Below are 71,169 nucleotides of genomic sequence, written 5' to 3'. Positions count from 1 at the left end.
AAAAAAAGAGGAGGGGAAACCTACACGTCGGACTCCACAGTCCAGGGCGACGTTGATGCCGTCACTCTGACGTTGTACCCCAACTCTCCATCTGAAGTGGACTTGCACTCCCTCAAATGGCAAAGCGCTGTGCTCGAGTGAGGTGGTGGAGAAGGAAGACGAGAAAACTTATCTTTTGGCACATGGAACGTCCGCTCTCTTGTGGAAAGTGAGGGCCCAGTGGAAACTGCCAGCGCCAGGGGAAATGTTGCTGAGGACAAAAAGATCGTCAGGGTCGTTGAGCATTTAGGGGCCGGTCACATTGAGGGAACAATCCTCAGATGATAAACCGGGAATAATCTGTTCTGCTTTTCATCACGGTCACACTGCATACGCACAACGAAAAAATCTCACTCACGCGAGCAATTTTTTTGTCACCATTCGCTTCTGGCAATCTGTCAGCCCCGCTCCTGGGCCAGAGCTGCATCAGCACAGCCTCTAGAGTATCGCTCCACTTCAGAACGCAATAAAAAAATAAGGAAACTCAAAGAAATCCAGTGGAAGCCGCGGATGATTATAATCTTCGGCGGAAAAGCCACAATCTCCTACATCGGCCGATGTAAGCTCAGCTTTGCCCTCATCCGTGCTGCTGTTGCCAGTCTGGGAGGCCATCGGCACCGAGTGCCCTCAGATGCAAACGACTCGGCCCGATTTGCGGTTGCCATGAGCAGCATCGGTTAAAGCTCCCTCCCGAGGCTCAATACTGTAGACTGTTTTCACAGCCATTTTTGCTCTCTCGACTGTCTTCACAGCCATTTTTGCTCTCTTGACTGTTTTCACAGCTATTTTTTGCTCGTTTTTCTTCCGGTGCTGTTGAGGTTGCCCTCGTAATTGTGTTTATTTTGCCTGTACAAGAGGCTTGGTTATAATAATAATAATAATTTAAAGAGTCGGCGTGGAGAAAGCAATTTTATTAGTGCAATTAGGAGTATAATAGATGCAGACATGGCCAGACAACAACGAGTTCATGGAATTTTTAAGGATTTTTATGTTATTCAAAATCGATTTTCGTGTTCCGCTCATCAGTGAATAGTATTGGAACTTTTTTTGTTCACACTTTTAATTATGCTGTTATAAAATGTTCTATTTTTTTGTACACAGTACCCTCAGTTCCGATACTATTCACTGATGAGCGGAACACGAAAATCGATTTTGAATAACATAAAAATCCTTAAAAATTCCATGAACTCGTTGTTGTCTGGCCATGTCTGCATCTATAATACTCCTAATTGCACTAATAATAAATTAATAATAATAATAATAAACACAGCTGGCATCTTCCCTGAACCTGTTAGACAGGAGCAGAGTCGACGCATCTGTCAACAGTGTCAAGCCAAGTTAGTCTATCTCCTGCAGCTTGGAGAGCGCTCTCCACGGAGAGATCCGCTGCCTTCAGGTCGTGCCGAATCGTATCTATCCACCGCAATGGCGGACGGCCACGGGTTTTTTATGTCGTTTGTGTTGATTGATAGCTCCAGTGCTTGGAACGAGGCGGATTCTGGACCCTCTCGCACCACATGGCCAAACCACAGCAGCCTGCGTCGCCGGCATGTGGCACTAACTGGAGATTGTTTTGTTTCTGTGTATAAGTTGTTATTGGTGATGCGTTGCGGGTAGACAATCTGCAGCAGTACGCGTAGCTTCCTCCGTTGCCATTTGTCCAGTTTGTCGTTCAGCAATTATTTGGACAGAGTCCACAATCCACAATTGTATAGAAGGATCGGCATTATGAGGCAGTTAAACATACACAGTCGGGATTGAAAGGAATGCCGTCTCCAAGAAATCGAACCAAACGCCCTGTTTGCTTTTGAGGTTCTCATAGGCTTGGTTATATGGTAAAAAAAAGAAAAGCGGGGCCTCGTCTGCCGCCTCGAGTTGATTTTCATCGAGTGGATTAAATCTCTCAAATCTCCCGCTCAGCGGCAAATATCCATGGTGACCACTAGGCACCGGCAGATTATGCCGGCATAATTATTGGCATAATTTGGTGGTTGAAAATTTGGAGCATAATTTGGCATCCCTTCGGAGGTAGGAGCATAACTGCATCACAGTTCTAGTATGTAGGCGACACAATTGTGTACAATGCACCTGATCAGTGCTGGTGGTCTGCATGGTAAAGGGTTCGGAGGTCATGCAGATAGTGAGGGAGGTGTAGTCCCACGTAATCCGTGGGTACTTTACGTATGGTTTGGGCAAACACGCGGAGTCGCTCTACAAGCGGATAGCTTCTCTTCAAGCCGCGAAGACTGGAGAAGCATACAGCTGTGTTATGTCTTGGGTTCGATGCAAATTGAGTTTTGCCCTACTCCGGTCCAGCGTGATGTGTTTGCGCGGATCCCGGAATCTTCGGCCGGTGCAGTTGGACTCACCTCCCACCTTGGCGGTTGCTGAGGCGGGCATTCGCATTTGATACCATTTGCCTCTGGTTTTGTCTGTATTTGCTTCGTCTGTGCTCTTTTCATCCTACTACTAGTAGTTTTCAGTCCGCTATCGGGCGGCTGCACTCCAGCTCTGCTTTGCACTTCTCTTAACTTCTTTTTCCTTTGACTTGATCATTGGTATTACATGTAATAAATAAATAAAAAAACCACGTGATCGATACTCAGTTACACACGTACAGACGTTTTCTGATTCACGACATACTGTGTATATATGGAGGCTCACCCACGTTCCGCCAGAACGTTACGTGGGTGAAAATCTGAATGGAGCGCATTGTGCGAGCTGTGAGGGTGCTCAGCTGAAGAAGTTTCCGAAGCACGAAATCAAAATATTGGATGAGCTTCTTAGGCCCGGGTACCTTCGTCTTTGACCAGGTTTGGGCCTTTCGCTTCATGCTTTTGTTTGTTCCGTGTGACTACAAGTAAAAACAACATTGCAACGTGGGTGCCCGTCATCCACTTTACATGATATCACCCACGTACACGTTTCCGTTACGTGGGAACTAAACCTTCAATGAAAAGCAGGGTAGAAATCATGACAATACATTTTTTGTGCTCGAGCTCGTCTTCTTCAAAGTTCTTTCTCACCCTGATACAGTACATGTAGCAGAAGATGCGAGTGAATCAGCCTTTAACAGGTATCCCCGGGGCGGACGAGATAGTGACGGGTGGTCCGCAAAACTCCGCGTACATGTACACTATGCTTGTTACGAAGTCATGACGTCTGGATCTTAGCAGCTATGACTGTGCATGCTATGGATATTGCTCTAATAATTCGACAAATTGAGGTATAGCTGATGTTCGGTCACGATGGAAGGAGAGCTGGAGCTACGGGAGAGATGAGCTGATTACGATAATCCGCAGGGTTAGGGTGACATCGGTTGGACGAGTATGACGATTACGAAGACAGTTGAACATGACAGTTTTCAAAGGTAACTCAAACTAATTTGGCAATGGAAAAATCTTTCAAAGCAAAAGAAGTCAACTGATGAATGGAAGAAGTAATGTTTCCCCTTTTCCAGGTTGCTCTCTAGCATGCATGGACAACTTGGTATGGGGATACTCCTGTATTTTGTTGTACACTTACTTGTACAGGGGCGTAGCAGCAGGCTTTGGCCGGACCACTTTTTCGCCCAACCACGACCACCATAGTAAAACAATGCAAAAAGTGCCCAGAATGCAGGATTTTGCACCCTAATTTCAAAAAATTACCCCCCCCCCCCCCCGGCCGGACCACCGCCAACGGCGGTGCTACGCGCCTGCGCCTGTTGTGACCACTTGCAAGTACGAAAAAGGCACAATTTTCCGAACTTTCGGGCTCCATAAGTACAACAAAGTGTATCCCCGCATGCCAAAGCATAATATGAGGATTTTGCGAGCATAATGCGAGAATCCATGAAAGCATAATTCCATGATTTCGCAGGCATAATCCGCCGGGGCCTAGTGACCACGGAGTTTTTCAAAAGATTCCCTCAGTGTGACCGGCCCTAGGCCCTGGGGTCGTCCATATAAATTATCGAACTTTTTTCACGAAACGAAATAATTTCGTTAGGGGGCCGGGGCGCCGGTCACACTGAGGGAAAATTTGAAAAAAAATCCATGGACATTTGCCGCTGTGCGGGAGATTTGAGAGGTTTAATCCACTCGATGAAAATCAGCTCGAGGCCTCGCTTTTCCGCCGAAGATTATAATCATCCGCGGCTTCCACTGGATTTCTTTGAGTTTCCTTGTTTTTTTATTGCGTTCTGAAGTGGAGCGTGCGATACTCGTTTTTTGTAGAGGCTGTGCTGATGTAGCTCTGGCTCAGGAGCGGGGTTGACAGACAGCCAGAAGCGAATGGTGACAAAAAAATTGCTCGCGTGAGTGAGATTTTTTCATTGTGCGTATCCAGTGTGGCCGTGATGAAAAGCAGAAAAGATTATTCCCGGTTTATAATCTGAGGATTGTTCCCTCAATGTGACCAGCCCCTTATGGGGTGGGAGGGGGTTGACCAATTTCGTTTCAGAAAACTTCGATACATGTACATGGCCATAGGAGCAGTGACACACTTGCGACTTTTGTTGTATATGCATGTAAATGTCAACAATTTTTACGTTCTGAGGGGGAGGGCCTCTGAGGGAGGAAGGGGTTGGGTCTAAACTAAAATACAGTGCGTATCGGTTATAGCGTGGTCGTGTAAAAGAATATACTGCCTACAAGAATGAACGCTCATGTTTTCATAATCATAACATGGATTTCAAGTGCACATTCTTACAAGCAATTTTATCCCATAGTAGAATATATCGGTCCTAAGAATGGACTTTGTGTAGCGAAACATGCCAGATTAGTACAAAGTGTATTGCCTGTAGTAATTACATCTGTCCATTTCCGTTCTGATCTGACTCTCGTTGCGTCGTAGTGCTGCAGATTCAACTGTTGTGGTCATGTAACTCATGTTGCATAGCCACATGGTAAGCCTATATTATCACATGATTATGGGACTACGACCAGCTACATGCACAGAAGTACTGCGTTGCATGTACGATGATCTTCCTGCCCATGCGCACATAATATAATGATATGCCACACTTGATTTATCATGTGTAAGAAATGAAGTAATTAGTTGAAGACACCACTGCAGCTGTACTTATGGTTGATAAATATGGTGGTGTAAGAAATAGCGGAAATAAGAATAGAAAGTCGTTTTTCAAACACCCACGCTATAACCGATACGTACCTACCGAGTACTGTACTAATTCGTTTTGTGAAAAAAGTTCGATATTTACGGACGGCCCCTTTAATACGGCGTCGCAATGTCGACGTAGCAGGGCTGCAAGAAACGGACTGGTTTGGAAATGGAACATTTCGTGTTGCCGATAGACTCGTTCTATCGTCTGGCCGACCTGTACCAACTGATAACACTGCTCAGCGTCGAGGTGAAGGAGTCACCATTGTTTTGGACAAGGCATCGGAGGCTGCTTGGAGAGCTGGAGGCTGCTCTGTTCAAACGGTGAGCTCGCGTCTGATGTTTTTAAATTTGAAATTCGAACTGGAGTACGGCGGAGCCCTATCAGTTTTTTAAAAATAGATATCACGTAAAGCCTCTTGTACGGGCAAAACCAAAAATGTAATATGATTATGTAGCTAGCATGCACAGTACTGCACGGTAACTATAATACACTGATAAAACAAGTGAAATTCAGTCCAAGCAACTTTTAAAATGTGTGTTTTTTGTTTTGTTTTGTTTTTTAAAGCTAGTCAGAAGCCTCAGGCCGCAGGCATGCCTCTGCAACGACAACCGCAACCGGATCTCGCTGGAGGTAGCGTGACTTGGACGATCTGGCACCACGCAAACACATGATGCTCGACCTCACCAGCGCAAAGCACAGCCGAGTGCGAATCCACGCCATGGTGGCAGAATACTGGTCGTTTCTCTTTTCGGAGATAAGAGCAGCCAAGCGCTTGTACAAAACTGTGGCGGCTTTCCCAGCACCACCACTAGCCGACATGACGACAGGCACGAAGGAGGCCCTCTCGACTTCTAGAGTCCTCTCCTCATATCTCCTCCTCTTCTCGCGTTCATGGCGGGCATACACAGCGGGGGTTGAGGCAGCACGATTCGAAGCAGCATAGGGGTTGAAAACCCGTATATCAAACATTGTGCGTTCGAACCGGCCACCCCATAGCCCACTGGCAGCGATGTCGAGGCGAGCATTGTCCTCTATGGACGCAGATCGGAGGCTGAAGTGCTCACCAGAGAGCGGTTGCAGTGGAGGTTCCACGGATACCGAGTGAGCCACCTGGCGAATGAGGTCGGCGGTGACGTCGCGGATTTCATTATGTGAGCCCTATCAGTAGATCTACGCTCCCACGGGTCGTTCTCGAGTCCACGCCACACGAAAGACCAGTTCTATGGTGACCTACAAACTGTACTCGACAGCGTTCCACGTGGCGATACATGTAGATGTACATCTACCTATGTTTTGCTTGGAGATTTCAACGCTCGAGTTGGCTCCCGTGTCCAGCATGACGAGTGGAGCGCAGTCCGCGGACCTCATGGGTTCGGTGTTCTGAATTCATCGGGCGAGGAGTTTCTGAACTTCTTGGCACGGAACGAAGCGACGGTCTGCAACACCTGGTTCCAGAAAAACGCGAGCCGGCTGCGAACGTGGCAACACCCACGAACGGAACACTGTCACTGCATCGACTATGTCATCACCTCTCAGGCTGCTCGTCGTCGCTGCCTCGACGCGCAGGTTGTTCAGCATGCCGAGTGTGGGAGCGATCACAACCTCGTCTGCGGAAAGTTCGATCTCCGGTTGAAGAAACAACATGCCCAGACGATGGTGCTAGTCTTGATGAACAGTGGAATGTGCTTCGTGATGCCTTGATGACAACTGGTGACACTGTCCTGGGACGACGAAGTCGCCCCCAACCGGACTGGTACATTGACAGCAGTGACACCCTGGACCCACTGCTGAAGCGTAGAAATGATGCCTATGCAGCATGGATTGCCCATGGTCGCCAGGACGATCAGTTTGCCCGTAAATTTAGATCAGTGCGCAATGCCTCCCGTTCTGCCATACGCCGTGCGAAAACACAGTGGCTAGAGGAGAAAGCTGCGGAGGCGGAGCGAGCACGCTTCAATGGCGCAACGGTCTGGAAATGTATTCGTGATATTCAGCGTGCTACTCTTGGCCTTGCCCCAACTAAGGTGCAGGCCATCAAGGATGAACACGGTTGTGTGTGCACCACAGAGGAGGAACGTGCGACAAGGTGGTGTGGCCACTTCAAAGGTGTCCTGAACATTCGTAGCTGCGCCGACCCACGTGTCCTTGCGCTCTTGCTACAGCTGGAGAGCCAGGATGATTTCGCGATCCCACCACAGCTAGCTGAAGTGACAAAAGCCGTCGCGCACCTCCAAAATGGCAAAGCAGCCGGCAGTTCAGGCATTATCCCAGAGCTGGTCAAGGCTGGCGGCGACACCTTCAACTGTGCGCTCACCAAGTTGCTGGCCACCGTGTGGAATGAAGAACGAGTCCCGCAAGACTGGGTAAATTCTGTCCTGGTCCCTCTTCCGAAGAAGGACGACTTGTCACTTTGTGACAACTGGCGAGGAATTGCTCTGCTGGATGTGGTCGGCAAGGTGGTCGCTCGCGTTGTCCAAACCCGGCTGCAGACAGTGGCTGAAGAAGTCCTTCCTGATTCCCAGTGTGGATTTCGTCGTGCTAGATCCTGCACTGATATGATCTTCTCTGTACGCCAGATCAGCGAGAAGGTCTTGGAACATCATGACAGAGCCTTCTTACTGTTCATCGACCTGAAGAAGGCATACGACAGCGTCCCCCGTGCCGCGCTTTGGGCTGTTCTCCTCCGTCTCGGTGTACCGGAGAAACTGGTCAGCATTATCAGAGCATTCCATAAGGACATGGAGACGTGTCTACGCATTGATGGTCGGCTGTTGGACCCGCTAGAGGTACAGAATGGCCTGCGCCAGGGCTGCTCCGTGGCACTGGTCCTTTTCAACCTGTATATGGCTGCTGTCTTCCATACCTGGAAGCAGCGGATGGAAGGCGTGGATGGCTTCGGTGTCGATATCCGCTACAACATCAATGGTCAGCTAATACAGAAGCCTTGCTGCACAGCAGTGTCAGACACCGTAAGTGAATGGCAGTTTGCGGATGATTCCACATTTCCACACTGTTTGCGACATCTCGATCCGGGCTCGAGCGAGCTGCAGTGACATTCGATGAAGTCGCCTCCGAGTTTGGACTGACAGTTAGTCTCTCCAAGACCAAGTTCATGGTGATCGGCAGAGACATTTCTGATGCGGACCTCGCCCCTGTTTGTGTTGGTTCGAACCAGGTCGAGTGCGTAACGGAGTTTCGCTACCTTGGGTCGATCATCGATACGTATGGCCGGTGTTCGATTGACATTTCCTCCAGAATTGCGGCTGCCTCCCGTGCGTTTGGCTCCCTGCGGAAGCCAGTTTTCAGCAACCACCATCAGTCCGTCCGCACCAAGAAGAATATCTTCAATGCGTGCGTTGTCACCATTCTGCTGTACGGAGCTGAGTGCTGGGTACCCTCCAAGCCGACATCCGGAGGCTCTCCACGTTCTACATGCAGTGTCTGCGTACCGTTCTTGGCATAACAAGGTTAGACGCCTGGCAAGAGCGGATCAGCAATGATCAGTTGCTGGAAATGTGGGGCGACAAGCGCCCACTTGCTGTCCGGATTCGCCAGCGACGACTTGAGTGGCTGGGTCATGTTGCTCGCATGCCACCAGAGGGCATCCCGAAGATTCTGTTGTTCGGTCTGCTCCCATCCCGCCGTCCACCTGGCGGTCCACGCAAACGCTGGAAAGACTGCATTAGTGCGGACCTGAAGGCCTGAATGCTGTGGAGGGATGGTACGATCTGGCAGATTCTCGCCCCGACTGGCGCCGCATGTACCGTTGTTTCGAGCCCGAACCGCCCACACCCAATGTCCATTGCCAAGTATGTAATCGGTACTTCTCTCGCCCATCAGATGAGAAGCGTCACAAATGCTTGGCAGAACGGCAGAAAGCAGTGTGTAATCAGGCTGGCGCTTGCCAGTGTCGTCTCTGCCAACATTGGTTCTGCAGCCCCGGTGGATTGGCTACCCATCGGTGCGATCACAGACCTGCTCCCAACATCGAGCACCCCGGCAACCCGGTCACTCCGCAGTGCAGCACCTGTCACCGGAGTTTCGAGTCCAGCAGCGGCTTGGCCAGACACAAGTGCGACCGCACGAAACGAAGGACAGTGTCGGAAAGGGCCGACTTCCCGTTTGAGTGCCCTTGCCAAAGGAAGTTCCGACTACGTCACCATCTAGTACGCCATCAGAAGTGCTACTCTTCAGCCTCTTCCACCCCTCTCCCCTGACGGGGACCGTGTAACCTATCAAGGCAACGTGTATCAAGGTCAAGGTCAACGTGTGTGTGTGTGTGTAAAATAATGAAAAAAGACCAAAAGTAGGGATTCACTGGCCAGAAAAAGCCACTTCATAGCTGTCTGGTGTAGACCAGGCTGAATAGTGGCGGTCAATTCTTCAGCCTTGCAAGCTGTTGAATGGTGCAATCCCAGCACAAGCTGCTTTGGCTTCTGCTGTAACATCGCTATCATCGCCTCCGGCGATGGGCGTCCAATGGTGGGTGTGTGTGTGTGTGTGTGTGTGTGTGTGTGTGTGTGTGTGTGTGTGTGTGTGTGTGTGTGTGTGTGTGTGCGTCTCTGAGTGCTGGACGCCCCTTCAACATGACCTGCAGAAGCTCTCAACCTTCAGCATGAGGTGCATCCTATCCATCCTCGGGGTCTCTCGAAGCCGGATGTGGGACGAACACATCACCAACGAAGAGCTGCTGGTGCGCGGGGGAGACTCTGAGACGATTAACGACAAGATTGCACATCGGCGGTTGGAATGGTTGGGGCACGTGGCGCGGATGCCGGACAACCGCATCCCGAAGCAGGTCGGCTGTTTGGCTCTTTCTTGCAGCGTCGTCCGGCACATGGCCCACGCCGCAGGTGGAAGGACTGTGCTGCCCTGGATCTACGTGCCCATGGTGTGGAGGCATCATGGTATGATGTTGCATGTGAGTCTCGCGCGGAGTGGCGCAGCACCTACCAAGAGCCTGACAATGCGCCTGAGCCTCCGCCCCCAGTGGTATGTATGGTATGCGGACGGGATTTTGCACGGAAAGGAGACATAGCTCGGCATAAGTGTCTGGAGGAGCGTACGCGGCCTGTGTCTGAGCAGCGGGGCGCCAGTCAGTGCGGGCGGTGTGGGCGGTGGCTGAGAAGCCGCGGTGGCTTGGTCCGGCATGTGTGTGCCTCGACGGTGGATGCCACAGCGCCACCTAGAGCTACCGGAACGTCGGCACCGGCGGAGGGATGTTGTGCCGCGCATTGTGACAGGTGTGGTCGCTGCTTTCGCGGTGTCCGGGGACGGGGCAGGCACTGCTGTTCAAGGGTGGCCCATAGACCAACAGCAGAGGAGCGCTCAACCTTCCAGCACGTGCGCATATGCGGCAAGCGGATGCGATTACCCGTGCACCTGGAGCGTCATCGGGCGTCGTGCCCCCCCCCCCCCCTCTCTCTCTCTTCTCAAGACTCAAGTTTCCCAGTGATGGGATTACGTGACCTTTTTGCCCCAGTGACTCTACAGGACAGGACAGGTGTGTGTGTGTGTGTGTGTGTGTGTGTTTGCAATTTCTCTCTCTTCTCTTCTCTCTTCTTGTCGTTGTCTCCCGTTTCTGGGAGCGGCGTGGCCCGATAGGGTAGCTGTACATAGTAGTAGTAGTAGTAGTAGTAGTAGTAGTAGTAGTAGTAGTAGTAGTAGTAGTAGTAGTAGTAGTAGTAGTAGTAGTAGTAGTAGTAGTAGTAGTAGTAGTAGTAGTAGTAGTAGTAGTAGTAGTAGTAGTAGTAGTAGTAGTAGTAGTAGTAGTAGTAGTAGTAGTAGTAGTAGTAGTAGTAGTAGTAGTAGTAGTAGTAGTAGTAGTAGTAGTAGTAGTAGTAGTAGTAGTAGTAGTAGTAGTAGTAGTAGTAGTAGTAGTAGTAGTAGTAGTAGTAGTAGTAGTAGTAGTAGTAGTAGTAGTAGTAGTAGTAGTAGTAGTAGTAGTAGTAGTAGTAGTAGTAGTAGTAGTAGTAGTAGTAGTAGTAGTAGTAGTAGTAGTAGTAGTAGTAGTAGTAGTAGTAGTAGTAGTAGTAGTAGTAGTAGTAGTAGTAGTAGTAGTAGTAGTAGTAGTAGTAGTAGTAGTAGTAGTAGTAGTAGTAGTAGTAGTAGTAGTAGTAGTAGTAGTAGTGTGTGTGTGTGTGTGTGTGTGTGTGTGTGTGTGTGTGTGTGTGTGTGTGTGTGTGTGTGTGTGTGTGTGTGTGTGTGTGTGTGTGTGTGTGTGTGTGTGTGTGTGTGTGTGTGTGTGTAAGGGATTCCCTGGCCAGAGGTGTGTGTGTGTGTGTGTGTGTGTTTGTCCAGGACAGCATGAACCACGTGACGGCGATCAAGTGAGCAACCAAGCATTGCAGCTGACCTATTAGGGCGCTGAGCAGACAGCTCTCTTCTTTCTCAACAGCTGCAGAAAGTGTCTTTGAATAGGAGGGGGACATTTATTGGTAACAGCATAATTTCCACAGTCTGTTGAACAGTTCAGATCATCATAAGAGTGTTCTTGATTTGTGACCAACCCGCCAACCCACACTTCTTACATTGCTACCATACTAAATGGGGTTCCAAAAATTTCTTGATGGGTGAATACCACACTTGACAAGGAGAAGGAAGATAGAAAAAATGAAACAGAGGCAGGAAATGAGTTTGAAAGTTCACAAAAGCCCCAAATGGTAGATAATATCTAGCATTGAGGTAACTGAAATATATAAACATGAATAAATCGCTACTTGCCTGCTTGAATTGGTGAAAGCTGGTATGAGATGGAGGGTTGATTTTTGTTCTTCCCGATCTTGGGCATATACCACACTATGGCCTTGAGTGAGAATGCTATTGTTATCTGCTTAAACAGAGTGAACGGTCAGCTAAGCAATTGATCAAATCTTGCTTTTACACTCGCTCCCATCTGTGGCCTCACAATGCAGCACTCCATGAGTTTCCCCCTGGCCACTGGCACATCTACACGAGCAACACTTGTGAACTCTATGCTCGACCGACGACACAGTATAGTTGACAAAAGCATCTACGTGCGATGACTCCACTCGGCCGGATTGGAAGATGTAATTCCAATCCCACATGGCTCCAGAACGCACCAAGGCAAGTGAGGTATAGTCTCGGTAAGTGTGCAGGTAGGAATGTTCTCTCAGCATGGTTTGAATGCCCATTTTATTTTGAGCTGACACTTCCATATTTGGTGAGAACAGCAGGTAATCTCCCCCACGTCTGCCAACACCAACAGCACTCCCCTCAAGCCCGTTGTCGACAATAACTTGGAGGTGGACGTTATTCTTCTTGATCATTGTCTTCATTTTTGAGCGGGTAATATCGCGTTGGATAGGAAATCGGTCCTCATCCGAGATAAGCAGAAAAGTTACTGATACGTTTTTCTGGTTCAATCTTAGCAGCTGCTCATTGGATTTTGGATCAGTGATGCTCTCCAAAGCAAACTTAATAGCATGGTAACCATCTTCTTTTTCACTTCGTTCTGACTTCAACAGCTTTCGACTAGCCTCCTTAAATCCGTTGATGTCATACACTTGGGACTCATCATCATTGCGAATGACACGTGGTACTTGTGCCTTGTTACCAAAACCTACAAGAGAATAATGATTCTCAAATCCTGGGTAAAGACCAATTCCATGCTCCTTAAGAGATGTGTCAAGGCTTTCTATGATCATTTCCAGCCGAGCCGGGAGCTCTCCTGCATTTGTTTGCGACTCGTCGAACAGAACAATGATATCGGCAGCTGATCGTCCACATTGATAGATGTTATTGGACTTGTTTGACAATGCTTGCGACTGCTGCAGTAAACGAGCTGGTAGTGTACCACATTTCACTGGACACACAAACAAAGACAAAGAAATACGCTGACTCACATTGTGTTTGTAGGGTCTAGCATCACAATTGTGTACGGCTACACCTGTGCGTGTACGCGGGCAAGAAAATGATGCACACGCGCACACACACACACACACACACACACACTCACACACACACACACACACACACACACACACACACAGGAGAAGGGACGCTGCTTAACAAGCACCTAAAGAACCAATACTTAGTTAGGGAGTTTTCAGACTGCCGAAATGATTCTCGCCGCCAATGGAAACTGCTAAACAAACTCCTTGGTAGGAACACTATTCCAACACCTCTCAAAGCTGAAGTTTCCAGCCTCACCAACTCCTTTGGATCAGTCATCTCTGACCCAGAGCGACCTCCTTCTCTGCAAATCCCTCAAGGCTTCCGACAGCTCACCAGTTTCGAACAATTCACCCCTGTCCTTACCACTGAAGTCTGCAAGCTCCTTAACATTAAGAAGATTTCCCCTTTCAAATCCACCGGATCCGACGAACTCCAACCCCTTCCTTTGAAGATCTGTGCAGAAGAACTAGCCGGTCCCCTCTGTCTTATTTTTCAACGAATCACTCTCCCTTGGTTCCTTTCCAGACATCTATAAATTAGCGTCTGTGTTCCCCTCTTCAGGAAAGGCAACCCAGAATGTCCCCCTAGCTATCGTCCCATATCTCTACTCCCCATCGTATCCAAGCTTCTAGAAAAGATCGTCCTTCATCAACTGCAGCGCTATATCAACACCCACCCAGAGCTCAACATTCTTCCTCCCCAACAGTTCGCCTACCGCTCAGATCATTCCACAGAGGATGCACTTCCACTGGCTATATCAAAGTGGCAACAACGCTTGGATGACGGTCAGTACACCGGAGTATTATTCTTGGACATGAGCAAGGCTTTCGACCGGGTCAAGCACCAGCCACTCACCAACAGGCTCTACTCCTGCGGCATTTGTGGCACAGCACTATCTTGGTTCGCTTCCTATCTAAGCGCTCGTCGACAGGCAGTGACGAACCCCTCCACTAAAGCTTCTGGCGACTCTGTGACCTGTAGTCGGGGGGGGGGGGGGGTACCTCAAGGCTCTGCCCTGGGCCCCGTTCTTTTCACGATCTACCCAAGACACGTAACAGACGTCACACCAACTCACACATCTAACATACTCTACGCCGACAATATAGGACTCTACACATCGAGCAGCTGCATCAACACGATACAGAACCGACTATCAGAGACCTTCGATGCGGTTAAATCACACCTTACGGAACTGGGCCTCCTACTGAACCCCGACAAGACGCAATTATTAATCGTCCACCGGAAGACAACCCCAGTTCCTCCTACTTTCACTGTCCTCTGTGGTAACTTTCCAGTGTCCCCTTCCCAGTGGGTCCGTTACCTCGGAGTGCTAGTCGACCAGCACCTCGCCTTCAAGGAGCAGGTCGGGAAAGTTGTCGCTGACGTCAACCGTAAGCTGGCCGCATTCCGCAAAATACGACATCGCATCACTTCCCAGGCACAACGTTCCTTTTACCTAAGCATTATCCAATCCACCATGGAGTGCACTAGCAACTACTACGTTCACACTATATCAGCAACCCTATACAACAAACTTATTCGATGCTTCGAGCGTAGCCTCAGGATAACAATTGGCTACCCACCATGCCCCTCCAACAGTCACCATTTGTCACCGCCACAAAATCATTCCTGTCGCCATCCGTTATAACCTAAAAATATGTTGCCTTTTCTATAAATGTTTGCATGGCCGCCGCAGCCCTCTACTTGCCGAGCTTTTTGTACTTTAATCAAATAGCAACCATACGGATGCCTTGACCAGGGGACAGTCCGCCCTTGACCAGGGGACAGTCCACCCTTGACCAGGGGACAGTCCACCCTTGCTTTAGCCCTGCCTAATGCTTCGTCACCGTATGGTTTCTATGCTTTTCCCTACCTGGCTGCTGACAGGTGGAATTATTCGAGACCATGGTACTAGACATGGTGGGTCCCTTAATACCTTCCACTTCCAACAATTTATACAAAAGAGAAAGACCAAGGAACTACAAGTTACGCTATACTGTCCACTAACACCACCAGTTACTAAACAATCAGCTCATGCGATAACATTGCACGACACTGACCGACGGTACTGACATTCTACAACTAACTGGCTAACAGCTCTGGCACATCTTGGATGCGCACTCCAACAGCCTTCCAACTTGGAAGGTTCTAAGTTATAGAAATAACATAAGGAGCGGAAGGTGAGCGCAACCAAGATAAGCTGATAGTTTAGTAACTGGTGGTGTTAGTGGACAGTATAGCGTAACTTGTAGTTCCTTGGTCTTTTTGTATAAATTAAACCTTGGCTCTTCATCTGAGTACTTCCAACAATAATAAGTATATTCTCATCATTGGGGATTGTTTTAGCAAATGGCTTGAGATTATCCCATTACCCAATATTACTGCCAAAACTGTTGCCTCCTTCCCCCCCCCCCCCTTAGTTGAGCGGATTTTGTATGTTTTGGGACTCGTGAGAAAATCCATGCGGACCAAGGGTCACAATTTTGCTTCACAGTTGTTTCTGGAATTGTGCAAACGTTTTAATGTGAAAAAGACTCGGATGACCCCGTTCCACCCTATGCGAGATGGCATGATCCAGGAATATTTGGATGTTGCCCACAAACAAACTATGATTTCAAAGCCAATGCCGATGCTTTGAAGGTGGAACAGTTTGTTTGGCTTTACCGGCACCCCCGCAGCAACTCCGGCCAATGATCCACTGGACTGGTGCAACAAAATCATAGCCCGCACTGTTGTCTGATGGTGTGCCGGGTGTTCTCCAGTGGATCATTGGCCGGAGTTGCTGCGGGGGTGCCGGTAAAGCCAAACAAACTGTTCCACCTTCAAAGCATCGGCATTGGCTTTGAAATCATAGTTTGTTTGTGGGCAACATCCAAATATTCCTGGATCATGCCATCTCGCATAGGGTGGAACGGGGTCATCCGAGTCTTTTTCACATTAAAACGTTTGCACAATTCCAGAAACAACTGTGAAGCAAAATTGTGACCCTTGGTCCGCATGGATTTTCTCACGAGCCCCAAAACATACAAAATCCACTCAACTAAGGGGGGGGGGGTGGGGGGAGGAGGCAACGGTTTTGGCAGTAATATTGGGTAATGGGATCATCTCAAGCCATTTTCTAAAACAATCCCCAATGATGAGAATATACTTATTATTGTTGGAAGTACTCAGATGAAGAGCCAAAGTTTAATTTATACAAAAAGACCAAGGAACTACAAGTTACGCTATACTGTCCACTAACACCACCAGTTACTAAACAATCAGCTTATCTTGGTTGCGCTCACCTTCCGCTCCTTATGTTATTTCTATAACTTAGAACCTTCCAAGTTGGAAGGCTGTTGGAGTGCGCATCCAAGATGTGCTAGAGCTGTTAGCCAGTTAGTTGTAGAACGTCAGTACTGTCGGTCAGTGTCGTGCAATGTTATCGCATGAGCTGATGGTTTAGCAACTGGTGGTGTTAGTGGACAGTATATGAATGATCGGGGTCCCAGTCCTGTACCACCTCTTCAAACACCATACTACACTCACCATTGACATTGTTGTCGGCACAGTGGGATCCGTTGTCATGGAAGCCAGCCGGACAGGCACACGTGTAACTCCCCTCTGTGTCTGTGCACACTGCGTTCTGATGGCAAGTGTGCCGACTCTCCATACACTCATTGATATTGAGACACTCCTGACGACCATCGCCGCGGAAGCCAATCCTGCAGTCACAAACAACACACGCACACACAACACACACCATGTAGCACACACACACCTCAGACCTCAGACCTGCCCATCGCGGAAGCGATGATAGCGAACAGCTATGTTAGACATAGCAACTTGTGCTGGGATAATGGGATTACACCATTCAACAGCTTGCAAGGCTGATGAATTGACCGCCACTATTTTTAGCCTGGTATCCACCACACAGCTGATTGAAGCGACTTTTTTTCTGGCCAGTGAATCCCTATTTTTCATTTTTTCCATTTTTTCTACACACACACACCACACCACATACTCCGACATACACTGGCTGTTGGTAACCACCCAGGAGAATGAAAGAAAAGTCAGGAAGAGTCCGAGAAAGAGAAGAAAGACGTGTGCGACCATAATCGTCGGGAATTGAACCCGCAACCTCTCGATTGGAAATCGACTGCACATACCACTGCACCATATGGGACACACACACACACACACACACACACACACACACACACACACACACATGCACACACGCACACACGCACACACACACGCACGCACACACATACACACACACACACACACACAGAAACAGCAGCAGAAAGCGGAGTGGATTTGCGAGATTCTTTAGTTTGTTAGAGTTGCAACTCAGGAAATCAGCAACACGCTCATGTCATCTTGCCAGTGATGTTGATTAGAGATGATCAATGGATCACTGAGCTCAGCACTTGGACGATCATCTCCAGCTTGGAGTGACTAGGACATCTTCCATGTAGCTGATGTCACGCCAAATAATTCCTTGAACACCAGTATACAACTTTGCTGCGAGATTGATACGTCTTTCAGCTGCAGATTATGCTCACTAGTACTAGTATAATTATGTACTAGTTGTCTTGAACTCGATATCAGCACCAGCGCAAGCTATGCAGCCGGCACTCTACACTGCACTGTCGCGATGTATGTACGTTGTTGTTGTTGTTGTTGTTGTTGTTGTTGTTGTTGTCGTCGTCGTTGTTGTTAAGGTGGCAGACTACCCAAAAATTCGCTGAAAAATCAAATTTGTAAATTCATATTGGGTGCTACGTCAGTTGAAAGAGCATGAATAGCTGCAAATTCTCTGAAAATTGTGTCCCGATCTGACCGGCCGTTCAAGAGTTATGGCCGAAAATGTGCCCTTGCAAGGAAAGATTTTTTTGTTGCACGCTGTCATTTGTTGGCAGCACTGTATTTGAATGTGAGCAGACCGTGCGCAACTTGTCGTATCATGGAAACACGTGAAAGTGTGCAGAATTTTGCTCCAAGTCCAACAAATCACGTTAAAAAACCACGTATTGGGCTGCACGGCGGCGGGCAAAGCCCGCCGCCGTGCAGCAGGACTTTTGCCAGCACCCTCGTGACGTTGCAGATATGTGGCTTGATTATTGTAGTTGACGTTGATTTAGTGACTTTGGCAAGTTTGAGTCGTGTCAAGAAGTCAGGTAGGATTCAGTACTAGGCAGTAGTGAAAGTGAGTGGCAGTCTTTGCCGGTTTCCTGCTGAGGGCATCCTGGATTTGGTGTGCAGCGCTGTGGAAATGGCTTGCTGTGGAGGTCCCAGCACTGGATGTTGTATCAAAGGTACGACCTCGTAGCACGTGCTAAACCTAAAAAAATTCAAAAATTGACTTGGATCTGTGGAAGTCCGTGAGAGAACGCCCACTCGTTCCGTTGTGACAGATTCCAGGGCCACGTTGAGGGGCCCTACCCCACCACCCATGGCTGCTTCTGGACTTGTTTTAGGTTTGGGTCCCGCGCACGGACAGAATGGGCACGAAAATGTGAAAAAAATGTAAATGCATTTTGTTTGGCTCCTGGGTGGCTCGCACACCATGGCACTATGCCGGAAATTTGAGTTTTTCCGGCCTGGAAGCCTGTCAGTGAGGCGCAAGAACTTGTAAATCATGTCCTGAGGGCCAGCATAGTGGCAGGAGTGGGTGGTCAAAATTTCACTCAAATCCATTGAGAAACACCAAAGTTACGGTCAATTGAATGCCATATGAAATTTATGGGTAGGCTGCCCCCTTTTAAAGGATTCTCCAAAAGCAAATGGATGCTTATCACGTGTACATGTATGTGCAGCAGCCGCTGCCAAACCACATCGTCCCCACTTGTAAGTACATACTTGCAGGCACACTCAAAGAAACCGGGCTGGTTTATGCAGACCGCCCTTGCAACACAGCCGGCGGTACCGATACTGCATTCGTCAATGTCGTGGCACCCGCTAGTGCCCTTGTGCCACCTGAAGCCATCCATACACTCGGATGATGCTGCCAACACAAACACACAACACCAACACCACAGCCAAGAGTATTTACAGACACATACAGTTTGTGACTGACCACTTCCCGCCAGCTCGTGCTTTCACTTGCAAACTTTTTCCACAAAGCAGTTATTGCCTGTCGGTGAAGTTTCGTCCGTTTCTTTCTCTCCTTTTCCTGCACATGTCGCTGGCTATTCACATGAGCTTTCACAATGCTCTGCTTGATACTAATCGTCAAGTGCAGTAGAGTTTCCCCGAAGAAACCGAGAGGTACTCGTCCGGGAATTCTGCAATCCGATCGTGGGTGCTGCGGTGGATTTCTCATCCGACACTCTCACGCGCTTTGCCTCGGTATTCTGGCTCGAGTCGCTGGACTTTCCACTTCTTGCAACCGACCTTTTGCGGGCAGCTGGTTGTGCTGTGCGTTCTTTTCCAAGTTAGAGCTTTCCTCTCTGCTAACTTTGTGAAAAAGCCATCACTCTCACTGCTCTTATCTTCTGTTTCAAAAGCAGAGTCTCCGCCTCCCGTGGCTGCCATTGGACCAACAAATAACAACTCACACAGTGTAGTTTTCTCACAGCTAGAGAAGGACTCACCACTTTTATTACTTCACTCTCCACAAACTAAAGCTGAAGGCCAAAATATTACCGGTACAAACTATCGTCACTTGGAAAAGACTCGCGAATCCGGCTTTATATACACTTTCATTACAATTAATATTTACATCAGTGCAGGGGGCTGCCAGCGTCACAGAGAGCAGCAGTATCGCCTATCGCCAGTCTCTCTGCTCTCTAAAAAATAGCGCTACTTTTCTCGTCGGTGCCACCAGACTGTACATACGGCGGTAGCTGTAGTTTCACACAATGACGTGACGTATGTGTCACAATCATTGATCATTGTGCTAGACAAGGTCACATACTGTATACATGTAAGTACAAATTTTCGTTTGGAATTAACGACCGCTATATTCGTTAGCCAGGCGAGATCTATGCATGAAGATCTGTGCATCGTGACAGATCCTGAAACAGTCAAACTCAGGAAATAGCACTATTATTATCACTCAGGCTGCAATATTCATAATTATAGACATATTCATAAATGACATATCTTCAATACCCATGAGCTACATTGTATATAATTATTATGATATAATTATCATAACAATATCATCGTTCTAGCTCAATGCAGGAATATTTGACTGCTTTATACATGTAGGTATAGCGAAAATCAATGGGAGTCAATACTAAGAAAGTGATAAAGTTGTGTTTCCGTCGTCTTGTCACAAATAATAATAGTCTCCTAAGTGTAGTTATCGTCGTCCATTGCCTGAGTGTGGAGATGGCACGAGGCCGGGAGCACTTGAATAAAGTCAGTTACAACACTATTGCATCCTGGTAGGACACGTGGTCCTACCAGTAGGACGGCAAGTCACGGCGTGCAACCTATCATAAATAAGCTCCTTCTTCCATTAACAATTTAGGAAAAGAATTCGGGTGGACACACCCATTCCCATAGCGCTGCATATCACATCCGAACCAGTTCCGTTATTTTACAACGTTTCGGCACTTGGCCATCATCAGGTAATAACAATGAATACCGTGGAAGCCACACAAGAGCAGTATATACGCAGAGTGTAGCGCCAAAAAAGATGCGAATTATGTCACCTAGTATGACAGAGAGAGAGAAAAAGGCGCAACTAGCACATCACGGAGGAGAAGCAGCAAAAGGTAGCGCGCATTGTGCTCTGTGAATGGCGTTGCACAGAGTGTAGCGCCAAAAAATAAAATGATGCGAGTTATGTCACCTCTATACAGAGGGGGGGGGGAGAGAGAAGGTGCAACTGTGCACATCACGGAGAAGAAGAGCGCGCCGTTGTGCTCTAAGTGAGGGTACATGCCAAATAATTATGGTGTTAATTCTAGCACAGGATCTAGGAGGGGAGCACGGAGCCCCATGAGTCAATGCACTATGAGGTTAAAACTTCCATGCCAAACTGTTACCACCAGGGACGCGACGAGGCATCAGGAATAGAATGGTTTTGAGTGACCCGCCTCATATTATAATTATTCAGTGATATTGAAGTAGCAGCAGGGGAAGCTGAGAAAATTCACAACAAATCCCATCCGGTGCTTATGTTCACATGGGGCTTGGCATCACGAATCTCAATTGCCTCGCGCAGTTTTCGACGGGCTCGATCAGGCTCTCTTCCTATTACTTCAACTGCAGAGAATGCACTTTGCCCATAGTTAAGCTTACATCCAGGGTGAGTGGTGCGAAAATGTTGGCCCCATGGCTTGTCGAGTTCCTGGCGTCTTGCCTCACCATTATGTTCTTCCAGGCGAGTTTCCAGAAAGCGGCCAGTCTCACCAACATATTGTTCCGGACATTCTTTGCACTTCAGCTGATATACAACATTCTTCTGCATACATACATCCTGTCCCCCGGATATACACGAGATACATGGCCCCTTTGGGCGACCTCTTTTTTTCGGTTGTAGCGGATTTGCAGCCTTGACACATAGAGGAGGAACGAGGGCGGAGCGACACAATGTGCGCCTCAGGCTACCAGTGTGCTCATATACGACTCTAACCGGAATTTTATACTTTCTGATTGCTTTATTCACTGCTTGATGTACTTTATCTGACTTATATGGAAGCTTTAGAAATGCGCAGCAAGGGTTGGCATGGCGACGACGCTTTGGCCTTATGGAGGCAGTGCGTGCCTCTTCAATGATTTTCTCTGGGTAATTGTTCAATCTTAATTGCTCATGAACCATCGCTTCACTTTCTGCACGCATTCTGGTATTCGATGAGAGCCTCTGAGCTCTTAGGAATTGTGACGAAGCAACTGCCAATTTGATATGGTGGGGAACTGCCGAAGTATAATCAATGAGTAGACCACTAGCACATGCCTTCTGGTACAGCTTGTATGCCAGCTTGCCTTCCTGGATCATAATTGTGATATCCATATAATTTATGGAGCCACTCACCTCGCTGAGCTCATATGTGAAGTTGATACTTGGGTGTGCAGAGTTGAAATGCTGCACAAACCGCATCAAGCTCTCTCTGCCGTGGGTCCATAGCAGCAGGATATCGTCGATGTAGCGTTTGTAGAGGAGCGGTACTAACGGAGAATCCTGCAGAAGCCTGGCCTCAACCGTATGCATGAATAGAATCGCAAATGGGGGTGCAAGATTGTTACCCATTGCAACCCCGTCCACTTGGTGATAGATCTGATGGCCGAATCTGAAATAGTTGTGGCTGAGAACAAACAGCAGCAGATTCCGTACCCCGCTCACACTCAGCCCAAACATGTCGATCCGCTGGGAATACTGCTGCAGCATATCCACCACTGCCTGAACGCCCTCCCGAATAGGTATGCTCGGATATAACCCGACTACATCCATGGACATAACAATGGTGCCATCGGGGGCGTTCAATCCCGGACATGCGTCACAGATGTGGGTTATTGCTTCCGTCGTGTTAGCCAGGTGGGCCGGGACAAATTGAATGAGCTGCTGTAGGATGCGCTCCAATACAATAGATACTCCAGTCGTTGGGCTGTCGCACGCTGCTACCACGGGTCGCAATGGTAAGTTCTGCTTATGGTCCTTTGGAAGACCGTACCACTCGGGGAACTTCGTACTGCTTGGTAGGATTGACTTTAGGAGTTTTGAATCCATGTTCTTGCACTCTGACAGTATTACTTCTCGTGTCTTGGTCTCGTAGGACTCTATGGTCAAATCTACTTTCTCATACATGGTCATGTTCGATAATATGTCTTCTGCTTTCTGCAAATACAGCTCCTGTCTCATAGCAACGAGTTTTTTACTTTTATCCGATGGTTTGATGATGGTTTCTTGGTCTGTGCGAAGTCGCTTCAGCTCCACCCGCTCCTCCTGCGTCAGATTGGGCTTAGAGGGTGTGTGTCTGTCGTAAGCTCGTAACACCTCGTCGCGGAAGTTGGCCATGTTCCTTTCGTCTTTGTCGTCCATCTGTGGGGGCTGCTTAAAGCCACGCTTCATCAGCTTCCACAATTTCTTGTCGTGTCTGATCTCTGGCGGTGGGTCCTCCTCTTTGAGGTCCACACCCTGAGGCTGGGGCTGTTGCCACCGGAGGGTGAACGCCATCCTCTCAACCGATGTCTCAACATCTGTTCGTTCTTGCTTGGTGAGCCTCCCCGTCGACGGGACAAAGCTAGGTCCATGTTCCAGCAGACGCCTTGTCTGGTCGGACACACAGTCGCCCACCACCAACGCCCGCTCATTGGATGGCTCAGCATTGGTCGTATGCCCACCGGGTGACGCAACACCAACGGCGGCAACAGGAGTTGGGCCGCGGGGTGAGCTGTTGGTTCCCGCCACACGTTGATCCGCCTCTCGAAGCCCAGAAATCTTTCGATTTAGTCTGGCGTTGGAACTTATTCGTTCTTCGGTAACCACTGCACGTTGAAGAGAACGGATCAATAGGTAGTCCGACTGTGTAAACGTCCACAGTTGCTCTCTAGACTGCTTGTATCGCCTCCCGCGGTAATCTTTCTCTGCGCATTTGTCTTCGATGGCATCGCAGAGAAGACGGCGGCAGTACTGATGTCTCCTGTGTTCTCTGATGGTCTTGTGACTCGTTGATGCTGGCTTCCGCACACAATTCGAAATAAATCTGGGGATCAATCCCTCTCGCCGGCACTGCAAAAGAAAAGACAATTGACACTCGCTCCTCTGCAGCTTCCAAGACCATTGTACAAACCGCCACGCTGCCTCGCTCCGGGAAGAGGAGAACCAAGTTTGAAGAAGGGCTGAGGCTTCCTGCAGCTTCATCTGTGAAAAGAATTCGGGTGGACACACCCATTCCCATAGCGCTGCATATCACATCCGAACCAGTTCCGTTATTTTACAACGTTTCGGCACTTGGCCATCATCAGGTAATAACAATGAATACCGTGGAAGCCACACAAGAGCAGTATATACGCAGAGTGTAGCGCCAAAAAAGATGCGAATTATGTCACCTAGTATGACAGAGAGAGAGAAAAAGGCGCAACTAGCACATCACGGAGGAGAAGCAGCAAAAGTTCGGATGTGATATGCAGCGCTATGGGAATGGGTGTGTCCACCCGAATTCTTTTCACAGATGAAGCTGCAGGAAGCCTCAGCCCTTCTTCAAACAATTTAGGAGCCAAGATATCAAGATTCTGCACTATTCATGTTCTTTGGATCATTTCAGTTCTATTTATTTTTATTTTATTTATTTATTTATGGATTCGCCAAAGGCCGAGGCCTAAGTCGAGGGGGTCTCCGTTCATGGCTTACTACCGTTACTCACTCAATCTTCCTGAAACGGTCCCAGGGAATGTAGGTGTTCATGGCAAGCTGTGCGCATACTCGCACTGCCGCCGTCTTCTTTTCATACTCACACTGCCCCCGTCTTCTTTTCCTACTCGCACTGCCTCTGTCTTCTTTTCATACTCGCACTGCCTCTGTCTTCTTTTCATTCCTTGCACTGCCTCTGTCTTCTTTTCATACTCGCACTGCCCCCGTCTTCTTTTCATACTCGCAGTGCCTCTATCTTCTTTTCCTCCTTGTGAATGGAACAACAACTTTCAATCCGTGACTGTGTGCCTTAAAAATATTGAGAATATGAGTGTTACACCGCCACTGTACGAAAAATGGCCCAAATGCGTCCGTCCAATTGCGTCGTGCGACTCGATTACTGGCATTTTTGTGAAGTTCATTTACTGACACTTGCACGGTTTTCATACCCTCCTGAAGTTGCCACGATCGTAGCTCAACTCAAGAGGTAATTTATATCGAGTACTGTTGCTCACAGTGCTTCGCAGATTGTATCTCCCAACAGCTGAGTGGTTTCTCGTCGATCTGGATGTTAGATCGTTGAATTCGAGCAAGATTAAATTTTGACCATGTTGACTGGGTTACGATCTGCTGTTTATTCTTATTTGAATGCATCGTTTACAATAGATTCAAGCATGGGCGGCTTAATTCTTGGCTCAACAACTGATTCAATATAATTAACCCTTTGAGGTGCCACTGAACGCGTGAAAATGCGCAATTGCAGTTCACTCCACCATTTCCATCATAACTTACGTTCTGTTTGCTTGATTTTGACAGTCTAGGGCTCTTTGAAACGCTCTTTCCGCTGCCAAGAGAATGACGCCACGCTCAAAGGGGGTTTATTTTTTAGGTTTGAAAGGCTCCACAGGTTCCACGCGCACCCGGGGCCAGAGTAAGTACCAAAACAGAAACACAAACAGCATAAGCAACCAATGCATGTGCACAATTTCTCTCAAGCAATCAATCAGTGACCTTCCACTTACTACTTATGTAGTACATGCCTGCACCATCAACAAGCTGCAAGAACTGCCACAGAAGAAAACAGCAAAGCATTCACAGCTTTGGTCAAACATGATAAAAACGCTTAACAGCAAGTTGACTTTTGCGACCTGGATACAGAGCCAATACCAAATTTAAAAAGTAAAAGGCGTTTTTTTCTCTTTTTCCAGGCAATTCAGTTCCTCGACTGATCCTTTAAAAGTACAAGTAAGAGGTTAACTTTTCTCCCTGCAACGGCCTAGTAAGAGAAGGTAAGGAAAAAGTTTGGCCAGTTCAGGAAGATTCTAGCCATGTTCTTTTAGACTGGTGTGGACGGCGTAGAGACATTGTTTGTACACAATTTTCTTTATTAGCACGATAACGATGGGTTCGAACTCTAAAACCAGAAAAATAACAAAGAGAAGGGAAAGTGTTTGCATGCCTAGGACTGCACAGCAAGTGGCGAGTACTTGATGTACAAGATAAAATTGCATGGCCAGACCAGCACTGTACATGTACAGCACTAGCATACCTACCAACCATACCGATTTGGCCGGGACCGTCCCCATATCGAGGGTGGTAAAGGGCAGTAGTGGGATGGTCTAAGATCATGATTGAGAAAAAGAGGGTACAGGTTCAAGTCCTGCTTGGAAGCGGAAGGAATTTTTCCAGCCGTGCTGCGACCCACAGTTAATTGGGAACTCGTGGCCTGGCACGAGGGTAACATGGATGCAGTTGGTGGGATTTCGGTCTTTACCACTTTGTGGTGGGTCTGATCTACTCACCTCCCACCGTTTAGGCGCTGCAGCTGCGTTAATTCTAGAGGGAGGTGGCGTTCCTACGGATGCGAAAACTCGCGAACCGTGAAATTTATTTATTATTTTAATAAAAGGCACCAAAAAAGTGCACTTGTGGCATGCCTCACAGCAGGGAGTCGTCAAATACTATTTGACGACTCCCTGCCTCACAGCTACATTTGTATGATACATTTTAATACCTAAGGGTATCCGGTCAGTTAGGCGAGTGACATTTCGTCACTAGACATTTCGAGGTGGTCATTTCATCGAGTGACAATTCGCGACTGTGCAGTTTCACAGCGTGATTTTTTCATCGCCTGACACATTCGGCGAGTACATTTCGACGAAGTTACATTTTCATCGCTGATCCTGTCTGACCCTGTCGTCGAATTTTACTGGAAAACTGGAAACTCTGGATACGAAATCTTTTCTCTTGGTGATTCAATCATGGATGTTCATCCCGATTTTACTGGCCTAACTATTACTTCGCGAGGCAAACCTAAGCTAGTGAAGGGTGGATATGCCTACTGGAAAACTTCCCAGAGTGTGCAGAGAATGTGATAACATATTTTGAGGAATACTACATGGGCAGACTCAGAACGAACGGTACACGGCGTACACCAATGTTCCCTAGGGAATTGTGGAACGTAGACTACGGAGTTGCGTGCTGGAAGGACAGCGACGCACAAACAACGCTCAAGAAGGTTGGCATCGTCGTTTTGCCAGCGCAGTGACTTGTCACCACCCTAGCATTTGGAGGCTCACCACCAAATTAATAACAAAATGATTTCTCTTGCTTGATTTGTCGAGAATTGTCCAAGCGTCGATGCGATTTCCGACAAGTCGACGGCAATGAAATGCCACTCGCCGAAATGGTTTTCGGCGTACTGACCTAGCTAGAAGACTAGGATTAGGAACCAAGTATGTGATTGTCCCGATCTCGGGTTTGAAAAGGTTGACAGGTACCAGGGCGGCTGCAACAAAGGTTAGGCCATACCGCACCCGGCCCAATTTCGCACTGCTGCTGTTCCACACAGCATGAACCCTTGAGGTCAGATGGATCACTATCGCCATACTTTCATTATATGCCTGCCTGTTGGCCTGCCTGCCCGTCTCTCTCCCTGACAACTTGCTTGTTAATTCGTGAGGTTGTTTTCAGACGTAAAGCCCTGCTGTAGAGGTCTCAGCCCTCATTTGTTAGTCTCTCTCTCTGTCTCTCTCTCTCTCTCTCTCGGATCTTTCTCTCTCTCTCTCTCTCTCTCTCTCTCTCTCTCTCTCTCTCTCTCTCTCTTTTTGGTGGACAAAAATATCTCTGGCGTTGATTGCTTTCTTGCTTCGACTTCTGCCGCGCCTTTGTTCTCTTACTCCCCTTTATGTACAAGTGTTGTGCAGACCCTCGCCCTAATATAGTCTGTCTCATTTTGTCCTGAGATGTTTTGATGCATAGTGATTATGACGCTCATCATTCGCTCCCTTGTCACTGGACAGTTCTGTCCGTTTGGTTTTAGCGAATTCAAATAAAGAAAACAGAAGGTTCGGTGACTATTTGTTTCTGAATCCAAAGGAAGGAAGGTTCGAAACCAGGTTTCTGACCATGCATAGTCTCAAAATCTACTTTATATTCTGGATATGCATACCAAGAGCATTAAACTACAAAAATGGCAACGATTAACCGAAGTAGTAACACCTTGCCACAGGTTGCCTTCAAAGTTGGCACAAACCGGTAGATAATTTTAATGCATAGTATTGTTCTGCATGAGATAACGGGTATACCTACAGTGCTGGCAACTGAAATCCAGGCCTTAGGCCTGTGGGGATTCCCCTATTCAAAATTTAAAATAATAATACCTACATGTATGTCAAGTGCTGCGAGATGCTAACAGTCATATACTCAACAGTACTAGAATCTTAGAACATTCCTTCTTTTAAATAGGGCTTGAAAGTGATGACGTCAAAAACGGCCAGGGAGTACTAAGTTGACATCAGATTTCTATTTTGGATCCACTAAGGTGTGACTTTGCTATTGCCTCAGTATGTGGGTGCATAGCAACCCACTCATGTCGTATGCAGGGGTGACTTTTACTTCGCCACCAGTTGTAACCCCGCCCCCAGTAGCCAAATCAGTCAGTTTCACTGGTAACATCACCTTGCTGAGAGTACGACAGCTTGAAATGTGCTTGGATCCATACAAAAACTGGATCCAAGTGGATCCAATTTTTGAATTTTTGAAATTGTTGCTATGCTGTGACGTAGCACTTTCAAGCCCTATTGAAAGGATTCTTCAGCCATTTACAGCATTTGTTGCAGCCGTACGTGCTGTAGCGTTGGCACGCTAGTAACTCACACAGCTGCAGCGTGAATCACTTTCAATGTATTGGTCACGCGTGTTACACCGCACCCCCGCACTTGCAACTCTGTACCGTGCTTGCAGATCCATGACATGGATAGTAACTAGTCTCACTGCACTGCGTTCAATGTTTCATATTGACCTTAGAAATACTGCTGCACTTTCAACCGCCTCTTTTACGCCCATTGCCCACACTGCATTCAGCTCCTTCTTCTGCATAGAATCAAATGGCAGTCCTTGTGCAATGACTGTAGCCCACACAACATACTTTGACCTTTCTTCTTCTCTCTGCTGAGCCTTTGCCGTGACCATTGCTATTGCAGCACGTATGCTGTCTGCCTATAAAAGCTGCTGTTCTTAATTCTCTACACGCCAGTTAGAAGTTCAGTTAGAAACTACAGTTAGAAAGGCCAGTTAGAAAGGCCAGTTAGAGATACCAGTTAGAACCTTCTTTATGTCAGTTTAGAGTTAGAGTCAGAGTTAATGTTTACAATGTAGTCTTCCGTTTAGTTCAGTAAGAATTATTATTAACAGTGTGTTCACTGAGACCCGTCTGCATTTGCCTCCGAGAAAGACTGCGGCCCGTTACAGAATTGGTGCCAGCGGTGGGATACGCTACACGTGCTACGAGTACATGTACACACAAGCCATACCCGGAAAGCAGTTCAGCAGTGGGTTACTATCTTAGCAACCGGGTTAACTCACCTGGATGACCAGCAAAACAGAAAGCAGTTTGTAATGCTCCATTGCTGCACCCACACACGACGTTCAGCAAAGATCTCCGCTTCGGAATCGCTGCAGTCACACACCCGGTAACGAACACACACGGAGATGGAATTGCAAACATACAACCAACCGTCAACGGAATATCAGAAACACGAAATCGCACATATCTTTTGCCACATCAGTTATCTCCAAGAACTGCAGTAGTCAGAGTATACAAGAGGAGTGAAAGAGCAATCCGTAGTAGAACAGTGTTTCCTTGGAGACAAAAATTCTATCACACTCAAGAAAAGAACAGACGTCAAGCTCCTCGGAATCCATTTTTTCAAAAGAATGTTTTTGCTGGCACTTTCACTGTCTTCTCATCAGGTGGTATACAGGTAAAAAGAAACTCGACATGCACAATAAATTATATACAGCAGAGAATGATGTGATAGCAACAGCGAGAAAAGAGAAGCCAGAAACAACACGGTACATTGCAAAACCTCGTGAATATAAAAGGAAAATTAATGATGAAGAAGGTGAGGGTGCAACTTTTACCGTGTCGTTTCTGGCTACTCTTCTTTGCGCTGTTTCGATCACATCTCTGATGAAGAAGTCATTGTACTTTTCAGTTCCTTTTTGCATGATTCCATCTAATAAGAAGACAGTGAACGTACTAGTGGAAGGCTTTTGAAAATGTTCATGGGGAGGATCCTGAAGCTTGTTCTTTTCTTCAGTGTAACAGCAGAATGCCACGACGTGAAAACAGTACATGGTGCGATGCAGGCTGCTGGCATAGCGTACAACTGGATACGTTATAAATTTCAAGGCGTGTCCAAAGAATCTCTATGACGTGGTTGTGTTAGCGATACCATTCGGCGTTTCAATAATACAATCTTCTTCCCCTAATCCTCTGCTCTATACATTCTCCAGTACCTCGTGGCTATTTTTTTACATAATAAATAATTGACCATGTCCATCCGATTGTCCTACTCAGTAATACCGTCGGTGACAAGCCTTTTCGGATAGGAGGAGTAGAGTGTATAATTATTATAGTCGCACATTCTTCGCAGTAACAATTTTAAATTATTTTGCAGAAAAACTCTGCACCTGATTTTACAGTTGCACCTAGTACCTACACAAATCCAAGACTGATATTCTCCGAAGAGCAACGGAGGCACAAGTAGATAGAACGTTGGTAGCACCTACCATTTTGACGCTCCATGCCAGCGTGAGCTTCACGAAGATGTTAGTGCAATTCATCTTCGTTGCCTTTGGCCAAAGGAACGACTTTCGCCTGTTGCAAATAGTCCATTGGAACTCACTGAAAACACTTTCAGCCAGCCTTTCATCACTTCTTTCGTTAGGGCCGAGGAACTGCTTTGAATAACTTTGTTGGCTAAATTTTCCCGCAAAAGAGGCTAATGTCTGACCTTCAAACGAGCCGATATTTTGGTATGTTGGGGGAAAACCAATTGTCCCTTTATAGGAACAGAGACAACGATAACAACAACGACTCCCATTCGAATCCCTTCGCACTAATTATGTCCCCAATTCTTTTCGCCAGGAACCTGACACATTCATTCATGTTCGGCGCCATGTAAGAAGACCTTAGGGTATGTTGGGAATGCCCAAGTAAAATAATAAACAAACAAACAAGCAAGCAAGCAAGCAAGCGAGCGAGCAACAACAACAACAACAACAACAACAACAACAACAACAACAACAACAACAACAACAACAACAACAACAACAACAACAACAACAACAACAACAACAACAACGTGTATAACTTACGTCGCTCTCGTACTTGGCACTTGCCAACTCCGAGGACTGATCGCTGTCTCCATTCTCCCCTGTACAAGGCTCTTCATTACTTTAATTGCTTGCCCACCCAGCTTCGCGAAATCCCTTCTCGTACTCTCTTCAAACCCCAGATATCCCTGCTGTTGCACAACTCTGTATGCTCGGGTAGCGACCACCCCTGCCCGTACACTTAAGTAGTCATTAACCCCTAGGCTCTGCCCACCCAATTCTTCCTCACTCTTTCTCCTTTCTTACACTATTATCTCTTATTGGCCACTGGCTATCGTGAGAATAAAGATTTGAAACAACAACAACAACAACAACAAACCAGCTAAGTTGAGCAGAATGACTTACTTCTTCGTGATACACACGTCGAAACTCAATTGATGACACTCTTCTGCTGGAAAGATTGGCCAAAAAAGGAAGAAATAGGACACCGCTATCTTCAAGGTCAAGAATCGTTTTGCAATGGAAGAAGACACGCTGTTGGAGCCAAACTAGGGCAATCACTTACGCCTGTGGCAGCTTGGTAGACAAGGAAAAACAGCTACCTGTCGATGACAGCTCTTCTCGATATCTGAGGACGGAAGCAACGCCAGTTGGTGAAGATATGGCCTGACGAAGTCCTTATGCACGTAACCGTTGTACAGATGTACGAAGCTCTGTACTACAATGTAGAGCAGTATGTGTGTACATCATCACCCGGTTGGGTGTTCATTGTGTGCTATACATGCGCGTTTGACCTCATAAGTAGAGGATATAACCCGAGTCAGAGGGGTATACGTACAGTGTATAGAATAATAGCCCTGAAGCCGAGTGTTTATGGGAAAGAAAATGATGTGTATGAAAGAACTTCTTCCCGTAAACACGCGGCTGAAGGGCCTATTCTACTTATACATGTACGTAGAATTGAGGATATACATGTAGTACATGCAATTGTTAGATTGACAGCATGAAACAAGGCGGAGAACACTGTGTTCGGAAACAGTGACCTTTCTACTGTACAACCTTCCGCGGTTGGCAGAGCCCCGGTCCCTGCGAACCATTTGAACCATAATATGGGTATCGCACCCGGTTCTGACCCTCATTATGCTAGGGGGTTAGGAGACTACTCCTGATGTCGTCTTGTTTTCTTCGCTCTTTTCTTTAACTTGTAGAAAGACTTCTTTTTCTTTTTTCTTCCAACTTCTGCCCATGGCGTCCTTCTCTCAGCTCGTCAACTGTCAACAGTTTTTTTGTCATCACCATGACACTGTCGCGAGAAGGTGCTCTCTGTAGACGGGGTTGGTGATGTCCCGACGTGGCCATGGCATATGGGTAGGCCTTCACCACTTGTTTCATGCTGTCAATCTAACAATTGCGTGAACTATAACAAGGTTGATCTAATACTGGTTTTTAACCAGTGTTAGGTTATATCATGTATGTACATGTAGTTGCTCCCAAAAATGGCAACTTTGCCCAAGAGGTTATGCGATAACGTCAAATCCACCATATATACATGTAGGAGCCAGTTGGTGTGACAAAATGCCCAAAGCGGGTACAGAAACCCCTTATATAGAAGAATTTGGGGTGGCAAATATACTATATGACGTGTATCGCATAACCTCTTATCCTTGGTCGTGTACATACAATTATCCCTTCACTGTGCATAGTTCGAATATCTGAGGACGGAAGCAACGCCAGTTGGTGAAGATATGGCCTGACCGTTGTACAGATGAACGAAGCTCTGTACTACACTAGTCTACAGTATAATGTAGGGCCGTAGGTACTAGGTGTGTACATACCAGGTTGGGTGTTCATTGTGTGCTATACATGCGCGTTTGACCTCATAAGTAGAGGATATAAATTATAAGGATAAAAAGCTAAACATTCAAATCCCTTCTTTACCGCAGGCAGTTTTTAAGCTAAGTTGCCATGCACAAATTTATTTTCAAGTATCGACGTTCCCTAGCTTCATTCCATTTCAATATCACGCAGAGTGCGAGACGCCCAAACAAAATTGTTCTCCCTAAAGCAAAGACCACATCAAAATCGTTGTTTCTCTTCCAAACCTCCTTCTTATGGAACTGCCTCCCACCAAGACTAACTGCAGAACCATCCATTATTATTTTCAATAATGAGCTTCGCAAACTCACTTTCAAACATGGTGCTTCGCTCTCCGGTATGCCTACGCCATGTACATACCCCCTCCCCCCCCCCCCCCCCCCCCCCCCTGTGTGCTCCCCAACGCATTCACGCTGCACAACTTTTCACTACTTTCACTTACCTTTGTCTTTAGCTCATACATGTACATGTACATGATTGTATCTCGTACCAGCCTTTACCAAATCGAACAGGCAAGCAGCTATTTACTCGTGTTTTTATTGCAGTTTAATACGTCAATGCTAGATATTATCTGCCGGCTGGGGCTTTGCGAAACTCAATTCCTGTCTCTATTCTATTTTTGCTTTCGTTTTTCTCCTTGTTGTCATGTGTTGTGCTGCACCCATCAATAAAACTTGCGCAACTGCATTTGGTATGGTAGCAATGTAGGAAGTGTGGGTTGGCGGGTTGGTTATAAATCAAGAACACTCTTATGATGATCTGAACAGATTGTGGAGTGATGCTGTCACCTATAAATGTTCCCCTCCTATTCAAAGAAACCTTCTGCTACTGGTGTGAAACAAGAGAGCTGTCAGCTCAGGACTGTCCCCATTTCACCGGTTTTCTTACCCAGCTCATCATCATACGAGGCGATTTGGCTTGTTTTAACTTAAACATGGTTGTATATTGCCGTGTTTTAGCAACTTTTAGAAAAGCTTCACCAAATCAAGTGCGACACGTGGACGTGCTATCCTTCGTACCCGTTGAGTCTAAAAATGAGGATGAGCCCTCTTTAGAAAGTGTCTGCAATCATGTCCTACATTCTCAGTACACGTGTACTCTCAGTATTCAATTGCAGGGTGTGTCCTTTTTTTAAACAACTTTGTCAGTATTCACCGGAGGATGTACCCAGAGTGCTGACAGTGCTCAACACCGCGGAGGCAGAGCGTAATGCAGAACAGAACACAACGAGGACAATCAAGGCTTGTTTGCTGCTACTTCAAGTTTCATACTCACGCAATCATCAGCCTGAGGCAACACTGTTCTGTACTCTTAGTATTCAATTGCAGGGCGTGTCCTTTTTTTAGGGGTGAAAGTTGGCACTGGGATCCCGAGTTCGAGTACTCTGATTTTCTCCGATCGAATATTCGAGTATTCTTCATCACCTAAAAATTGCACACCAAGGGCCTTAAAATCACATGATACAACCCTGATCGAAGCGAGTAGCAGTCATTTTTCTCGGGTATATTGGTTGGTGGGTCATTTTGGCTCTCTCTACTCGTGAACAAATGTTCACCACACAGTCTGCACATCAATATCTGCCGACTGCTGCTCTGAAACTGCAGACATCTGTGGTAAATGCATGTACCATGTATGAACGAGTTCTCTGATTTATTCCGAGTACGATTATTTTTGAAAAACCGAGAGCGAGTACTCGAGTATTCGGTATAATTGTTTCAGCCCTACCTTTTTTTAAACAATTTTGTAAAATGGCATGACAAACCAGGATATCCAGTCATCAATAATTATTTTGAAGTTGATAGATATCAAATAATACGAAATAGTGGTTGCGATTTCGGCAATGATTCTTCAGGAATGAATAGATATCACTTCAATAATTGCTAGTAGATGAAAATGCATTGTACGCTGTGAAAGCCATGGTTGTATTTGATTTTGTAACCAGTAGCTGTGTCAGACTGGGGACAGTCAGCATAGCACCGCAGCCATTTTTTCGTTCCCACATAGCGTATTCCGTGACCTACTGCTCTGCATATTGTCTGTAATGATTGAAACACAACTAGTGTTGTTTTCGCCTGATGGCCCCGCCACACGACAACGCAAACAACGTTATACTCTTTCTGACTTCTTATAATCAACGAATGACGAGGGCGCAGGAGGAGAAAGGAGCTGAAAGACTAAACAAACAGACGAAGGAAAAAGACATTGAAGAAGTGGGACGAGTGTGTGATTGGTAGAACACGAGCAGGGCTGTGTGATGCCAGAAACAGATCACGATGATCCGCTACAGAACTTCTTCGTGCTAAGGCAGTGCCTCATAGACTAGGTTCGCATCTTTCATGGATCGAGTTCACTTTTTCGACTCATGAACTGCGGGACCCAGATATCCTGCAGGACATCTTCGCTGTTACTTTGGACTCCTTCGCCCAACTCGTTGCAACAATTACATGTCCAGATGCTCCACACGCTCTGCCTAGGTGTTAGAATAGGACCCAGTGGAGATTTATCCAGTACCAAGTACCATTGCCGACTGTCCTACTTCGATGGAGTCCACTACGGACGCCATTGCCGTGCTGAGTGCGCAAGCTACTTACATACAAGGAGTCAACCATCAGGCGTCCTAACCTCTCGCGCTCTTGCTGCAATACGCAAAGTCTCTCCATTACTCGTATATAAGTAGCAGTCCACAGTATTACTGGTGCATTTCTTCTTGGCTGTTCGAGGAGAACAAACGGGAGCTTGTGCGTTCCTCTTCTTCTTCCCTTTGCCGAGGTCGAGAAACTTGTGCTAATCCCGCTCAGCTCGCAGTGAAGTCCAAGACAGAGTAAGTGACGTTCTCTCAACACGATGATAGTAGTAGTAGTAGTATTATTATTACCCGGTATATGCTTTAGTCGTTGAATGTCTCAATATCCCTGTCAGTTTTGTGCCTCGTTGTGGCACTACTAAGTATCTGACTGTATAATAGGTTAAAGCTGCCCTTAGATATGTGGAGCAAAGTACTGTATTCCAAATAATATGACTGTACCGTTAGATGTAGGTCACCTTCACTAGTGATGGCTCCCGTCGGATCGAAATGAATGGTTGCTCTGTAGATTCATAACGTAGTGAGGAGACCGGGTGGCAAGACGGTGCTAGATGTACATGACTTGTACATCACGTAGTGTCTTCAAACCTTTCCAGATCATGGCGCGCATTGCCCTCCAATGCTATGATTACAAAGTGGCGAATAGGCAGTCTTTTTCAGAGTGGTATATGACACACTGTTGCTCCGGCACTCGCCTAACCGACCTACAGGTAGCTGAGTAGCTGATTTGTCTCTGATTGTGGGAGTACTTTAAACCCAGCGAATACACAGTAGGCACCGGCGAATTATGCCGGCATAATTATTGGCATAATTTGGTGGTTGAAAATTTGGAGCATAATTTGGCATCCTTTCGGAGGTAGGAGCATAACTACACGATTATACCACAGTTCTAGTATGTAGGCTATACAATTGTATACAATGCACCTGATCAGTGCTGGTGGTCTGCATGGTAAAGGGTTCGGAGGTCATGCAGATAGTGTTTTCAATGAAAAGCAGGGTAGAAATCATGGCAATACAGTATTGTATGCTCGAACTCGTCTTCTTCAAAGTTCTTTCTCACACTGACGCAGTACATGATGTAGCAGAAGATGCGAGTGAATCAGCCTTCAGCAGGTATCCCGGGGCGGACGAGGTAGTGGCGGGTAGTCCGCAAAACTCCGTGTACATGTACATGTACATTACATTTGTACATTATGCATGTTACGAAGTCATGACCTCTGGATTTTAGCAGTCATAATATGACAGCAGGCTATCGATATTGCTCGAAATTGATGTATAGTTGATGTTCGGTCATGATGGAAGGAGAAGTGGAGCTACGGAAGAAGAGATGAGCTGATTATTCGCAGGGTGAGGGTGACATCGGTTGGACGAGTATGATGATTACGAAGACCGTGAGTTGAACCTGATAATTTTCAAAGGTAACTCAAACTAATTTGGCAATGAAATAATATTTTTACTGAAGTACAAAAGAAATCAATTTGTTAATAGAAGAAGTAATAATTATGTTTTTCTTTCCCATGTTGATCTCTAATATGCATGGACACCTTGATATGGGGATACTCATGTATTTTGTTGTTCTTATGGCCACTTGCAACTTGCAAGTACGAAAAAAGCACAATTTTCCGAACTTTGAGGCTCCATAAGTACAACAAAGTGAATATATATCCCGGGTACCAAAGCATAATTATGAGGATTTTACGAGCATAATGCGAGAATCCTTGAAAGCATAATTCCATTATTTCGCGAGCATAATCCGCCGGAGCCTACTCCGAACCCTTTGCTATGCAGACCACCAGCACTGATCAGGTGCATTGTACACAATTGTGTAGCCTATATACTAGAACTGTGATACAATCATGCAGTTATGCTCCTACCTCCGAAAGGATGCCAAATTATGCTCCAAATTTTCAACCACCAAATTATGCCAATAATTATGCCGGCATAATCCGCCGGTGCCTATCGCTTACACCAGGTTTACTGTAATAGGATAACAGTATCATAACACTATTCCTTATTACATGGTTTCGCCTTACTACAATGTAGTATTTTGAACTGTCCACCTCTCCACACTGCGGTCTTGGCGCACATTCACAACACCATAATCCATAGCGTGGAAGTTCGTTTTTTGATAGATGTTGTTGTTGTTGTTGTTGTTGTAGAAGTTTATTTAACGTCGCACCACAAACAGGCGATTTCGCCTCAGATGCTCCATATCCTCCAGACAGCTGTTTCCCTCATTTTAGAGCTCCTCAGTGGAGGTAGATAACGAATGAATAGCAGATAAAGGAATGAGTATATTAAAAATTGTATAGGGTAAAAGTGGCGCACTTTCTACATAGAAAAGTGGCATACCCAAAGAACGAAACGCACAGTGCTGCTAGAACATGCATACAGATGGTGCTAGAATTTAGACAAGCGCGTGAAGCAGACAATCTATTAGTATTGCTGTAAGTAACAGTTAGTTCGCTCTAAAGTTGCCACACGTACATGCATATTAAACTAATATAAATTAATTAGTATTACTTTATCCCATATTGACGTGACGACGAGGTGAGAGAAACGGAATGCCAGACGAGTCACGACTCGCGACGCGATAGGGGCCAGTGGGCAGTGCCCGCCCGCCGTGTGAGGTTCCTCGAGCCTCCGCTCCCACGGTGCCAATCCTGCCGTTGACGACAAAGATGTTGTTGTTGTAGGCGCACACGTAGCCAGTATAGATATCTACAATCATTGTAGTATGCCTAAATCAAAGATACGGAATCTACGAAGTCTAGTCTTGCAAAAAAGGTCTACGAGTCATAAAACTAAAAGGCAAAGAGCCGTCGAAGCAGCCGGCTAGTTTCAAGGACAACACGGTTGTGAGAGTGCCTGCTATTTCTCTTGGCGTTTACATGGTTTATGCTTGTGCAGCTGAGTGGAGGGCTTTGTACAGTCAGTATCGCCTATAGCGTTGGTGTTTGATTTTGAGCATTTTATCACTATAAGCGATATATTACTATGACCGATACTGCATGCAATGTATGCGAGTGGGGTGTCAAACGACTCCGCGCGCCGTGCACATACGCACTACATACATGTACAATGTCATGTAGCTGGCTGTAGCTCCTGACACACAAAATCAGGATTTCCTCATGAAGGAGGCATATTTTGGCAACTTGTACAAGCAAAACTCACCAAACAACACTCACTGGACAAGTTCTTCACGAAGAAGTAACACCCTGTTCTCCTCTGACATCGCTTGGTTCTACATCAATCACTATAACCGATGCAAAAATAGTGTAATGGAGGTCTTTTGAAATACGAATTTGATCACTATAGGCGATATATTACTATAGACGATTATTACTATACGCGATAACTGTGTATACTTAGTTATGGCAAATGAAAATGAATTTGAGAAATTGATCACTATATCCGGTATATTACTATAGCCGCCAACCTTATAGGCGATACAGACTGTATTATGATCATTTTGGTCACGAAGTAAACATATCTTTGGTGGTCTCGGTGCGCGTTCGTGTGAGAGTTACAGCGCAAGACTTCCCATCTTCTGCAGCGGCGTAGATTTCTACGGCACTGAGCTGCCACGATGGTTGGCACTTTGTGGAAGTTAGTTACTACATTGTAGTTAGTTGTGCAAAATGCTAAACACTGGAACGAGGACTTCCTCCGTCACTGGCGTCAGGCAGTGCGACGTAGTATCAGCAGAGGAGCTCCAGCGGAAACGTCGTCGTCTGAATGCTCCAGTGGTGCATGGACGCTGTCGTCCAACCTTTGGCAGAGGGGTGAAGCATGCCATCTCGTAAACTCGACAGTGGCCTCTCTCGGCGGATATGTTCCGCAGAGAGAGCCACGCAATTGATCGAGGAACTGTGTTCGTCTCCAAGCGTCCAATAACCGTTTTGGCAATCGCGGCGATGTCGACGCGAGGTACTGACTGGTTCACGGTCATGCCTCATGGTGGCTCAGCCCATTGCGTTTCGACGACAAAGCAACGCACTTCGGCTCGTCCGGCCCGGCTAGTGTCAGTTGCCCATGCCACGTTTTTTCGTGTGTCCCAAATGGACACTGTGAGGTACGCGTAGCAAAAAGGAGACGCGTGCCAAGCAGCAATGAGAGAGTAGCAGCAGGGCTAGCCGGCTCTGCATGGTGCACCGGTGCACTCCGACAGTACAATGATGTAACGCTCCTACGCAAGTCCCAAGTACCAGGGCCCCAGAGCTGAACCAGTCAGTCGCTTCTCTTACCCATTATGTATGTACATGTCAGTCTCTACCATGACCTGCAGCGCCAACGCCCTACTTGCGACCCTAATTCCTTGGTAATACGTACACAACATATACCATGTAGAGTCAATGAAATCCAGTCCTGCCACTCAAGTATGCGCCTTGCACCATTTCGCAGCCCAGTGTCCGCACGTCTAGGACTGCGCAAGTGACTCGACTGGATTTCATTGAGCAGCTGTGTACTTCCTCCGATGTGTTGTAGGTTTAGGTAGCCATGGTAACGGTCCTGTTCTTGGCACGGTTGGTATTGTTGCATAGTGTTGTAATTCTATTTCATTCCTTTGACTGTCTGCTTTTGTTTTTGTGTTACCAGTAGTTGTTGCTATAGCTGTGTGTGTGTGTGTGTGTGTGTGTGTGTGTGCGCGCGCGCGCGTGTGTGTGTGTGTATGTGCGTGTGTGTGCGTGTATGTGCGTGTATGTGTGTGTGTGTATGTGTGTGTTTTCTTGCAGTTGGGATAGCGTAGAGGTGATCTCGTCAAAAGCTGAGATTCTTGCCAAATATCGGACACGCTATGGAAGTGTTCAAGATGTTGGCCGTTCTCTTTGTCATCCAGGTGATTGAACATACCGTTGCCCCCCCCCCCCCCCCCCCCCATCCTTCCTATGTGTCTTGTTGTGACCTGTGGACCTATATCGCAAGTCCAATATCTTTGCCAGTGACAAGGGTGAATTGAAAATCTAGGTTGCCCCCCCCCCCCCTTCTCGGGCTGTCCCCCTGGGTTTTCTCCCCCCCCCCCTTGGGTTGTCCCACGGGTTGTTCCATTGCTCATACTTGACGACAATGTCCTACCAAAAATAGTCATTTCATCACGTGTGCTACTTGTACTTCTAAGCACCACACTTGTTCCAGAATTGGTGACATTGGTTTTCATCAACAAGCAAGTTTGCCCGGCATGCCCCTGGGCGTCTTGTAAAGCACCAGCAATGAGAAACGAGTGGATACCAAACTGATAATGCGGGCAGTCGCCAATCAGCTCCAAATGAACTATGCCCAGACACGTGGGGAGCTGTGCGTCTTCATTCAATCAATGCAGTTCAGGCGCGTGCGCCGGTGCCCTTCAAGGGGTGGGTTCGGGGGGGGGGCCTCCCCCGGGAAATTTTTCAAAAAATGAAGCAAAATCCTGCATTTTGAGCGAAAAAAGGGGGGGTTCCGGGCACCCAGGAACCCATACGGCGCACGCGCCTGCAGTTTGCCCGCTTCCTCAAACACACTATTGAGCGCATGCTGCCTGCATCTACTGCAGGATTCTGGCGCAGTTTTCAGTAGATTGTACGGCAGCAATGCCAATCAAGAAACAGCACTGCGCGAGAGTTCAGTCAAACATTGTTGAGAGTTCATGCAAACGCACGTTAGTCATGCCGCAAGTCTTTCAAGAGTTTCGCCACGGTTAACCTTTGATTCTCATCTCATCATCAGATCTATGATCTTCTCAGTGATTCGTAGAAACAACGATCATCTTTGAATCTGTTGAACTGCATCAGTTCTTGCCCATGCCATCCTGCCTTCTTTTTTCACACCCAAACACGAGCTTTTGTTTGCATGTGTGTGTGCTGTTTTCGTCTTTGCAGCTTGGTGCACTTGTTAAAGGTGACAGTCGTAAGTGTTCAGCTGCGCTTGGTGATTACCCATGGTCAATGTCTTCAGCAGTCTGTTTTGAAATGTGGCACTGGCTGCACTTGACATAGTGTCACTGTGCTCAAACAATTCTTATAGTAGAACAAAACCGGTTAAGGCGACAACTCTGATAAGGCAACCAACTACCCCAGGAGACCACGGAAACTAGGGGAGACCAAGGGATGCTATTTCCAGCCAAATGACCCTGGATAAGGAGACCACCTGTACACGGGGACCACATTTGTAAGGTCCCTTGAGAGGCCGGCGGCTTACACAGGTTTCACAGGTTTCACAGGTTTCACAGGTTACACAGGTTACACAGGTTACACAGGTTTTACTGTTTTAAAAGTACCGTAGCTACGAGTTTTAACTTAAAGGGGAAGTTAAAGGGGAAGTATACCCTTAAATCTAATTTTCACCAGTTGTAGTCTTCCGGGTGCTGAGTCGAATGGTCTTGGTCCGAGGAACTTGCTGAGACGCTCCCTTCCTCCTTTATTCCCAATCGAACTCGCCACTTCCACCGACATTGGGTGACTGCGCCCTACTAGATGGGGATTTGTATGCAAAATGTCACTAATAAGCGCCCTTTTGTTTTATAGAAGCACGGATGACCGCCATTGGCCCGTATGTTGTCTTTTGGATGCTGAGTCGACTGGCTTTGGTCCAAGAGGGCTGCGATGCGGCGTTCGGCCCTTATTCCCAATCGAACATGGTTGAATACGCGGCCACATGCTCACGTGTACACAAGTCACCTGGTCACCGTGCCTTCAGCGTACAACTTACAGGCTGTTTGGGCGCGTTCCTGTCACTCGAGTTGAACCTTTGAGTTGAACCTTGGTGTGAAAGTTATAGCTTGGAGGCACAGTGACCAGGTGACTGGTGTACACGTGAGCACGTGGCCGCGTATTCAGCCATGTTTGATTGGGAATAAGGGCCGAACGTTGCATTGCAGCGATCTCGGACCAAAACCAGTCGACTCGGCGTCCAAAAGACTACAACTTATGGGCCAATTGCTGTTATCTGTGCGTTTATAAGAACGAAATGGCACTTTTGCATACAAATCCCCATCCAGTAAGGCACAGTCACCCAGTTTTGGTGGAAGTGGCGAGTTCGATTGGGAATAAAGTACTTCCGAAGTAGGAAGGGAGCGTCTCAGCTTTCTCGGACCAAGACCATTCGACTCAGCACCCCGAAGACTACAACTGGTGAAATTTGATTTTAGGGTATACTTCCCCTTTAAAAGCTCATGCTTGTTAGTGGTCATGCATTCGCACTGGGATGCTCCCGTTTGGGTCCCATAATACTCTGGATATGCTTTAGCAGTTACTTGTTGATGGTGACATTATCTGTTGGGTTTATGTATTCCAACTGCTTGCCACAGGTGGCATCACTGTGTCTCCCCAGAGTGCCAGCCGTATGGAATCCGAATACGTCGTCTTTGACTGCTTTCTTAACGACTTGCCTCTAGACAGCATTGTGAATATCTCCTGGACCAAGCAAGGTGGCGACGTGGATATGGAACGGGCTGTTCGCTTCTCAACCACGGCTAGGCAGAGTGCGCACCTCCTCCTGTATAACTTGCGTCCGGAGGACGAGGGTAGTTACGAGTGCCATGGGTTCATCAATGGGAACGATAGCCTGGACGCCGTTGGTGTGTTTGCAGCAGCAGCTCGGTTGCTTGTCTTGCCATGTAAGCTGATACTAACTTCACTTTAGCAACCAACTGTTTATCTGTACTGTGACAGCAACACATGCACTGGGTTCGCAACCTGCCTGTGTTCAAGGTGAAACTGGTATGTCCACTCGGACCAGTCATTATTAAAATGGTGCCTATGGCCCTGAAACTAAGAGTGATTAGCCCACCACTGCAGTACTTTGATGGCTGGTAACTTCTTTCTTTTCCTCGTCTTTCAAAAGACCTCCCAAATTTAACGTTTACAAGTACATGCAGCACATTAAACTCCCTGATGAAACCGAAGAAGCGAAAATTTGGAGACTAATTATTTAGTAACTAATTGGAATTTCAGTGAGCGATTGTGCTTACCGTATTCAAGCGCATGTAAGCGCATGGGCCTATATCCGCATAGAAGCGCATGGGCCTATATCCGCATAGAAGCGCATGGGCCTATATCCGCATATAAGCGCATGGGCCCGGTATATCCGCATATAAGCGCGCGCACCCCTCACATATAAGCGCATGGGCTTGTAACTGAACAGAATTCACACTTCCGGTATCGCTGTACCGGTAATGACAAAACTCATTCTGGAATTACGAAGTATTGAAAGGTGCTATCGCATGGATAGCATCAAAAAAGTGTTCTTTTCTTCATATTGTTGCAAGCCCAGTGGTTCTCCACTTGTGTTCTTTTTTGATATGAGGAGGCCGCGAAAGATCATGGTGAAGAAAAGAAGAAAAGTTTCTTTCGTATGTCGGAGTGCATGAACAGTAAGTAGCGGAGGAGTAAAATTCGAAGTGCAATTCGCTGTTCTTGGTGAAATGATGATGCCTTTGCTATATTATCCACCAAGACTAAAGCGGGAGTCACAGAAGCTTTTTCTGCGACGCGATCTGCAACGGAGGCATGCGATGCGAACTCGCGAAATAGTGTTCTGCGCATTTTCGCAATCTGCGCAATTTCGAAATTGTGCTGCGCAGTTTCGAAATCGTGCTGCACATTCTTCCAATAGATGACTTGCACAAAGATTGTCTGGGTTCGAGACGGGGCAAGTGGACCTTCTGGACTGTACTTCTGACTCTGACTTCCCCACCTTTTGAGTTCGTGACTTTCGAAGTTTCGCTTTTTGCCTGACGAACACTGAGCTATTTTTTTGGCTGGAGAGTAGAGTTGTTTTGATTCGGCTTGTATCGTCATGCCGAAGCGCTGCTACGCTCCTGAATGCACTAGCAGACGAGAGATGGAACTGAGGCTCCCATTCCATACGTTCCTTTCCGAGCCGGCCGGCCGGGAGGCAGAAAAAATGAGGGAATATTATTTTAGTATCATTGGTGTAGGCTGCAACAAGCACGTCGTGGTCCTGAAGTGTGACAACTTTCCCGCAGCGAAATCAAGCACAACGAAAGTTTGTGGACGTCTGAGAAAGAACTCGATTCCCTTCGATTCGGCTGCACTAGCTCCAGAGCGACCCTCTCCTGAGGACAGACTGCGGAGAGGCCAGGAACCTGCCGAGTCAAGAGTGGAAGCCCGAACCACGAAAATGAGGGGTGGAAGGACTGAGTGTGAGAGCCAGATGGCCTTTAGTAGTACTTCAAGTAGTATCTGAGTTGAAGGAGAGAACAAGTGTGCTGGAGAAACGCTGCGAAGTCCTCAGGCCTGATGTGTACTAGCTACTGTTGAAGTCTCACTTGTTCCGATATGAACACTTCATCAGCCCTGACTCTGAGCAGCTGTATCTAGACTTAGACTTAGGCCAGAGACATAGCATTGTTAACCTTACTGAAGCCATATGTATCCAATGCCTGGCTCTAGTGAGAAAGCAGTTTGGCGCAAGCTCGCAAACTATGATTGAATCAGGGAGTGGTGGAAAGTCACATTATACCTCCCCATGATTAGCTGGTAATGACGACGATGCGGCTCCGGCTGGGTCTCAGTCTCAGAAAGGATTTGTTGGAGCATCATCAAACAGTGCATTCGCCTTCATCATACACTGGCTCCGTTGCCTACAGTAATTCACATTTTGACGGGGCGCGCTGGGACGATACGGAAGGAGCGGCGGGAACCATTGGAGTGCTCATGATGCTGGTTAGCGGAGACCGATGTGTCAAGAACGGGAACGCAACCGCACTACTGTACAGATCAGGAAGCGATGGAAGAGTTGAATCTGCTCAGCCTTCCATGCCGTGTACAGGGACACAAGCGTAAAAATGGCTACATTTCAAATGTGAACTGGCGATGGCATTGTGTGGCGACGAACACAACTGCAACTGTTCAAATTTCAGCATTTCGAACATTATGCTTCCCATGATAACTCACCGAATGGCTCACATGACGGAGTTGAACATTACCAGGCTAGGATAATCATTTGCTGTATTTATGGATAGTCCTTGAGTTTTCAGATGAAGTGCTTTATCTTTTACCTGTCGTTTTAGTATGGCACAATGTCCATGGCTGCTTCCTTGTCTTCATAACAGACTGGTATAATCAGCATGATTCTGCTTTTTTGAGAAGAAATAAAACTTTCCTTTCGGAAAGGAAGCCCAGAAACGTCAACCCCCATGGACTGTGCTTTATGACTCTTGTCCATCGACGTTAACCGTCGCAATAACTGCTGCATGTATGTTGTGCTGTGCGAACCGTACAAGATTTTACAGCTCACCCACGCCTTCCCAACAGGCTCCTATATCCCGTACCGTTAGCGTTACATTGAATATGAACTAGGCTAGCACAGTTATCATCCCTTCGTTCTTTTGATGGCGGCGGGTAGCATGGAACTTGACGTGTTCTTGGGATCCTCGTGCAACACTTGCTGTTCCCGGATGCCATATTATTGGGTGCATCGAGGTTGCTTCTATGCTCACTGTTGTTTAGTAAGACATTTTTTTATAACTATTTCACCAAAGAATAAGGCAAGAGTATTTTGGGTTGGTTTGGACGCCTGGCTTCTCTTCACATAATAATCCAGTCATGTACTTCCACTCAGGGAGTAGTACAATACCTGCTTCCACTAACCCTACAAGTGCACATGCATGACTCATGAGCTGCTGAAGACAGTGACGGTACTGATCATGTACATGTACATGCCGTGCACCGTTCATTCATGCTGACAAAAAAAGTACACTACACTAGTCTACAGACGGTGTAGCTACGTAGGGTGCCCGCAGTGTAGCCTGGGTGCACAGGGTGCACTTGCCCCGTCTCACTCGCGGCTCGGATCTTTGTGCAAGTCATCTATTGCGAGATTGCGCAGCCAGTTTCGAAACCGTGCTGCGCAATTTCGAAATTGTGCTGCTAGCTCGGGAGTTTGCGCATTTTCGAAATTGTGCTGCGTAATTTCGAAATTGTGCAGCTCGTTCATAAATCATTGCAGCTCGGGAGGTTGCGCAATTTTCAGGTTCGCGTCTCCACACGTTCCACCTTCCAGGAAAAGATGTTAAGAAACAAGACTACCGTAAAAAAAAAAAAAAAAAAAAAAATTTCACGGGTTTTCATACAAGCACATCGCGGATAGAAGTCTGAAAATTAAACCGGTCAAATGCATACAAGCCTGTCGCGCGTCGAAGCCTGGCTTCTATGCAAGCGCGGATTGGGTAGGTCAAGAGTGCATGCGCTATGTACGGTGCATCGTAAAACTGCCGTCATACCGGTAGTGGTAGATCTACGCGTGTCGCGCATACGCATAGAATCGTGCGTACAAGCCTGGCAAAAATATCAGTGGTGCATATAAGCATGGTTTGCATACAAGCCTGGTTTGCATTAAAGCCTGATGCAGAAAGCGGCTTATATGCTTATAAGCCCGGCTTTTATCCGCGACTTTACGGTATTACTGGCTGTAGTTCTACGAGATTGCGAGGAGTGAGATTGTGAGTGAAAGTACCTTTCAAAAACTCGACAATCCGAGCTCCTTTTGCTTGGGATATGGTTTCGCTGGTCTTGGCAGCTACACATCCCGGGAACTTTTCGTTGCAAAACGCAAGGAACTTCTCTTTGTGCCCTTCCATTCTTCAGTTACGAAAACCACGACCAAAAACAGTTAAAACGGTTAGGCAGAAAAACTGAAAACAGCACGTGCAAGGCAAACATGAGATGAAGAATGAAAACAGGATCAGATTGCGAGACTGCACATCCAATTGATTGCAAGACTGCGCAGATTGCGAAACTGCGCAGAACAATACCATTCACAGAAGAAGTCAGCGATGCGACGACGCCTTGCGGATTGGGCGCAAAGTTCAATGCAGGTGGGTACGTCACCATGGTATTCGCGCGGTTCGGCACAACTTGTACAAATTTACAGGCAACTCCTAAGCTTTTGTACAACTTTGCTGTAGAAAAGGTCAAAATTGTACTCCAAATTGCTTGTCGCATCGCAAAGGTTGAGCCAAGCTCAACTTCTGCGATGGCCCAGTTGCGGCAGTTGCGTGGGCTGCGAGATGGCTGCGATTTGGGGATTTCCCGGTTTCGCGGCCGTCGCATCGCGTGTCGCAGGGAAGGGGTGAATGAAGGGGTGAAATATGTCCAATCGGACCAGTCATTGTTAAAATGGTGGCTACATGTATTTGGTCTCAGTTTCTATAAGTTGTTTAAAAGATGGAGATGTTTGGGCCGGGACATTGTAGTTCTGTGATAAGAGGGAACCTCTTTCTTTTCCTTGTCTCACTTACAACAGACCCGCATCAGAGTGTCAACGTCCTAGCCACTGGCACACAGCCAGATCATGCCATGCCACTGGTGCCAGCGCAGATAGACAATAAAACACAGCAGGAATATACCATGCCGTTGGTGCCAGCGCAGATAGACAATAAAACACAGCAGGAATATACCATACCATTGGTGCCAGCGCAGATAGACAATAAAACACAGCAAGAATATACCGTGCCATTGGTGCCAGCGCAGATAGATCCTAATACACAGCAAGCGTACACCATCCCTGCAAAGCCAGCAACGGACATAACAGGTGAGTCTGCCAATGTATTGAAAAGAGTTGTTTTGGGGAGATGTATGGTCCTTATCATGGCGCGCTGTACAGATGTACGAAGTTCTGTACCAGGGCGTAGGTGTGTGCATACCCGGTTGGGTGTCCATTGTGTGATATACACGTGCATTTGACCAATTTAGCCTCATAAAGTCATAATTAATGGCAAACAGTTGTTTTTCCAGCTCCATCACTTAAGATAGAACTAGTGACAAGCTAGATCTTTGTCGGAAAAAATATTCTCGTATGAAATGTCTTCAGGACCCATTTCTTAGTGGAAATAGCAGTAAGCGGGCCCTGCACATTCAACACCCAACCGGGTGGGAGTACGGGATTCTACGAGATTCTACGAGACTCTACACGTTTCTACGGGATGTCATGCATCTGCACAACGTGCATAAGCGGCTTCTATTGAAAGAAGGTGTGTTGAGAAGGCGTGTTGAGAAGGTGTGTTGAGAAGGTGTGTTGAGAAGGTGTGTTGAGAAGGTGTGTTGAGAAGGTGTGTTGAGAAGGTGTGTTGAGAAGGTGTGTTGAGAAGGCGTGTTGAGAAGGTGTGTTGAGAAGGTGTGTTGAGAAGGTGTGTTGAGAAGGTGTGTTGAGAAGGTGTGTTGAGAAGGTGTGTTGAGAAGGCGTGTTGAGAAGGTGTGTTGAGAAGGTGTGTTGAGAAGGTGTGTTGAGAAGGTGTGTTGAGAAGGTGTGTTGAGAAGGTGTGTTGAGAAGGTGTGTTGAGAAGGTGTGTTGAGAAGGTGTGTTGAGAAGGTGTGTTGAGAAGGTGTGTTGAGAAGGCGTGTTGAGAAGGTGTGTTGAGAAGGTGTGTTGAGAAGGTGTGTTGAGAAGGTGTGTTGAGAAGGTGTGTTGAGAAGGTGTGTTGAGAAGGTGTGTTGAGAAGGTGTGTTGAGAAGGCGTGTTGAGAAGGTGTGTTGGTCTGGTCTACATGTACAGATTGCCCTTGCCAGGCTTAACATACAAACTCTGGCGCGAGGCCACCGGGCTAGTTGATCCGTTTTTCATCGCACCACTCTTCGGGGTCAATTTTTTTTTTAAATCTGTTTCAGTGCGGAGTTCTGCGATCGATCAAGGGCGGAACGCAATGCACATGTCGATGCACACGCCAGTGCACTAACTGCTATAGGGCTACGGTGCAGCCGTGGCATAGCGAGGAGCCACTTTGTACTACTGTCGTGGACATGGAAATCCAGTCGAATGGCGTGGGGCCGGTGCCCTCAGTGCGTACAGAACGTTGCATTGCACAGTGCACGTGTTGACCACATGCGAACTCGTGGCTGCATGGCCAGCGCCCTGGGCCGCTTGACCTCCGACTGGATATTCATGTGCACAACAGTAGGTACAGGTCTACTCTCCATATAACGTAATCTCTGGGACCACGCAAACATTATGTTATATCGAGAGTTATGTTATGTAGAAAACCGTGTGTAAAATACAAGATGCACCTCAAAAGGAAGGGTATTACAAGGCGGGTTCAACCGTGCAAGCATATACACACTGTACCACCATCGACATCAGATACCATCAATGCCGCAGAATATAATGCACATAGGACTAAACTGGCTACCTACGGCTACAGCTTGATTGTGCCGCGCACGTGAATCTACGTTGTATCGAGAGTGTACACGCCGGGGACTGCGCCGTAGGGTGCGTTATGCCGAGGTTTACGTTATGTAGGACTAAACTGGCCTAAACTGCCTAGCGACAGCTACCGCTTGATCATACCGTGCACGTGAATTTATGTTGTATCGAGAGTGCGCACGTCGGGGACCGCCGCAGCGTGTGTTATGTCGAGGTTTATGTTATGTAGGATTATGTTGTGTAGAACAAAATTTGTATGGGAGTGATGCTGTTTCGGCGCGGGATTTGGCTTTTTTATGTACTAACGAGGTTTATGTACAAGTGAGAGTTGTTATATCGAGAGCAGACCTGTAGAAAACAATAAGTGAGGTTAGTGAGGTTTCCGGTGATTAATCCGACTCCAGCCTTCCCTTTTTCAGCTTTGACTTCTGTTCGTGTTCTCAGACTAGGATCTTTCCTGCATTTTCTGGAGCCAATGCCCAAATTCGCTCAATTTCTCATAAAATTTCAAATTTTCTTCCTGGAGACACACCTCCCCATCGCACCAACCTCACAATTGGATTTAGGCAGAGCAAGGTGAAATTCTTTAAACGATATAACGATATTATTCATTCCGGCTTCATTCCCTGACTCAGACCAACCGTAGAGAGCGCACTGAGCTTGGCAGCTTGCCCGTTGCACAGACATCCGCAGCACCGTAGGCAGGAGCTGGTGCTGAAAAAAAGATACCTCTACCTGTGAATTCTCATGGCATTTGTGCTCAAGTGATACAACTTAATTTAATATACGGTGGGATATCTTTGATGTACTGTAAAAGCCTTGTACACTTACCATAAAGTCTATGAAATATGTCCAATCGGACCAGTCATTATTAATGGTGGCTACATGTATTATTTTGGTCTTTTCTATAAGTTGTATAAAAGTTGGAGATTTTTGGGCCGGGACATTGTAGTTCTGTGATAAGAGGGAACCTCTTTCTTTTCCTTGTCTCACTTTCAACAGACCCGCATCAGAGTGTCAACGTCCTAGCCACTGGCACACAGCCAGATCATGCCATGCCGCTGGTGCCAGCGCAGATAGACACTGATACACAGCAAGAATATACCGTACCATTGGTGCCAGCGCAGATAGACCCTAATACACAGCAAGAGTACACCATCCCTGCAAAGCCAGCAACGGACAAAACAGGTGAGTCTGCCAATGTATTGAGTTGTTTTGGGGGATGTATGGTCCTTATCATGGCGCGTTGTACAGATGTACGAAGTTCTGTACCAGGGCCGTAGGTGTGTACATACCCGGTTGGGTGTTCATTGTGTGCTATACACGTGCATTTGACCAATTTAGCCTCATAAAGTCATAATTAATGGCAAACAGTTGCTTTTCCAGCTCCATCTCTTTAGATAGAACTAGTGACAAGCTAGATCTTTGTCGGAAAAAATATTTTCGTATGAAATGTCTTCAGGACCCATTTCTTAGTGGAAATAGCAGTAAGCGGGCCCTGCACATTCAACACCCAACCGGGTGGGAGTATGGGATTCTACGGGATTCTACGAGATTCTACACGTTTCTACGGGATTTCATGCATCTGCACAACGTGCATAAGCGGCTTCTATTGAAAGTAGGTGTGTTGAGAAGGTGTGTTGAGAAGGTGTGTTGAGAAGGTGTGTTGAGAAGGTGTGTTGAGAAGGTGTGTTTAGAAGGTGTGTTTAGAAGGTGTGTTTAGAAGGTGTGTTTAGAAGGTGTGTTGAGAAGGTGTGTTTAGAAGGTGTGTTGAGAAGGTGTGTTGGTCGGGTCTACATGTACAGATTGCCCTTGCCAGGCTTAACATACAAACTCTGGCGCGAAGCCACCGGGCCGGTTGATCCGGTTTTTCATCGCACCACTCTTCGGGGCCAATTTTTTTTAATCTGTTTCAGTGCGGAGTTCTACGATCGATCAAGGGCGGAACGCAATGCACATGTCGATGCACACGCCAGTGCACTAACTGCTATAGGGCTACGGTGCAGCCGTGGCATAGCGAGGAGCCACTTTGTACTACTGCCGTGGACATGGAAATCCAGTCGAATCGGACGTGCGGCCGGCGCCCTCAGTGCGTACAGAACGTTGCATTGCACAGTGCACGTGTTGACCACATGCGAACTCGTGGCTGCATGGCCAGCGCCCTGGGCCGCTTGACCTCCGACTGGATATTCATGTGCACAACAGTAGGTAGAAAACAATAAGTGAGGTTAGTGAGGTTTCCGGTGATTAATCCGACTCCAGCCTTCCCTTTTTCAGCTTTGACTTCTGTTCGTGTTCTCAGACTGGGATCTTTCCTGCATTTTCTGGAGCCTCACGAAATGCCCAAATTCGCTCAATTTCTCATAAAATTTCAAATTTTCTTCTTGGAGACACACCTCCCCCTCGCACCAACCTCACAATTGGATTTAGCCAGACCAAGGTGAAATTCATAACGATATTATTCATTCCGGCTTCATTTCCTGAAGACCAACCGTAGAGAGCGCACTGAGCCTGGCAGCTTGCCTGTTGCACAGACATCCGCAGCACCGTAGGCAGGAGCTGGTGCTGAAAAAAGATACCTCTACCTGTAAATTCTCATGGTATTTGTGCTCAAGTGATACAACTTAATTTAATATACGGTAGGATATCTTTGATGTACTGTAAAAGCCTTGTACGCTCACCGTAAAGTCTTGTATAAAAGCCGCGGCTTCTATGACTTTCTTGGTGAAATTTCGCAGGCTTCTATACAAGACAGGTATTTCTATGTATGTCAACACTAAAACCAGGCTTATGTGTGATTTGATGGGCCCAAAATTGCGGCTTCTATTCAAGTGCGGCTTTTATACAAGACTTTACCTCAGTTATCCGGACCCCGAAGTTACGGGCACTTCGGTCTACCGGCCACCCTTTGGGTGAGTTTCAGCGGAAATATTACCGGTACTACTCTTTTGTCACTTTTAGTTGAAATGGTGACGTCGGATGCCATACCAGTATCTATGGCATTTCCCCATCAAAATGTATGTGATTCGAAGTGCCGGATATTTCAAAGTCTTAACGGGGAGAAATCTGCCGTTAAAATAGAAAAAAGGTTATATAGAAATAAGTACAGTACTCGTACTGTTGCTAGTGAGCGTTCAGGAAGAGTGAGAATTGTTTCCTTTAGTACACGTAACGTAAACCGGTCAATTTTAGGAAATCGGTATATCTGTGGCTCATTGGAAAACTGACTTTTACGGAAACGGCAAGTGACATACTTGTATGCGATATCGCATTATGCATGTTTTTTGCTCTGCTCCTACGTGATCGGTCCCGTGAGTCGATATTTGGCAAACACACACGCACACACACACACGCACACACACACACACACGCGCACGCACACATACACAAAGATACAAAATGAAGCGCTGTGGACCCCGGCTGCGCCACTACGTGATGTCTTTGCATGGCTTTGCAACTGCTGATTAATAGTGGGCACTTCACACTTCACTTGCAAAGGAAAGAACAATCCTTATCCAGTCCCAGACCCTCATCATAATAATAATATGATGAGGGTCTGGGACTGGATAAGGATTGTTCTTTGCAGCTCGTGATGTTTAAAAACAGGACTAAAATCGATGGAGTTACGACAGTTTTACGGTACGTACACAATATCAGTCGTTAATGACTGATGCACCGCAAAGGGTTAAAAGCCAAGCTCTTTCATGTGACTCCTGCGTGGTGTATAGATAAGGATTGTTCTTTGCAGCTCGTGATGTTTAAAAGCCAAGCTCTTTCATGTGACTCCTGCGTGGTGTATAGTACACTGAGCATCCAGCAAACATAGTTTGTTACTTTGGCTTATTTGCACAACTATTATTTATTTACTTATAATTCTGTACATCTGTAAGCCAGGTTGATGTGCTGATGACACTGCCAAGCAGACATAGTGTGAGAGATAGAGAGTTGCAGCTCATTATGTTTTTGCTGGATGCTCGGTATACACCACGCAGGACTCGTCACATGCAAGAGCTTGGCTTTCTAAACATAATGAGCTGCAACTCTCTATCTCTCACACTATGTCTACTTAGCAGTGTCATCAGCATGTCTATCTGCCTCGCTGATGTACACAATTATAAGTAAATAAATAATAATCGTGCAAATAAGCCAAAGTAACGTTAGAATACGCTGAATGTACAAGCATTATATACTGCAGTGCTAGAAGATAGGGGTTTGTGGTGCTGAGTCGACTGCTGACGCATACATTGTCCCGTTCTCTGCCGGCTACAGATCATAATTCGACCGATTCCCAACAAGATGCCCGATCCGGAGGTTCGAGTGGCGCTCAGGCATGGAGACCGCGGCCTGCACCTCGGCACAGTAACATTATTCCACAAGACGGATCGGCGATTAGCTGTCTGCAGACGGCGCACATCAACACGCACAAGGAGCGAGAGAGCACGATCCGTAAGTTCAAGTTTGGAACGGCTGCCAGCAAGGAAGAAGTGACGGTCCACTGCATTGGGCAATCATCGGCTGTGGAGATTGGCTACAAAATTCACAATGACCCGTCCATGTCCACACTGCTGTTCCCCGGTTTCAACGAAGAGCTACCGCAACCATTGACACGGGACATTCAGCGCGTTTCGGCACTTAACTTCAGACCGAATGATTTGCGAGACGCGTCTGGTTTTCAATTCGGCTGTCGCCCCCGCGGATCAAGCGCAAACGTGACTTGTGCTCATTCAGCAGACAAGTGCCTCAAGTTTGTCGTCACCAGGAGGCACATGCTCGTTTTCCCCAAGGACCGCATATGCCCTAACGGCTTGTAAGCTCAATACCGTGCCACCATCATCACCAGCAAAGCTGTCAAACCCGACCAGCTATTTATCATCATCACCAGCAAAGCTGTCAAACCCGGCCAGCTATTTATCATCATCACCAGCAAAGCTGTCAAACCCGGCCAGCTATTTCAACTACATGTATGTGTAATGTTATGTGCACTTTCGAATAGAGCAGATCGTATCCCCCCCCCCCCCCCTCTCTTTTTTCAAGACTACTACTTCTACTTCAAAGTACAGTGATGGTTGTCGAAAGTAGCTTGAGAACTTGAGTTTACCTGCTTTCAAGCACATTAATTTATTTCCTGGCTTTCTGTTTTTGTTCGTTCAATTTTCATGCACTGGCACTTTTCTTCTTCTTTTTCGCACTGGCACATTTTTCGCACACTTGGTTTGGGAAGCCCGAGCATTTGGAGACCTTGATCACTACTGTCACCACTGTTTTTGCAGTTCTACAGAGAGAGAGAGAGAGAGAGAGAGAGAGAGAGCATGGGGTGAAAGCAGTCAAATAGTGACGGAACGGTGAAAACCGGAGATAAATGATATGTTTTTTTTGTATGACATTAAATCATTTATCTCCGGTTTTCACCGTTCCGTCACTACTGCTTTCACCAGTAAGCATGTGAATTGTGAGTTGGTCCATGGCTGCTGTTTACCAAGCAATCATGCTTGACTGGGGTGGTGAAAATACAGTCTACACATGGTTTTAGTCACGATCACGCCCTCCGATCTTGGAGACAAAAATGCGTGACTTAATTAATCCATACACTAGTAATGCCGTCCGGATGTGTGAAGTGTGTGAGTAGACTGTGAGTAGACTGTGAGTAGACTGACTGTACGCACACAAAACAACTGCATTGAAATATGTACGTCGGCGGGAAGGATCCCCCAATCCCCATAGCCAAACGAATTAAAGATGTTTGCAGATAGCAGGAAGGCAGATCATGATTTTAAAATAATAATTATGCATGCATGCACATCACACTCGTATACTGCCGGTGGGTAATCTTCGGACAGCTCAGAGGACCTGAGCCAGACGAGGCTGTTTGGCCACCAGGAGCATTCATCGCTCGCCTGAATGGCAGCCATCAGTGCATTATATATTTCGTCCTCAGTGGTGGTGAAGTAACGTGATCCACCAGTTTGTTGCCATCTACATACGACGTTGCCAACTTGTGACAACAATGGGTTGCTGAACCAGCTGGCCGTTGCGAGGAAGCTACCCACACAGCTTGGTTGTGGCCGTTGCGAGGAAGCTTTGAGGCACAGCTTGGTTGTGGCCAAGACGACCAGGCCGGTGCCCAGGTGCCGCGCTCAACTTACTTCACATTTCCTGGCCCTGGTGGCGGCATCGTGAGTTCACCTTCATCATTACCGTCAGTGCCACTCGACAAGCTGTTTCAGACATTTTCCTTTCAGTTTAAAATACACTGCAAGTGCATGATACCGTTTTCGAGCAGGTTGGTCATGGCGTCATCAGCTCGCCCCGACTTGGTGCCTGGAACTCAAAGCTAGAGGAGGACAAGGAGAACTGGCACTGCTGTGCTGTTGGAGGTGGACGATGATGACATTGTCACCACCATGTCTGAATCGACCAAAACCAGACAATGATGCTGACCCTGCAATAGCAAGAGAACACACACACACCAACACAAACTGGTACTGTAAAGCCGGAACATATTGGTAGAGATTTATTTTAGTATCGCCATAATCGGGAACTTCGGTACAGGTAATTGTTGCCTAGAATAAAACGCGACCTAAAATTCAACCACGCCATGCCACGCAGTGTGCAAAGTGCATGTTCGGATCTGGAAAACTGGTTTTCCGAAATTTTCGTGCTACCGAACCGTTGATTTTGGGAAATACCGAAATTATTACAGCAACGAAAATTCCCTGTTTTACAGTATTTGGCATGGGCTATAAAGCAGCCCAGGAAGTCGCAACTAATTGAAAGGCCAGATTTCATTTGCAGCCGACTGTAGTTTTTACTTGGCTCCCAGCGCATATCTTGCAGCACATATACACAAACGCGGGTCATAGTCATAGATCTACATATACAGACAGAAGAACGAGCAGTTGTCTCTACGGACGGTGGATGAACTTCACATGGTGGATCTACAGTCCGTTTCAAAAAAGATTTACAATCAGGTTTTGGTCTTAAAAAGTATGAAGATAAGGGAAATTTGGACAACAAAGTACATAAAAGGGCTTGTCAGGGCACGGCAAATTGTTCTGTGAAGGTTTCGGAACAATTGGACAAGCGGTTAAGGAGTCAGAATTTCGGCCAGGTTTTGGGCCTTTTCCCATGGTTTACAATTTGCCCTGGAAGCCAGTATCGATTTTTTTATCAAAACCCACGATTTATCTTCTCCTTTTTGGCCTTGTGGTTATGAGTGCTGTCTGCTGACCATGAAGTTGTGAGTTCAAATCCCAACCTATCTTCAAGTCAAACTTTTTTTTTCATTGGTTTGGTGATCAAGCTGGTACAAGACAAAGCCTTGAAGGTGGCTGCACCAAACGACTTGTTGGAGCTCGGGCTTCCTGCCGAACTGACTGGCACTTGACTGGCTCACGCCATGTGAACATACCCACAACACTGAAACGGTGTGAGTGAATACGGAAGTCATCGCGCTGTAGCTACATGTAGGGGTACATGTATGTGTTGCACATCGATTGATTTCTTTTTGAGTATTATTTTAGTATTTCAAGATCGCGAATTTATTTGAATTTAGCAGTCAATGCCGTCTTCTATCAGCTTTCACAGGCTAGGCGTCTGCTTTTCTCAAAAAGTCGTCGAAGTAACACGGATAGCTTTGCCAAGTCATGGCGTTGGGAATGAGTCTATGTCGATGTCGTTTTCGTCACATGGTGAGAGTGAATAATTGCATCGCAGCTCAAAGAAACGATTTCAAAGAAACGATTTGGTGACCCATGCCGCTCGTCAACATTTACAATGTACCACACTTTCGACATGTCCTCTCTGACTCCATATCGATACGAAGAAGAACTCGTTTGTTGTGAACCAGAGTATCGACATGAGTGAGTTGTCATTTTTCGTGCTTTCGCGCGGAATATTTCTTCGAGTTCACAGTGAGTTTTTCCAGGCAGCGCTCGAGCGCTCATACGGTAAGACGGCAAACTCCCCAGGGCGATCGCCAGGATTGTAAATCTTTTCGAAACGGACTGTACATACAAGTATAGACAGGCTACGAACAGCTCTGACACTGGATGTACGGGAGACAGCGACACGGCCATAATGACTGGATCGATGGCACCAAACGAGAAGATGCAGACAGGGGAGCTTTAATTAGAGACAGCATTGAGTATCTAGCGTTTAAGCAAGGGTGTTTGCAGGAGCGGTGACCACTCTTGCAAAAAGCCTTGCTTCAGTCTCCTATGCATATACTATGCTCAATGGAGAGCACGCTGAGTTGGGAGACGGGCCATATAAGGAGGCTACAGCAATTCAAGAGCAAGTAGTTGTGTGTCCAGTAAGGCGAGACCTAGCAAGTCTGTAGATGCCTTACTTCGTCGCAGTGAGGCCTAACCACTCTGTAGAGTAGATCCCCTGCGTCATAGCTGAGCAGCACAGTGTAGAAGTCATGCAATCACATCATCATTTTTCAGATGATTTGCATAGAATGGCAAATGGCAATACAAACTGGATTGATAAAAGCACTCATTATTGATTAGCACTGGATTCCACTCCACACAAAGCCTATGGGATGCTCCTATTCGCATAACCTCTACACGGCTCTCATGCATGTTCGCTCTGTGTGTGTGTGTGTGTGTGTGTGTGTGTGTGTGTGTGTGTGTGCGCGCGTGTGTGTGTGCGTGCGTGTGTGTGTGTGGGGGGGGGGGGGGTGTGGGTGTGTGTGTGTGGGTGGGTGTGTATGTGTGTGTGTGTGTGTGTGTGTGTGTGTGTGTGTGTGTGTGTGTGTGTGTGTGTGTGTGTGTGTGTGTGTGTGTGTGTGTGTGTGTGTGTGTGTGTGTGTGTGTGTGTGTGTGTGTGTGTGTGTGTGTGTGTGTGAACAGAAGACTGGAGTTGGCCGGGTGATGAGGACGCCACACTCACCTTGTCAACAACCACACATGCTGATCACACCATTCATCCGCCCATCCAGTCTCTGCAACTCCGTCAGCATTCTGTGTACATGCCCTCGTAGCAGGCGGATCATAGAGTGCGGCATAGGCACACCAAACGTCTGCTGAAACAGCCAAGTCAAAACAAGAGCGGTTAGTCTCTGCACTCATGGCCCAAGCTCTGTCAGGAGAGAAATGAGAAACTGCCGGGCACGGGGCAGCATACCATGACAGCTTGGTGCGGGACTGGTGCATGAGAGATTTCTCACGGACGTACAACCTTGCAACATCTCACTTGGAATCCAGGGTGAAGTAGCACACATGCCCGCCAATGTGTTTTCCAGTGCTAACAAAGGTGCTTCAAAGCAATAACTGTCATGCATTACAGAGAGCAAAATTATCACAATAGCTCCCTGCCTGAAGTGAAGCCATCGCATTCACACCTGATCATGTTAGGTGATGGATGGGGCGGTGTGTGTGTGTGTGTGTGTGTGTGCACGCGCGCGCGCGCGCGCGTGTGTGTGTGTGTTATGTGTGCGTGTGAGTAGTGCTAAAGAGGCCTATACAAGTCAGTAGTCCAACTAGCACCTATGACTATGTGTGCGCATAAGTACATGTACAGCCATAGGCCTATGGTAGTACAGTTGTTCCCCACTATGCAAAAGTGGTGCTAACAAAAACATACAGAAGCCAAGGTGTCACGCTGCACTGTGGCCAAATGTACAGTACATGTACTGGCAACTTGCCAAGTGACATACAACGATGGACACACTACGCGCGACGCTGCGCACCCTGAGTCAAGCACTCATCGACGCCCTGCAGCTGTGCAACCCACAGTTCACACGTCCACCATGCAACTATTACTTGCTGCACAGTAAGCTCTGGATCGAGTGGGCGGATAGCACTGTCCAGCACCATACGTACATGGGCATTTTTGACAAAGCTCAAAAGCGCCAAGCTCACAACTGCTTCAAATGAAGAATCAGAACATTTTATCACAGAAAACAAAGTGTCTACTATACATGTAGTTCCAGCCACTGATGACAATGATCAGTGATGTGATTTCAATAGTGTGATAACCGTGTGATGCCCTGTATTACTGGCTCATGGCAACAACACTGGCTTTGACAACGACGTCGCAGCTTTAGCCCCAGAACTACGAATAGCACCATTATGAAAAACACGGCGCTGTCATGTCTCGTGTTGCAGTGCAGCTTCAAACCTTTACATACAGTGTAGTGACCAGAGAGTAGTAAAATACCTACTCCCTGGTAGTGACCAGAGAGTAGTAAAATTTCTACTCCCTGGTAGTGACAAAGGCTTGTGACTTGCCCTAGCTTTCACAGCCACTGAAGGGCCCCATACAAACCAAAACGAAGAGACAACAACGAACATCCAGACACTCTTGTACATCACTTCGTACAGACAGATAGCGCAAAGCGTAAATTCACAATGATAACGGGCATGGGGATTCTATGAGTAAACATGCCCAGAAATCTAAGGGCTTAAAACCCCCAGACAATGAACGAGTGGCCATAAATGGCTTGTAAACGCAGTGAATACAAAATGAACAAAAGAAGCACGGACAGCAAACCAGCTTACCTATCAAAGAGCATCATCACTTGCTGCAAACGTCATAATTATTGCTGTTCACCGATAGGGAGAAAGAGAACATGGACAGCTTCAGAAGGATTCTACAACTGCAGACGCAAACACACACACACACGCACGCACACGCACAGAGGCACTCATCCCTTTCGGCTAGCATTGTGCTTGGAATGGGTAAGGTATGAGTAGTAGCGGAGAAACAGCGGAAATTCCGGTCACCTGAGTCCTGACTGCTACTTTATCAAGTCCATGAGCATGTGTAATAAAGCAAGGTTGAGAATATTTCAGAGAGGCATGCTTGACCACCGCGAACCTATGAATCTGGCGATCCGCACCTCTTTGTTTCTTTCTCTTCGCATTTCCCTCCCTCCCTCTTCTCTTGCCTATACACCCCTTCTTTATACCGGACGTGGGCATTGGGGTTGGAGGGTGCTCTCCTGCTATCTGCTTACTTGCCGAGGTAAAGAAACTCCCGCACTTACGGTACTCACCCGCGCTATTCCGCAGGAGCAGCGCGATCGCATCCAAGTACACGCATACTGAACCACGGCCGCATAGCCTACTAACCCAGCTGTCACAGGTGCCTCAAGAGTCAAGTACAGGTCGGGAGCAGTAGCAGCACTGACGTCGCACCAGTGACGCTGCCTTGACAGTAGCAGTACAAGCTTGGCATCCGACCAACTGCTTACTGGAAGATGCAATAGCTGGCAGGTCACTGACAGAAGGTTAACTACAGGTTGGTTCCTGACTTGTATACCACATGCTACTTGAGATAGCACATGGCATCGTTGAAATGACCCCAGAGACTACTAGTTACCGTGCACGTCACACTGCTTGGCATCAACGAGTCACGACATCCTTGGCGTGACCACAGGGACTGCTGGTAGCTGTCCACATTGCGCTGCTCATGCATCAAGCCATGACATCATTGGAGTGACCCCAGGGACTACGGGTAGCTATCTGAAGTTACCATGCACATCACGCTGCTCTGAATCGAGTCATGACATCATTAGAGTGACCACAGCTACAGGCACTGCTGGTAGCTATCTTAACCTACTGTCCACATTACGCTGCTCTGCAGTCTGCACCAGTCATGACATCATTGGAGTGACCCCAGCACGCTGCTCTGAATCGAGTCATGACATCATTGGAGTGACCCCAGGGAGTGACTACGGGCAGCTATCTTAACCTACTGTCCACATTACGCTGCTCTGCATCGAGTTGAGCGAATGAGTCAAGTGCAACAGCGCACAGCACACTGCACAGTTGTAAGTAACGAGGGTGGCTAGAGCGCTGTATCCCAACTGAAGTGTTACCTGTCCCCAAAGGGGAGCTGCCACTGTCAGCACAACCTGCAACAATAGTACACCGACTCGGCACACACATATATGTCAATTAACGGTGCTGGCATGCTTGCGTTTGCGAGATTGTTTAGTAACGGCCGGCGTGGAGGTCACCGGGAACCCCTTGGTAGCAGGCCCAGGCCCAACCATCGATGGTGCGGCGATAGCGCTCGATGATCGAGACGAAGTCTTTGGTCGCTGACTTGTCTTCCCAGTCGTCAATGTGTCGGGCGCTGCACTCGTTTGACCTGATGTCATAGTCAATGATGTGATACCCTGGGCTGAGCGGGAAGGAATTGGTGAGAACAAGCTTGTGTCCAGCTCGCCGTACGTGGCATTACCATCGCCATCCACATGCAGTACGTGTTCATATCGCTGCTGCTGCTGCTGTTGTTGATCTTGCTGCAGAAAAGCACCGGGAACCATAGCTGACCCTAGCTGTGGATACGGCTTAGGGAGTTGCTCTGCCACAGGGGCATCCTGGGCACTGCCCAGATCTTTAGCATAGCTCTGATCAGCAATGCCATCAACGTTCAGCACTCCTTCACGACTTTTGCCAAGTGGATACACGCTACTCAGTGCAATAATTCTATGTACATGACGGTCCACATCTGCATCTCGCATTGGAAATTGACCATCATCGGCATTGTCTTCAAAGTCACTCTCCTCGATATACTTTCTCGGCGCAACTGAGGTGTCTTGATTCTCCAGCTGTGTCAATGTCCACTTGTGAAGACGTTCCGCCTCAACCCTCAGTCTTTTTAGAGCTGCTTTGTCCATAACAGTTGAAGAATGCTAGTTACCACTGAACTCGAACAACCAAGCAAACCCTAGGTTGGCCTAGGTGAATGAATATGCACGATACTGCAATGTTTCTCTTTGTCAAAGCTAGAATTAGAAAAAAATAAAAGCCTGAGTGTTTGACTTCGACTTCAAATAGTTCCATCAAAACTATTACTTATTATTTTTTGGTTTGTTTCATTTCTCTTCCAAAAACAATCAATTTTTTTTCGGAGAGTGCATTCATTATTCATGAAGCTGATCATATGCCGCGCGATTCATGCGCGCATGCAGCTGATCAGTGATCACTGATCGGCGCAGCTGCTGGGCCATGGGCTGCTCTTGCATGACATCAAGAGTAGGGATTTCAGTCACGTGATCTGCGGGGGCAAAAGTACCTTGACACGCATGCATGCTTTTTGAATGCCAGGCATGGCACAGCTCAGCGCGGGGTCTTCGGCGTCGATTTTAGGTAGGGAGAGTGAGTTTATCGCCATTTTTATTGGCGCACCGTTCAAGAGTAGGTTTCAAGCTTTCGTTTGGTGCCTCACACGGCGAATTCGTGCCGATATTACGCATCTCGATAGATTCTTGTAGATTTCAAAGTCGCTTTTGAGGTGTTTGCCTTGGTTCCACGCTCAAGCGGCAGTCAGAATCAGATTCTACGGCATCGATTTAGTCTAAGTAGGTTCCTTCAGACGAGGTATAATTATGCTCCGCAGGCCGCGAAAGAGAGCCCGTTACCTGGACCCCTACTCGCGCGGGTAGAGCGAAACTGAGCACCCTGGGATGCGAGCAGCTTTTTAGTACTCCCGGGTCCAAAATCTCACCACCAGGCCGGGACGATCAAAACGTCTGCCGGGTCTGCAGCCTACAAACGTGGATCTGCCGACACTGTGCTGTCGACGACATGTCCGGCAAGGCACCTCCTTGCGTGAAAGCAAGGAACGCTTTTTTTTTAGAAAGGAAGCTTCTTCTCCAAAATTTAAAATTTTTGCAAATTATTCCTTCTGAAAACATCATCGCGTTCTTGACCTCGAAGCTGACTGCTGAATGCGATTAGGAAAGAAGATTCCTGAAGATACACCAGACTGATTCTGGCAAGCCGTCTGTCGGCTAGATATGCAGTTGTTCGTCATGCATGGTCAGCAATCTTCCTCGTTCGTCCTTTCGTTTTCCTGACCACGATGATGACAAGCAGCTCTCATGCTCAGGTTAGTGCTGTACTTGTATGTCTGGGCACACAACACATCTGAGATTCACCCACTGACGTTATCGAACTGAAGAATGCAGCAAGGGTTCCTCGGATTCTCTTGATTTCGGAACAAATTTCCTTCACTTTCACCCCCTCAGTCTCTTCCCCATGCCCTCCATGCATGCACAATCGAGTTTGCATTTCAAATGTTGTTTTTACTTTGGCAGTGCGTTCGATAACGTTAGGACAGTCTAAGTTAGGTGTTCTTCTCTTCAGGCTTATTGGACGTGTACAAATTCTAAAAAAATAGCTTCCATATGCTAAACGCAGATCCCTGTGAATACGGTTCTGCTGGGCAATGATGTTTACACCAATCTACACTCTATGCTGTCACAGCATCCACAACTGATCCTCTCTCTCTGAATTAACTATTTGATAAAGCCAATCTTTAAATCGCTGTTGCATAGGATCTCGGGTGGGAAGAAGCGATGAATCGATACATGGCATTGTGAAGAAAAGAAGAACAAATTCACATTGCACGTGAGACTCGGTTAGAAAGACTGAGTTTCTGCATTCATAAGAATGTCACACCCCGGGGATCATGATAAAGAAAACATATGTCGTGAAAATGACTGAAAGAACCAAAGAAGTATTTGATCTTCCAGCCAGCTTAGCCTGGTACTACCATACTAGCAGTGCTACCAAGTACCAGCCCTCCATATTTTCTGTATTTGTACGGAAAATCACTCCTTGTGCGCACTACAGAAATTGCGCAAATGGTATAGAAAATCGGAGAGGATCAATCAGCTGTGTAGAAGCATTGCAAGTGTAAGCTGAGTGATGAATAGTCTTGTACCAAAGCGAGTGCATGCCGTACCACAACAACATGTACATGTAGCACAAAAATAATAATGTCGTGAGTGCAAGTCACACATGTTTTACACTACCAAATGCAGCCACCGACATGCATGTGCGTGTCAAAAAACATTACAGTGCAAGTATGCATGCAATGTACACGGCAGTACGCAAAACACTGCAAGATACGGAAAATCAGAAGTCTGAGTACGCAAAACAGACTCAATTGGTGGGCAGCTCTGTACTGGCCTGTACGGAGGGAGTGAATCTCAATGTGTGCAATGCACGCACTTTGGCCGACAGTGAAAACTATGCAAGTCGTGTTGGTTTGCAGGATGAATGTGAGTCCTTTTAGACAAGCGCCTTAGTGGAGTAGCCCACCGAAAGAAGAGTACTTGACACCGCGAAGTGGAGTCTGCGCATACAACAGTGAGGGGGTAAAATTAGCTATGACTGATTCTGCATGTGTTCTGCATGTGTGTCACATTACACTAGCAGATAGGCACACCTGTTGTTCCAAAAAGATGCTTATGTCAGTGTCTGAATATGTCGTGTACCAGGTAATACTGTTGCCAGGATCTCACGGTGAGAGTCAGACTTGAATATGGTATCAATAGATTATCAATATCATACATCACCATGTACCACCCAAAGTATAATAGCCGAAGGACCCGTTTGTGTGGTGGTGTATGATTTCGTGAGCAAGATGAAGTGGCTACAGATGTGTCTTATATAACACCCTAAGAAAAGATCATCAATTCTGGGGAAAGTGATTCTGGTAGCATGTTGTATCCAGTGTGGCATGACAAAGACTCCCTCGATTTAGCCTGTGGAGAATCCGTAAATACATAAATACAATACATACAGGCATCACAACCTTCGGATTATATGCTCTTTTGCTTGCCTCCTGGAGTGTGGTTGTACCTTGGTTCACTGTATTAGAATAATAGTAGACTTTGTTTTTCGAATTCGTTTCTATAACATTAGGTTTCTTTCTGTTGCTGCTATGTCTTTTCATGTGTTTTACAGGATTGCCATCTGTTGATGAATACCACTCTGAGGCACTCTCACGAGCGAAGGTGTTTGAGAATCCATGTCGGAATGATGGTCATGTTGGCCTAAAGGTGCATTACATTGCCGATACTCGCCACCTCCACCCTGGAACATGTTCAATTTCTGTTTCTCGTATGGAAGGACCGAACAGGTTGTTTTCCTGTCTCAGTGGACCACTCAAGACTGAACAGCACTGATGGAAGAAGATTTGCCGTGAATCTCGTTCACATAATCAGCCTGTTTAATTGCTGTACTGAGGTGACTGCTTCATAACAATGACCATGCAGCATTAATTTTGGATAGTATTGCAGTGCCCCTAAAATTGGAGAATATCGAATTTCTCTGATAGCATTGTGATTCATTTGTGAATAAACATCACTACTCTTTTTGAGTAGCATAGCAATGACAGAGTTGGTTTAATGTATGACAAAATGGAGCCGCTTTTTAACTTAAACCTGTACTATAATCAGTACCGCCGGAAGCAGTTTTTGATTGGACAATTTGGTCCGGTAGTTTCATGGCGGGTACACACGTCCTCCACGGTAGGAAACGTTTGTTGGTGGCCAACAAGTTGGTCTGGTGATAACCTGACCAACCAGACCGGCGGGCCTGATAATTGTGGGGCTCATGAGCAGCTCAAGTACTTAGTATGGTTTTGGACATGTCCCCAGTTAACCAATGAGAATAACCGGAAAACAAGGGGGGCTTTAGATACCGGGCTGACTTAACAAGAGGCAGGATAAGCGCGTTACGGGTTGAGCTTGTCGAAAACCAATTGTACTTCATTATGTGTGAAGGGGTTTTATGAAGAACTATTTTATGAACCAGTGTACAGAGATGGTGCTTATGACGAAAGGAGAGAGGAGAAGTGTGTGAAAGTCGATAAAGGGCATCCGAAGGAACACATCGATCCTTGTTGTAAAGAATATTAAGTATAAATCTATGGTTGAAACCTACTTCCCCAAGCGTTCTCTGTTAAGCGTTCTCTGAGGGGACCGAGGTCTACTCTATCAGTTCATGTATTCTGTGAAGTGACATGACCATTCTTGGGGACCTTGCTCATAACTGCAAAAGTCCTCGTCTGATTTTTCCGCATCAATTGAACGTTATACATGTGCATGTAGTGAAAGCCACATGCAAAAGGCTGTTCCATGGCACTCATCTGCCACCAAGCTCTGGGTTCATTGGCTGAAAATATTCTTCGGCACAGTAAAGTCGTGCGCCCAAGAACGTGGAAGCCTACAGAACATCCAACCTGGAATACTAAGAACACCACAGCCCAAAATTAAGAATTGCGGTGTAGGTTTGTGCTGTTGTCAAACACCGGGATTGTTATGTTGCACATGTATCTGAGCTTTACCACTACATACACGTCTGTCTTTACACAATTACCAATCTGCAGACAGCATGCTGTTTCGTCCTTTAGTTACTAATGGACTCATCAATGCAGCACAGAGAAAATGAGGCAGGTGAATGTCCTAGGCTAGAGAGCATCAAATACAGGTATAGAATCATGCCTTGCAGATCTCGTTACGGCCCCTTCGATGCATGTCTGAACATTAGATGGCTGTGTAGCTTCAGTTATCTCAGAATATGTACTATTTATCCAGCAGCAACAACGTTGGTCACACAACTATTCACTATAATGAGTATGCGTTGGAACACTTTACCCCGAGTCATACTATAGCAGTGTATGCCATGCATGGGTTTACCTCACACACTGAATTTCATAATTTGACATCCAAATCACAGAAGAGTGGTGTTCCAAACTTTACGTAATTGCACTCCATGTCCTGCGAGCTACAGTAGAATACTTCAATAGAAAATTTCTTATAGCACGTTCTTAGAAACAAATCGTATAGGTTCGAGGCTGTCAACCCAGAAATTTGTGATTTCACAGCCATAGATGTTACCAGTCAGGTCACTGTATACAGTAGGTATGCAGAAGAAAATACTAGTAACTCTTTGTGGAAGAGCTGTGCCAAAATGTGTACAGTACAGTAAATTAATAAAAAATGAGAAAAGCAGTGACAAGGCTGTGCATGATGTAGATCTACTCGTACCAGTAAGTACAGTACACCAGTGAAATTGTTGGTGTAGTACCGGTATACTACTATAATTATGGCATGGCCCACGCCACTACAATCTATTTGCAGTGGGCCGCAGTAGGCCAGTGCAACAGAAAGCATTTCAGAAGCTGTGTGCAATGTTAACATCTATGACATACAAGTAAACTGCCATATAGCACAATCGATTACTCTCAGCCCACATAAGTACAATGTAGGCCAATCAGTAGTATAGATACATAGAGCACACTCTACATCATACATAGTCGGCACCAAATCTATGTTGTCGATGTACTTTGCAATGATGACATGATGGCAAGCGTGCTTGATTCATCATAATATTGCCTTGTACTTGGTTGGAAGTTAGTTGTAAGTTCAGTGGTCGAGGTAAGCAGAGCTGCTCCAGCTTTCAGAATCCTGCATGAAAAAGGCAGAAAGCAAATGTAGGTATAATAGTAGCAAGCTGATGTAAAGAGCCTGTCTTTCAATGCAATAATTCTATCCACTGCATGGACAGACCTGGTGCTTCATTCACCTCTGTTTCTTGCTTTCTCAGAAAACCTACTTCCTCCTTCAGCCATCTAGCTCATGATATACATTAATTTTTCTTTATGCCTTTTCAGCCGTGGTCGACTTTCGCCCCTCCTGTTTGATTGGCAATTGCAGTCAACCTGGGGAATACTGACCCTCGATTGTGAATGAGAAAAGTGTCGCTATTCGCATTGTTGTTACTCGTGAGGTTGGAAGTATGCAATCAAATGTTCACTAGATCTGAAGATTGTGTCGTTATTTGCGAGTTGTTTTGTAAACCCGAGGTAGATTATTCACAAGGTTGATTGTACATGCTATGGGATGTACAATAACTAACCAAACAATAATGGTGTAACAATGATTTGAGTCCATATCCAATTGGATGAACCTAGAGTGCATGATCCATTCCAGAAAGGCGACTTCAGTGAGTCTTGAATTGTCAGCAGCATCATACTTCCATCGAGCTTTTTTTCTTTTTCGAAACGACCCTCTCTTTTCAATTCGAACGAAGGTCAACATACGATTATGGCAGGCATGCACGCACTGATCTTCACTGTATACATGTGCATGTATACTGTACTGTAGTCTGTGCAGTCAACTAGTCGTGTTCCACTTGGTTTACGGTAAGTATCACTACAAGTGCATAGTAGCCCCCCCCCCCCGCCCCGGGGAGTGCGCGTGAACGGCAACTGTGAACTGGTAAAAGAATTATTCGACACCTTCGTTCGTTTCGATGGAGAAGGTTCATCTGGCAAATTGAGGCCTTCGTTTCACTCCTAGCCCCAGGAGCGAAATTTTCACTCCTTGGCTGCCTGTTTGAGCCGTCCTTGTGGAAGGGTTGATTTATGCATGCCCGCATATACATGTAGACCTTATTCAATAAACGTCACAATCACGTGAACCAGGGTCCCGGGAACCAGGGAGCGGCAAGAGACCTGCACTCAGTGCACAGTGGACTCGGCGTGGGAACATAGGAGTAGAAAAATACCGGTATTTTACTACTCCCTTGTACGAACTGGGCCTTTCTTGCCACTCGTTTCACGTACGCGTGCCCCAGCTTACAACAAATCCCTGGAGGCGAGTCCAAAAATCATGTTTTCGAATAAGGTCTATAGAAACACAGATCACATAGAACTACCCCATCCGGGGTCACAACTCACAACGTTTTGGGTACTTAGGTCTCATGTCGTCTCCCCAGGTGCTATGAATCCCTGATGCACATGTATCTACATGTACATATACAATGTAATCGTAACTCTACCAATATTGCGGACGATGACCCTCCCCCCCCCCCCCCCGGCAAACAGAAAGTCGCTATGTCCTGGCCGAGTTTATCTTTTAATTAAATGGTTTTCTCGGTTGGGATTTCATACCTGACAACCATCCCGATTTGGCCGGGACCGTCCCGATATCGAGGGCGGTAATAGGCACCCAAAAGTGCACTAGTTCCATGCCTCACCGCGAGCTTCTTTTGTATACATTTTCATGCCTAGGTATGTCATTGGATCTCAGGTTTGCAAAGGTTGGCAGGTATGGGATTTGTAGAGTGACCAGTTTTGACTATTGCCACCTGCTGTGCAGAAGTGTCATTCCTACATCCTGGCTGCAAACGTACCCCCCCCCCCCCCCCCCCCCCCCACACACACACACCAGCACCACCAACAATGTTCGATCCTATTTACAGGACCTCACTCTATATGAAAGTGTAGCAGAGGCACTGCCAAAGTATAAAAAACAGCAATTGAAATGCAAGCTGCATTGTGCATGCATGGAGGGCATGGGGAAGAGACTGAGAGGGTGAAAGTGAAGGAAATTTGTTCCGAAATCAAGAGAATCCGAGGAACCCTTGCTGCATTCTTCAGTTCGATAACGTCAGTGGGTGAATCTCAGATGTGTTGTGTGCCCAGACATACAAGTACAGCACTAACCTGAGCATGAGAGCTGCTTGTCATCATCGTGGTCAGGAAAACGAAAGGACGAACGAGGAAGATTGCTGACCATGCATGACGAACAACTGCATATCTAGACGACAGACGGCTTGCCAGAATCAGTCTGGTGTATCTTCAGGAATCTTCTTTCCTAATCGCATTCAGCAGTCAGCTTCGAGGTCAAGAACGCGATGATATTTTCAGAAGGAATAATTTGCAAAAATTTTAAATTTTGGAGAAGAAGCTTCCTTTCTAAAAAAAAAGCGTTCCTTGCTTTCACGCAAGGAGGTGCCTTGCCGGACATGTCGTCGACAGCACAGTGTCGGCAGATCCACGTTTGTAGGCTGCAGACCCGGCAGACGTTTTGATCATCCCGGCCTGGTGGTGAGATTTTGGACCCGGGAGTACTAAAAAGCTGCTCGCATCCCAGGGTGCTCAGTTTCGCTCTACCCGCGCGAGTAGGGGTCCAGGTAACGGGCTCTCTTTCGCGGCCTGCCGAGCATAATATACCTCTTCAGACGGCATGAAGGGTCGCGCTCGGTCGCGGAAATTGTTTTGAAGTTGAACGCCATGACACAGTATGGAGGTGGAGAAGAAAGACGATTGACTTCCGTCTTCCTCTGTGTTCATGGTGTTGTCCCAGGCAGTTGAGGAATGGCTTAGTAGTAGTTGAACTCTCGTTGAGGGCGAGAAGCAAAAATGATACCAAGTAAGTTAGCATAATTTGATTTTGCTAGTTGCAGTCGTGGATGGAAAGGATTTCGAGACGATGTGAAAATTGCCAGGAACAAAATCGGGCGTATCAGAGAGTGGAGAAAAAAATTGCTGAAGAACAAGGCAAGTGACGACCTCAGTGAATTACTAAGTCATCCTTTTGAACTGCCTCTCAATCAAATTGTAAAGCAGATAACCACACATACTGAACGAAAATCGTATATTGTGTCTGATTCTTGTCTAAGAAAGAAACATTGAACTGCAAGGAAAATTGTGGGCTGCAGGGATTGCAAATTGCATGAATTGTATAAGTTTTGGAAAATTATATCAGTGTTATCAAATTTCCACACCTGAGCAGTCGTACGTGCTGAGGTGTGGACATTTGCAACAGTTCATGTCCATGCTGGACCAGCCGTTGATGTCAGTGCTGAAGCAACAGTTGATGTTGATGCCGGCGCAGCAAATGATGGCGCTTTGGAGCCTGCACCCGGCATAGCAGGTCTTGACCCTGTGTGTGGCACCAGACTTGATCTTCCATGTGTCATACAGGTGCGTGGTTGTTCCAGGCTGGTTTTTTACTGAACTTATCTCTTATAAATACTCACCGCTGGCTGGCTTCTGTGT

The 71,169-nt window shown here is 46.8% G+C and overlaps 3 protein-coding genes and 3 long non-coding RNA genes across 8 annotated transcripts; 3 read left to right on the top strand and 3 right to left on the bottom strand.

Annotated features, from left to right (window-relative positions):
- Positions 1-6,846: 6,846 nt before the first annotated feature.
- Positions 6,847-8,609, top strand: LOC135816821 (uncharacterized). The gene is made up of 2 exons (XM_065329922.1): positions 6,847-8,115; positions 8,322-8,609. The coding sequence occupies exons 1-2, from the start codon at positions 6,847-6,849 to the stop codon at positions 8,607-8,609; spliced, it is 1,557 nt and encodes a 518-aa protein (XP_065185994.1).
- Positions 8,610-11,867: 3,258 nt separating this feature from the next.
- On the bottom strand, positions 11,868-31,624 carry LOC135816629 (fibrillin-1-like). 2 transcript variants are annotated; one of them, XM_065329790.1, is made up of 7 exons: positions 31,540-31,624; positions 31,380-31,422; positions 29,220-29,309; positions 25,376-25,418; positions 18,911-19,055; positions 16,592-16,767; positions 11,868-12,971 (listed from the first exon to the last, which is right to left on the bottom strand). In XM_065329790.1, the coding sequence occupies exons 3-7, from the start codon at positions 29,259-29,261 to the stop codon at positions 12,013-12,015; spliced, it is 1,365 nt and encodes a 454-aa protein (XP_065185862.1). In that variant the 5' UTR covers positions 29,262-29,309; positions 31,380-31,422; positions 31,540-31,624; the 3' UTR covers positions 11,868-12,012. The 2 variants fall into 2 exon arrangements, with proteins under 2 accessions (XP_065185862.1, XP_065185863.1); XM_065329791.1 differs by having other exon boundaries at positions 31,380-31,425; positions 31,540-31,612.
- A 3,951-nt stretch (positions 31,625-35,575) lies between these two features.
- LOC135816820 (uncharacterized) lies at positions 35,576-54,380 on the top strand. The gene is made up of 7 exons (XM_065329921.1): positions 35,576-35,670; positions 40,170-40,273; positions 41,289-41,316; positions 42,716-43,024; positions 47,677-47,964; positions 50,572-50,757; positions 53,839-54,380. The coding sequence occupies exons 2-7, from the start codon at positions 40,232-40,234 to the stop codon at positions 54,378-54,380; spliced, it is 1,395 nt and encodes a 464-aa protein (XP_065185993.1). The 5' UTR covers positions 35,576-35,670; positions 40,170-40,231.
- A 761-nt stretch (positions 54,381-55,141) lies between these two features.
- On the bottom strand, positions 55,142-62,354 carry LOC135817795 (uncharacterized). Of its 2 annotated transcripts, XR_010553586.1 has the most exons (4): positions 60,572-62,354; positions 60,075-60,172; positions 58,465-58,597; positions 55,142-56,008 (listed from the first exon to the last, which is right to left on the bottom strand). It is a non-coding gene; the product is annotated as an uncharacterized LOC135817795 (long non-coding RNA). The 2 variants fall into 2 exon arrangements; XR_010553585.1 differs by having other exon boundaries at positions 60,075-62,354.
- An 842-nt stretch (positions 62,355-63,196) lies between these two features.
- On the top strand, positions 63,197-65,754 carry LOC135816628 (uncharacterized). The gene is made up of 2 exons (XR_010553421.1): positions 63,197-63,417; positions 65,283-65,754. It is a non-coding gene; the product is annotated as an uncharacterized LOC135816628 (long non-coding RNA).
- Positions 65,755-67,063: 1,309 nt separating this feature from the next.
- Positions 67,064-70,326, bottom strand: LOC135816627 (uncharacterized). Its single transcript, XR_010553420.1, has 2 exons — positions 69,832-70,326; positions 67,064-67,789 (listed from the first exon to the last, which is right to left on the bottom strand). It is a non-coding gene; the product is annotated as an uncharacterized LOC135816627 (long non-coding RNA).
- Between the last annotated feature and the right edge of the window lie 843 nt (positions 70,327-71,169).

Source organism: Sycon ciliatum, chromosome 5 (assembly GCF_964019385.1).
Source record: "Sycon ciliatum chromosome 5, ocSycCili1.1, whole genome shotgun sequence".
NCBI classification, from domain to species: Eukaryota; Metazoa; Porifera; class Calcarea; order Leucosolenida; family Sycettidae; genus Sycon; species Sycon ciliatum.
Note: the sequence above shows the minus strand (reverse complement) of the source record. Positions and strands in the feature narration are given on the sequence as shown.

Coding starts and splice junctions, on each gene's coding strand:
- LOC135816821 (XM_065329922.1), top strand. CDS start 6,847: ATGACAACTGGTGACACTGTCCTGGGACGACGAAGTCGCCCCCAACCG. Junction 8,116..8,321: donor GCACAGCAGTGTCAGACACC/GTAAGTGAATGG, acceptor GGTTCGAACCAG/GTCGAGTGCGTAACGGAGTT.
- LOC135816629 (XM_065329790.1), bottom strand. CDS start 29,261: ATGGAGCATTACAAACTGCTTTCTGTTTTGCTGGTCATCCAG. Junction 19,056..25,375: donor AGGCATGTACTACATAAGTA/GTAAGTGGAAGG, acceptor TTGTGTTGGCAG/CATCATCCGAGTGTATGGAT. Junction 12,972..16,591: donor TGCCGACAACAATGTCAATG/GTGAGTGTAGTA, acceptor TTGTGTGTCCAG/TGAAATGTGGTACACTACCA.
- LOC135816820 (XM_065329921.1), top strand. CDS start 40,232: ATGGAAGTGTTCAAGATGTTGGCCGTTCTCTTTGTCATCCAG. Junction 41,317..42,715: donor ACTTGTTAAAGGTGACAGTC/GTAAGTGTTCAG, acceptor TGCTTGCCACAG/GTGGCATCACTGTGTCTCCC. Junction 47,965..50,571: donor GCCAGCAACGGACATAACAG/GTGAGTCTGCCA, acceptor CACTTTCAACAG/ACCCGCATCAGAGTGTCAAC.